The sequence below is a fragment of the Geotrypetes seraphini genome, chromosome 10, assembly GCF_902459505.1.
Source record: "Geotrypetes seraphini chromosome 10, aGeoSer1.1, whole genome shotgun sequence".
In the NCBI taxonomy this organism is placed as follows: domain Eukaryota; kingdom Metazoa; phylum Chordata; class Amphibia; order Gymnophiona; family Dermophiidae; genus Geotrypetes; species Geotrypetes seraphini.
In genome coordinates, this window is record NC_047093.1 from 74,189,720 (window position 1) to 74,261,808 (window position 72,089).

Genomic DNA, 72,089 nt, shown 5'->3' on the forward strand with positions numbered 1-72,089 from the left:
TATTTCAGTCAAACAGTGACCCTCTGGAACTGTACCTTTAACGAGCAGGAAGAAGGGAACGCTTGTCTGGCTGGAGGTCTTGTTTATAATCTCCCTGAAGTCTCCTACAATTTCAGAAGGAACTGAATCCCAAAAACACCGAGCTCAAATATCAGCTGTACAACACAGCTGCCTCCTGCCAACCCCACATACACACACACTCAGTCATTTGCCTATACATAGTACGCTGAATCCCTAGAGGACTTGTACACTCTCCTCCTTTGCTCCTCAGGATTTTTTTAAGATGTAATTCCTGCCCTTGGATGAGGGTACACCAAGGTATTTCGATTTACACGCGGGCTATGGAATGCTTCCTGGTATCTTGAATATTTCCCCGTGGGCTTTGAGCCCCAATGGGGTGGTCATTTCCGGGTTCCTCTCCCATCCCAAGAAAATGATCATGAACTGCTTTTTGCGCCTCACCTCGGGAGAGGTCCGTGGTGGCCGCAGTTCACAGACACCATGCTTTCCGGATACGTTGGAGTTACTTGCTCCAATGTCACGGCATTCAGATGGGTCTTCGGGTTCTCTCCGGGACCGAGAAGGCTGCCAGGATTTCTGCGTGTGTCAGAAGAGCGTAGAAGAGCTTGGGCTCGGGCTCCCAAAAGCCCTATCTAGAGTGTCCAAGGTTAGTAAAGAAAGCAGCCATCAATTAAGCATAAGCCAAATGCGAACTTCCACATTCAGAGGGGCTCAGCCAAAGAAAACAGAGTCAAATCCAGCCTCCTCCCCAGTGTCTGCAAGAAAGCTTGGCCGGCTGTCAAATCTTTGCAAACCACTGCTGGGATCATTACCGCCATTCCTCACACGGATACACATTATCCAATAATTGTATATTTTTCTATTCCTCAAACTATGAGCGGGTGAATGGACGCTCAAAATCCCTGACGAAGCATTATAGCGAAACAGGGAGCCCTGTTGGATGATTATGGAAGTGTTGCACTGGAGATATTTTAATTAGCCTTCAGCTGACTTCCCACGGAGCATTTTTTGTTCCTGCTTTCTAACCCCACGACTACGTCTAAACATCTATCGATTCAGATAAGTGATTTTTATGACACTATTTATACAATATTTTTGAAAAATTGAAACAGAATTTATTAAATGAAATGTGTGACTCTGAATATTAATTGAGTCTAAAGGAGTTTTTTTGACCAAGGATGTGTCTGCCAGTTTCAAATTCTGTCTGAGACTGGTTTGTCTATTTGGGAAGCTCTTTTATGGCCCCTGTTAGACACTGAGGTCTTTTTCTCCTTTTGCTATACAATCTGAGACGTAGCCCTGGTTGTTGAGGGGTGTTTTTGTGAAATTGTAATTTATTGGACATCCCTTCTTGTGGATTTTGTATTTTGTAATCACACATAGGTGCCATTGACAGAATTGTGGCTGCCAAAACAACTTATGCGCCAGTAATTTAGGCCAGGGTTTAAAAGGCCTACATTATCGGTGCCTAAGCTTGATGGAGAATAGCAGTGCCAAAGGTCATCTCCACCCCCTAACCATGCCTACTTTGATCTTAGGCGCCATTAGGTGCAATGCTTAGATGCGATTCTGGTGCCTACCTTTTTTAAAATGACTTTTTAATTGTTTTTTAATGGCACGGTCAATTACTGTGCCAATTAAAACCAATTAAAGCAATTAAGTCAGGTGTTATTAGAGTGCGAACTGCCACCTAACTTTGGCGCCGTTTATAGACTCCGGACCAACGTGACTTTTGCATGTTTTTCTTGCTAAAAAGTCCAACTCTACTAAAAATGATGGGCCCCACCTACATCTCAGTGGCTTGTTTGTGCACGTTTTTCTTTTTGGTCTTTTTTTATGGGGGGGGAGGAATGGTCCTTAAAGATAGATGCACTAAGCTCAAAATTATGTAGAAGAAAAGCCATTTTTGAAACAAAGTTGGATATTTTTCTGGTTTGAAAATGGTCATTTTCTCTACTGGATTTTTGGACATTTTTCCTAAAGCACCCAAAGCTGGATTTAGATTTCATATTGAATATGCCCCTCTACAAATATACTTCATACATCCTATGAACTTCAGAAGATAGACTTGTTTAGTACAATGCAAGATTTACAGCAAATATTAGCAGTACATTTGAGAGACTAAGGGCTTCTTTTACTAAGCCGCGTTAGGGCTTTAACGCGCGGAATAGCCCGCGCTAGACCTTAACGCCAGCATTGAGCTGGTGTTAGTTCTAACCGCGTAGCGCGAGTTTAGCACGTGCTAAAATGCTGCATGTGCTAAAAACGCTAATGCAGCTTAGTAAAAGGAGCCCAAAGATCATACAAAAGAGAGGCTCATTACTACTATCACAGCATGTCTCAAACTATCCCATTTGCGGATAGAGTCCTTGAGGAAAGAATACAGGAAAGAATAAAAGAACAATATAATAAACTGCATCTGGGTCCCAGACAGAGAGACAAAAGTCTCATGGATAATGGCTCCAACATGTCTTCAGATTCTCATATGTGGGTGTCATTGTATGGTGAATCTTGGCTCTAGAATGGAAGACATCAATGAGACTCGACAGGCTTGTGCTGTTTTATAATTTATGCAACAGTTGTAGCATGAAGGCAAGCTGTCTGTATTATTTTCTTCTCTGTGAAGTATTAGAGAGGGCTTTTGTGGCCCTGTGGTAAATTATAATGGTAGCTTGAGTCCCTCTAAAAAAAGACCTGGCCTGTGAAGATTAAACAGCAAGGTATTTTCTTAAAGATAACCTTGTTCACTCTTTTGGCACTTGCAGAATAATTTTCAATAGAAGGACATCTGCAAAAATTTTAAATGATATCTTATCTATTTAACTTACCCACTTCCTCTCTAATTCACAACAAAAAAAAGCAATACCACCAAATGTTTAGGTGGCAAAATAAATGGCTGCAGATTTATTGACAACATTCTTATTATCATATCACAGCTCTAAAACCCAATACACAGCCAGATCCCTTTTAGGCCTTTACTATATTCCCAAAACAGTCCCTCCCCAATCAGTGCCAAATCCTATTCATAAATTGGCTGTTGTTGTACATACTCACTCAGCTAGTCAGTATCGACCTAGCCGAATACAGCTCTACCAAATTCTGAAGTTCCTCTGAGGCCCACGGTGCCACCAGGCTCCTTTTATTCATGCAAGATGGTGACTTCCATAGAATTTCCCATGACAACCATTTCACACACCCATAAGGGCCCTCAGGGGATCAATAATCCATATCTTCCCCCATGCTAAGCTTTGAACACCGTGATGCCATATTGCTGAGCTTTCAAAATACTACTGAAGAATGCTGTGAGTTTGGATATAAGTATGGAGCTGTTTTTGGATGTTGCAATAACTGTTGAAAAAGTGACCTTTTGTTATTAGTGAATTCTATTGAATAATGAAGATAATTTTGTATAACTGATTTTTGATAATTGTCCTCTTTTTTAAAAAATCATGCCCTGACACAATATTTTGAGAAACATGCATGTCAGCTACGGAATATTGTTCAGTAATAAACGACAATGGCTAATATTAATAGAATTGGACCTTTTTCATACTCTATATGCCTTTGTGAAATCTGCGGCCTGGCAGGAGACCCAATTTAAAATCTTACATAGGGCTTACATCACTAAAGATCGGGGAGCCTGTATGGGCTTATGGGAGGAGTCTTTGTGCAGCAGATATAGGGGGGCCCCTGGGACTATACTGCATTCCTTTTTAGAATGTCCTGAATTGTCTATCTGGAACTCCTCTTTTGCACAGCTTCAACTGGTCTTGCAACGTGATATTGAATGGGACTACAGAACATTGGTCCTTGGGGATCAGATCCTGTTGGAGGACCAGGGCTTCATGATACCTCAGCGGCGCTTCATATACCTGACTCTACTGGCGGTTCGGAGAACTATTCTGCACTACTGGACTCAGGAGGTCTTTCTATTCCTTTGACTTACTGGATCAACCAGATGATCGAATTGGCTGAGGACCAGTCGCTTATTTAAAAACCCCTGCTCTCTGCCCCAACTCCGTGGTTTCAAGCTCTATGTTTGAGGTGAGCATGCGCAGACCATCTACAGGCAAAGGAGATAGTCTGTGCATGCATCAGGATCGCTGGAAAGCGATCCGTGTGGTCAGTGGGGGGTGTGCCTACCATTGCCCCTATTTGCATGAGGACGCATTGAGAATTCGTTGGCCTACCACAGATTGGACACGGATGGGACACAATCAGGAAGGTAAGTGAATCTAGCCCTTAAGCCCAAATTCTATAAGCAGCGGCTAAAGTTAGGTGCCGACTTTGGAGGCGCCTACCTAGACAGGCGCCTATCTAAATTGAATAACAAGCTCAATTAAGCTTTTTAATCAGCATTGATTGAAACATAGGCGCCTATCCTCTTCTTCCTTCCCTCCTTATGTACTTCCCTTATATGTACTTTTTCTTTAAAATTGTATTTCCTCCCTTCTTTCCTACTGTTTCCTGTGGTTTTAAAAGCAAATACCCAAGTACGTCTGGTAACGAATTATGTATATGTGATTTTTTTAAAATCATATTTTTACCTTTTGTACAACGCTTTGTATTTTGGTAAAGCGTTCAATCAAATAATATGAATAAACTTGATAAAGTGTAATTCTGTAACAAAGCGCCTATAAAAATGTAGGCGCCCTTCAAAAATAGGCGCTATGCATGTTAGGAGTGTGTGGCGCAGTGGTTGGATCTACAGCTTCAGCACCCTGGGGTTGTGGGTTCAAACCCCGCGCTGCTCCTTGTGACCCTGGGCAAGTCACTTAATCCTCCATAGCCCCAGGTACGTTAGATAGATTGTGAGCCCACCGGGACAGAGAGGGAAAATGCTTGAGTACCTGATTGTAAAAAAAACCGCTTAGATAACCTTGATAGGCGGTATATAAAATCCTAATAAACTTGAAACTTGAAACTTGAAACTTTAAGCGTGCTTAAGCGCTCAGCTAGGCGCCTAAACTTTTAAGTGTGCCTAGATCTGGCCTATTTACTGGGCACCTCTAAAACAGGTGCTGCTCAGCGTGATTCACTAAACAGCACCCAATTGTGCTTGAATTGCGCTGAACGGCGCCTAACTGTTAGGCACCTAACTTTTGGCTTTAATCCCTATTGCCCCAGGTACATTAGAAAGAGCAGGAGCCCGCTGGGACAGTCAGGGAAAAATGCTTGAATAGCTGAATAATTTGTAATCCACATAAAATTGTAGGATATGCAGAATATAAATTATTAAACAAAAACTTTCAATTAAATTGAATTAAAGCCAATTATGAGGTGTTAAGTGCCAATATTTGCACCTATTAAGTCTATTGCTCAATTAAGTTAGGTACTTAACTTTAGGTAGACTTTATAAGAATCAGGGCTAATGTGCATTGTGCAACAAAGTGCAGCCTAGAAACTTTAGGCTCCTTATACGAAGCCGCATCAGCGGTTTAATGTGCGCTATTTCGCCGGCTGCGCTAGGCGCTTCCACCTCCTCTTGAGCAGGCGGTAGTTTTTCGGCTAGCGCAGGGGTTAGTGCGCGCTAAAAAGGTGCGTGCGATAAAGCCGCTAACGAGGCTTTGGAAAAGGAGCCCTTTAGACTTGCTCTTAGTATAATTTTCCTCCAAAGTTTTTATTTATTGCCTTGTGGGATTTTTATCCAGAAACAATAAGATAAAATTATCTCTATAATTGTTTACTGACAACCATGAACTAGTTTGGTTAAGACATATGGATGTCTTATGGATGTCAATTCATGTGGTTTTGTGTTTGATTTGCAAGTCATAATTCCACAACAGCTTTGAATTTGATCTGTACTATGCAATGTACTGTATAGGGATTTCATTCTAGAGAGAAAAGTTAGGCCCCTTAATGTGCTGTTGGTTTTCACGGGACACAAGAGGAAAAAAAAATGAAAGGTGCAGATGTAAGCAATCATGGAATGGTTTTGTTTATGCCAATACTTGATATTTTTCTTTGAGTACTAAGCATGGGAGCCGGATGGGGGTTGCATCCTTCATGCTGCCTGTGGAAAAACAAAAACAAGCTGTCATATGATACATATTTTGTGGGAATTTTGGTCTGAAAAGTTGTTTTCTATTTACAACAGATAGATTCCCACCTCCAGTAAAATTTTGTTGCCCAGTTTTAAATGTTGGTGATGTCCAAAGTATAATTTGCATATCCCAAAAAGGATCAATTTTACGCATATTGTATTGAGGATGATGTATTATTATATAAGGCGGGAGGCGGTCTATAAGCTCAAATATAAGGGACAAATTTAGTTTTCCCGTTATCCAGGACTTCTCAGCTACATATTTTGATATGGGATATTATTATGTTCATTTGATATACTCATTAGTTATTTTTTCTTTTTCTTTTTTTAAATTCTTTATTCATTTTTAAACGTACAATAAGTGCATCAATATAATATAACAAATAGATCATAAATATATCACTTAATAGTCATCAAGAGTACACATAAAATGCTTTTAACCCCCAACCTCCCCAACCCTTCCTATTATATAATCAAATACAATGTACAATATACAATAATAAAATAATCCCCCCTCCCCCCTCGTAACTGACTAGTCTTTCAAGTCTTTCACACAAGGTTACTGAGGAGGCGTCAAGCAGGCAGAGAAAGTAAGAGAGGACACCAGAAGCAAGCAGAGAGAGCGAGAGAAGACACAAACAGCAGGCTGATAGAGAGAGACAGAGGACACCAGCAGAAGGCAGAGAGAGCAAAGAAAAGACACCTGCAGCAAGCAGAGAGTGAGAGAGGACACCAATGGAAGCAGAGGGGAACCAGAAGATGAGCTTTCCAGTATTCTGCACGGACTGTCATATGTATGACTACCTCCCCTCGGGGAGACAGTCATATGTATGCAGCCGGTGTCAGGAGCTGGAAAGCTTGAAGACTGAAGTCAAGCGACTAGAGGACAAGATACAGGAACTAGAAGGACTTTACACCATGGAGGACCCAATCAAGGCAGCTGAAGTCTTCACGAGAGAGAGACACATTGAGAAGGAAGTCAGGGAACTTGAGAAATTCATTGAGGAAGCATACAGGATGAAGGTGGAAGAGAACGAACTTCGTATGAAAGAAGAAGTTACCCCGACACCAACATGGAAGGGAGAACAAGAAACAGATGACCTCGAAGAAGACATACACAGAGGGATACTGCAGGAAGAGGAGAATTTGGCTAGTCGAGGCCCAGAAGAAGAAAGAGCGAAGCACACCAAGGACATTGACCTGAGACCGGAGCGAAAATGGAAGAAGGGAAAATCGGCGATCCTAGTGGGAGACTCGATCCTGAGGCATGTGGACAGCCACATAGCAGGAGGGAGAGAGGATCGATTGGTTACCTGCCTCCCAGGAGCAAGAACCAAGGACATCGTGGACAACATTGGAAAGATCTTAGACAGTGCGGAGACAGAAGAGACCGCAGTAATGATCCACATCGGGACAAACGATGTCAGCAGGAGAGACTATAGAAGAAGCAAGCTGATAGAACAGTTCAAGATTCTGGGAAGGAAGCTGAAGATGAGGACCCAGAAGATAGCATTTTCAGAGATCCTACCAGTACCTAGGGCAGATGTGAAAAGGCAGGAAGAACTACAATCAATAAATGCGTGGATGAGGAAATGGTGTGAGGAAGAGGGATTCCACTTCGTGAGGAACTGGACAAAGTTCTGGGGCAAGAGCAAGCTTTACAGGAAAGATGGACTACACCTGAGCACGGCAGGAACTAGACTTCTAGCAAACAACGTCAGGAGAGGAATAGAACAGGCTTTAAACTAACAAGAAGGGGAAAGCTGACAGTCGACCAAGCGTCGACGATTCGGAAGAAGGTATCCTGTGAAGATACTGAGGGGAAAAAAGGCCGGGAAGAAGCAAGGGACAAATTGCAAGAGTCGACTAACCCAGAAGAGGAGGTTAAAAAGATTGTAGCAAAAGAGAAGAAAATAAGGACTGAAGCGCAGGGAATGGAAATGAAGACAACAAAACACCAGGATCTAAATTGCATATATACCAATGCAAGGAGCCTGAGAAACAAAATGGGGGAACTAGAAGCCATGGCCAATGCAGAAGACATAGACATCATTGGAGTTTCTGAAACATGGTGGAATGAGGAAAACAAATGGGATACAGCACTGTCGGGGTACAAACTCTATCGCCAGGACAGATCAGGACAGAAAGGAGGTGGAGTAGCCCTATACATAAAAGAAAGCATACGATCGACAAAAATGGACACAGCAGAGACGGCCAACAAGCTAGAATCGCTATGGGTTAAAATACCAGGAAAGAAAGGGCCTGAAATAAAGATAGGCCTATACTATCGTCCACCTGGACAAACCGGAGATATCGATGAAGAAATGGAAGCCGAGATGAAGCGAGAAAGCAAAAGCGGGAACACAGTTATTATGGGAGACTTCAACTACCCTGGGATAGACTGGAGTCTTGGAAGCTCAAAATGCGCTAGAGAGACAGAATTCCTGGAAGCTACACAGGATTGCTTCATGGAGCAGCTTGTTAGAGAACCAACGAGAGGAAATGCCACTCTGGATCTAATCCTAAATGGGTTAAGGGGACCTGCAAAGGAAGTAGAAATAGTGGGACCGTTGGGAAGCAGTGATCATAATATGATCAAGTTCAAGGTTGAAGTAGGAATACCGAAAGGGAAGAGAACCATAGCGACAACTTTAAACTTCAGGAAAGGAAACTACGAGGCAATGAGGGAAATGGTAAGAAAGAAACTTAGGAACACGTCCAAAAAATGGCAAACGGTACAACATGCCTGGTCTTTTTTCAAGGGCATGGTGAGCGAGGCGCAAAATACATATATCCCCAGGTTCAGAAAGGGGTGCACAAAGAGTCGAACAAAAGACCCGGCATGGATAACCAAAATAGTGAAGGAAGCAATAGGCAATAAGAAAAATTCATTCAGGAAGTGGAAAAAGGACAAAACTGAGGAGAATTGGAAAGAGCACAGGAAAAATAAAAAAGAATGTCACCGTGTGGTTCGAAAAGCCAAAAGAGAGTACGAAGAGAGGCTAGCTAAGGAAGCACGAAACTTCAAACCATTCTTTAAATATGTTAAAGGGAAGGAGCCGGCTAGGGAGGAGGTAGGACCGCTGGATGACGAAGACAGGAAGGGAGCTGTGAAAGAGGAGAAAGAAGTGGCAGAAAGGCTAAACATGTTTTTTTCATCTGTATTTACAAATGAGGACACTTCAAACATACCGGAACCTGAACAATTCTTTCATGGAAGTCAAACAGAAAAATTAACATCCATAGAAGTGAGCCTTGAAGACGTACGCAGGCAGATAGGAAAACTAAAACCTGACAAATCCCCGGGTCCGGACGGAATACATCCAAGGGTTCTGAAAGAATTAAAGGAGGAGATAGCGGAACTACTACAGCAAATTTGCAACCTGTCCCTAAAAACAGGCGTGATCCCGGAGGATTGGAAGATAGCCAATGTTACGCCCATCTTTAAAAAGGGATCAAGAGGAGACCCTGGAAATTACAGACCAGTGAGTCTGACCTCGGTTCCGGGAAAAATGGCAGAAGCTCTGATAAAAGAAAACATCGATGAACATTTCGAAAGGAACGAACTACTGATAACCAGTCAACATGGTTTCTGCAAGGGTAGATCGTGCCTAACGAACTTACTGCACTTCTTCGAGGGAGTTAACAAACAAATGGACAGAGGAGACCCCATAGACATCATATATCTAGATTTCCAAAAAGCCTTTGACAAGGTGCCCCATGAACGTCTACTCCAGAAGCTGAAGAACCATGGGGTGGAAGGAGATGTACATAGATGGATCAGAAACTGGTTGGAAGGTAGAAAGCAAAGGGTAGGAGTGAAAGGCCACTACTCTGACTGGAGGAGGGTCACGAGTGGTGTACCGCAGGGCTCGGTGCTCGGGCCACTGCTATTTAATATATTCATAAATGATCTAGAAACAGGGACAAAGTGTGAGATAATAAAATTTGCAGACGACACCAAACTTTTTAGTGGTGCTCGGACTATAGAAGACTGCGAAGAATTGCAAAGGGACTTGAACAAGCTAGGGGAATGGGCGACGAGGTGGCAGATGAAGTTCAACGTTGAGAAATGTAAAGTATTACATATGGGAAGCAGAAACTTGAGGTACAACTATACGATGGGAGGGATATTATTGAAGGAGAGTATACAGGAAAGGGACTTGGGGGTAATGGTGGACACAACAATGAAGCCGATGGCACAGTGTGCAGCGGCCGCTAAGAAAGCGAATAGAATGCTTGGTATAATCAAGAAGGGTATTGCGACCAGAACGAAAGAAGTTATTCTGCCGTTGTATCGGGCGATGGTGCGCCCGCATCTGGAGTACTGCGTCCAATTTTGGTCACCATACCTTAAGAAGGATATGGCGTTACTCGAGAGGGTCCAGAGGAGAGCGACACGTCTGATAAAAGGTATGGAAAACCTTTCATACGCTGAGAGATTGGAGAAATTGGGTCTCTTTTCTCTGGAGAAGAGGAGACTTAGAGGGGATTTGATAGAAACTTACAAGATCATAAAGGGCATAGAGAAAGTAGAGAGAGACAGATTCTTCAAACTTTCAAAAAATAAAAGAACAAGAGGGCACTCGGAAAAGATAGAAGGGGACAGATTCAAAACGAATGCTAGGAAGTTCTTCTTTACCCAACGTGTGGTGGACACCTGGAATGCGCTTCCAGAGGACGTGATAGGGCAGAGTACAGTAATGGGGTTTAAGAAAGGATTAGACAATTACCTAATGGAAAAGGGGATAGAGGGGTATAGATAGAGGATTACTGCACAGGTACTGGACCTGTTGGGCCGCCGCGAGAGCGGACTGCTGGGCACGATGGACCTCTGGTCTGACCCAGCAGAGGCACTGCTTATGTTCTTATGTTCTTTATGTTCTTAAGGGAAAAGAATCATTTAATCATTGCAATATTTTGTTAATGGCTCCCACACATCAGTTATTTTTTCTGACCTGGGTGTCACTAAGCCTGTTGTTAACCCCTCGTTCTGAATGTGTTGGATGTTGTAGAGAAGTCTGTGCCCTGGAATCAAAATGAGACCATAACCCATATTTTCAAAGCTCTATTTGTATTTTGGACATCTGAATGCTAGTATTTAGACATTCATATTGCATGGACGTCCAAATTCCAATTTTGTAAAGCTGGGATACAAGCGTCTAAAAGAGGTGTGATCTGGGCATGTTTTGGGTGGGATTAGGGAGGTTCCAAAATATTGAAGTCCAACTTTGATTTCAGAAGGGGAGGTGATGTCTATGTTCAAAAAGATGGCCATTTGTTATTGAGACCTGGTACCCAGCATGTTAGAACCCAACCGAAACCAAATCTGCAACCATAATTGGCCACTTATTTTTGGCTGCAATTGAAGATGAAAACAAAACTTGCCCCAGCTGCCACCTGACCAAAAAGTGCTCCTTCCAAACCCACACCTTGGCTGCAGCCCCCCTCATGATACCCCAAAAGTGGTAGCCCATTTCTTGGCCTACTGTATCATTGCTGGTTACTGAATGCAGAAATGATCCACACTCACTCCTGTGTATGATCAGCTTCTCCTTCAAAATGGCATCCATGACTTCTAGAGGAAGTGTAATGTGACTGCTGTGGAAGGTGCCAGCAGCCATATTTAGACTGGAACTATCTGTTCCTGTTAATGCCAATCCCAATCTTAATATGACTGTTGGGACCTCCCATGGCAGTCTTGGAAGCTATTTTGAGGAGGAATGACACTAAGCAGGAACAAATGGGCTTTGTTCCTGCCCCTGAAGAGGCAAGTTGACAACCAGGGTTTCTTAAGGAGGGCCTATGTTTGGTCAGGCTGCCCGGAAAAAGGAGGGGGGGAGAGTAGAGAGTGATCATGGAGAAAGGGGGTAAGGGGGAGATTACCTGGATTTCAGGCCGGTTGTGAAGCTAAAATTTGGTTGGCATCTATGACAGAAAGGTGTCCTAATTGAACAGCTCTACAGTGGAGTTTTTAAGGTAAGTTACATCCTTAATCCCCTAGTGGCTGCTGTTCCCCCTTTCCTTGAATGTGAAATTAGGAAGAGATACTAAGTTTTGTGACAGCTTCAGGAACTATGGCCTTTCATGGTATTAAAAATTTGTTTCAATTAATTTCTTACATACTACCTTAAACCTGAAGGCTATTGAAGTGGTGCACATTCAGATACAGTAGGTATTTTTCTGTCCCTGGAGGTCTCATGTTAAAAAAAAGTCACAGAGTTGCAGTGGGTTTCAAACTGGAGTCTCTCGCTTTTTAGCCCACTGCTCTAACCTACTTGGTCTGACAACCTTTCTGATCCTAGGGCAGTTAATACTTTTACCAGGTTTAGAGCATTTTGCTGGCAGTTTCTTTAGGTTCAAGAACTTGGATTCACATGGCTTTCCTCAGGTTGCACTTCCTGAAAGTTTTCTCCCTTACCTAATGGATCTCTCAAATGTTGTACTATATTTATTGTTTATTGAAAGCTTCATTGTTTATTTTATTTAACATATTTATTAAAAACACTATCTATGAATTTTAGGTGGTGTACAAAGCCAACATGCATAAACTGCAAAAAAACACATTAAAACATAAACAAAACAAATTCAATATACATAAAACAATAGAGAGGGTTATCAACCTGTCTCTATCAATTAAGTCTATTCCCTTCATTATCTTGAATGTTTTGATCATGTCCCCTCTCAATCTCCGCTTTTCAAGGGAGAAGAGGCCCAGTTTCTCTAATCTCTCACTGTACGGCAGCTACTCTAGCCCTTTAACCATTTTAGTCGCTCTTCTCTGGACCCTTTCGAGTAGTACAGTGTTCTTCTTCATGTATGGCGACCAGTGCTGGACGCAGTATTCCAGGTGGTGGCGTACCATGGCCCAGTACAGCAGCATGATAACCTTCTCCGATCTGCTCGTGATCTCCTTCTTTTTTTTAAAAAAAATATGTTTATTAGCGATTGCAACACAGAGTGCCCAGGCATCCAACAGTACAAGGACGCAAGACGCACAAGAAGTACAAACTGTATGAGAAACTCAAACAGGCAGTATACAGGAAAAATGATTGTGATATCTTTATACATTCCAGTCGCAATCTGCAATTTTTTATTTTTGGTACCATAGAATTCCCCTCCCCCCATTCGCAATTCACGTTCTCGAACCACAAGCACACCAACCAAATCTCAGCATGTGCACCACATACTCACCACTACACACACTCAGGCACTCACCACCTCCCTAGGGAGCCTCCCAATAGGCAAGAAAGAAAGAAAGAAAGAAAAGAAAGAAAGAAAGAGGTAGTGGTTGACCAGCTGTTCCAACTGAACACTGGGACACAAGAACAAGGCAGCTTTCCAAAGCTCCACATAGCAACCATCCTGGGAGTTTGTTTTATTTCATAGCGGGCCACCTGGGTAACCCTTTGGAGCCAATGAGTAAAGGAGGCTGCCTGATTGGACACCAAATGGTGCAATAGGAGATTTTTCACTACTAGGACTGCTAGGTATAGGAATTTCCACTGAGGGAATGAGAAGCCCTCCTCCTCCAATCCCCTCTGATCTCCCAATAAGAACATACCATAATCCTAGGGAATAGTGCGATGCACAATCTTCTCCAGGAATGGAAGAACATGCAACCATAACTCCGTGGTTGGGCATTCCAGGAAGTGATGAACCAAAGTCCCAGAGGAGTGGTGATACTTAGTGCAAATATCCCCCTCCCATAGTCCCATATGAGCCCCTTGTTTCCTAGAGATATATGCCCTGTGTAGTATCTTGAACTGCATCTCCTGCAGATCCGAGGAGTCACCCAAGGTTATAATATGACCAAACAAATCAAGGGACTCTTTTTGCTCCCCCAGAATATCCAATTCCCCCCACCACACAGAGGCCACTCTGTCAATAGGACCCAGAGACAAAGTCGCCCATAGCACATGACACCAAGAGAGTTTATTCATGGCAGGAAGGATCAGAAAAAATTGTACATCCAGGGGACCACAGAGCCAAGCATCCCCCCCATCGCTGTTGTAGCAAGGTATAGTAGTGACGAACTTGGAGATATGCCAAAAAATGTTTCGACGGCATATCCCACCGCTGCTGAAACTGGGCATAGGTGGGGAATACTCCCTCTCCGCCCCCATCCCACACATCTCACAAGGTTTTACACCCCCTCTGCTCCAATTCCCGAAACCGGGAAGGACCCATCCCTGGGATGAAGGCAAGATTACCACATAATGGTAGCAGCACCGATGCAACAGGTGTTTTCTGTTGGTTTCTCCTCCACTGCTTCAACGCTAACCGAAGTAATTGGAGAAGGCGCATTTTTGGGGATCCTCCCGGGACCGCCAATGGTTGCATATGTAATAAAGCCAAAAAAAGAATGCAATGCACACCAGGAAGTGAACCACCCCCTGGGGAGTACTTGAAATGTCCTGTCCACTCCTCATGGATAAACCGAAACAAAGCCGCTACAATGTAAAGTCTGAGATCTGGAAGATTCAACCCGCCCCATGATCTATCCAACATCAGCTTATTATAACTAATGCGAGCTCTTTTGTGGCACCATATAAACTTAGATATAATGGAGCGAAATACCTTCTCATCCCCAGCAGAGATCCAAACAGGGAGAGTCTGCATTGGGTACATGAGCTTCGTCAAGAGGACCATTTTGGTTAGGGCCACTCTGCCCCACAAGCCCAGCGGCAGCTCCCGCCATCTGTCACAGAGATCCTTGATCTGCTCAAGAGGACAACGGACATTATATTGATACATGAGGGATAAGTTAGGACTCAAATACGCCCCGAGATACTTCAATGGCCCACTGTCAGGGGGTATAGAGAGAGCCGAATGCCAGGCCTCCCTGCTAGTGGTATCCAAGGGCAAAAGCTCTGACTTTGTACAATTGACTCGCAGACCACAGATGTTGCCAAAGGAGCAGACCACCTCAAGTGCCCTGTCCAGGTCCACTTGAGGTCTATCTAGATAGAGCAGGATGTCATCAGCAAAAAGATTTATACGGCTTTCCCTATCCCCTATCCTAATTCCCTGGATGTGAGGAACGTTTCTAAGCTTTACCGCCAAGGGTTCAAGGGCTATCACAAAGAGAAGAGGTAAGAGGGGACATCCCTGCCTGTTCCCCTTCCCAACGGAAAAGGATTTGTAAGTCTCCCGTTCACCAACAAGCATGCCTGTGGACTAAGATATAAAGTGTGAATCCATTCATGAATCGTGATCCCATTCTTAATCATTCTTAACATTCTGTTCGCCCTTTTTGCCGCCGCCGTGCATTGCTCTGACAACTTCATCGACTTGTCGACAAGTACTCCCAGGTCTCTCCGAGTACCGCACCAGCCATCCTGTATTCGTGAATAAGATTTTTGTTACCGACATGCATCACCTTACACTTATCTACGTGAAACCTCATTTGCCATGTGGCGGCCCATTTCTTGAGCATGTTTATGTCACGTTGTAGGTCTTTGCAATCCTTTTGCGTCTTCACCACTCTGAATAACTTCGTATCGTCCGCAAATTTAATCACTTTGCTCGTCTTAAAAGTTTCCAGGTCATTTATAAATAGATTGAAGAGCACAGGCCCAAACACCAAACCCTGCGGCACTCCTCTTGTAACGCTTTTCCAGTCCGAATATTGTCCATTTACCCCCCACTCTCTGTTTCCTATCCGCCAACCAGTTTTTAATCCACAAGAGGATTTCATCCTCGATTCCGTGGCTCGCAATTTTTCAAAGTAGTTGTTCATGCAGGACCTTGTCAAACACCTTCTGAAAATCCAGATATACAATGTCGACCTGCTCGCCCTTGTCGATCTGCCTGTTTACTCCCTCACAGAAGAGCAGCAAGTTCGTCAAGCAAGATCTTCCCTTGCTGAAGCCGTGTTGGCTGATCCTCATCAGCTCATGTCCATCAAGGTGATCAATGATGCGGTCCTTTATCAGTGTCTCTACCATCTTTCCTGGTACCGAGGTCAGACTCACTGGTCTGTAGTTTCCCGGATCTCCCCTCGAACCTTTCTTGAAGATCGGCGTGACATTCGCTACTTTCCAGTCTTCCAGAATCCTTCCTGATTTGATCGACAGATTGGCTATTAGTTGAAGCAGTTCAGCTATAGCCCCTTTCAGTTCCTTGATCACCCTCGGATGGATTTATTGTTTTTAAGCCTATCAATCTGCCTGCATATCTCTTCTAGACTGTCAGTTTCTCATCCTCGTTTCCTGTGTATAGCCTGTCGGCTTCCAGTATGTTGCGTATATCCTCTTTGGTAAAGACAGATGCAAAAAAATGTGTTCAGTTTGTCGGCGATGGCTTTGTCCTCCTTTAGAACTCCCTTTATTCCATGGTCATCCAACGCTTCTTTAGCCGGTCGTTTCCCCTTAACATATCAAAAGAACGGCTTGAAGTTTTTTGTCTCCTTGGTTATTTTTTCCTCATAGTCTTTTTTGGCCCTTCTTACTGCCTTTTGGAACCTGCTTTGATGTTGTTTGTGCTTTTTCCAGTTTTCATCTGTTTTTGACCTTTTCCATTCCTTAAACGAGGTCTTCTTGTCTCTGATCGCTTCCTTCACTGCTACAGGGAGCCACGCCTGTTCCATGCTCTTTTTCCTCTTGGATCCCTTGGTGATACACGGTATATATAGATTTTGCGCCTCAGTGACCATGTCCTTAAAAAGGACAGTGCTTATCCTCTTCTTCCCCACCATGAGTCTCATCCCTTCGTAATTTCCTTTTTGGAAGTTTAGTGCCATGGCCGATGTTCTGGTCCGATGTTTTTCCCCCCTTAAGCTTCTTTATGAACTGTAGGACTGAGCTTATACTTCTGATCTCCTAGGGAAGAGTATTACAAAGTCAGGCCCCTTAAATCTGAACTATTATAGAGCAATTTGTGTCCAGTCTAACATATCAAAAGCTGAAGATGTCCAATAGCAATTTGTCAGCAGACCTCAGTCTGTGGCTTGGTAGTCGCTATTCTCAGTGCAGTTGCTAACATCAAAGGTGCTTCATTATTCAGCGCTTTATGAATTAAAAGTAAGACTTTGAATTATATACAAGAACATACTGGGAGCCAATGAAGTTTCTTCAATACCGAATATGACATGATCAAGGAAGACCAGTGGGTAATCTGGCTGCTGCATTCTGGACAATTTGTAAGGCCTGCAATAAGGGGCATATTCTATAAAAACAGCCTAAGTTAGATGGCGGTAGGCACACTACTGGTGCTTAACTTAATTGGCAAAGCTGTTAAAAAATAATTAAAAATTCATTTTAAAAATGTTGTTGTTAGGTGTCATCGACTCCTACTCAAGTCCTTGTGATTTGATGAATTGCAGATCTAAAAAGAAATCAGTTTTGTGCTAGTCCGGAAAGGTCCTCCAGTGTCATCCCCATGGTTGTTTTCAATGTGTCTGGCCAAAAACGGTGCCTTCATTGCATCTATGGACGCACCTTAGAATGCTTAAGGTCAATGTAGGTGTGGTTAATGCTGGCAAAAACCTTAGTCATTCTTAGTTGCCTCTGTAGATGTGATTCACGTGAAACATAGGTATCAGACATGTAGGCCTTCAAACCCTGGCCTACATTTCTGGCGCCTATTTTTGAGCTAGCCACGATTCTACAAACAAACAGAGCCTTTGCATGATTGGCATGCAATTGGTGGGTGTTTTTTTAGGTGGTCCATCAATATCAGCACCATTTGTAGAATCTGGCCCTAAATATTTAGGCAGGCCTAACAGCTCAGAACTGCAGTAATCAAGGACAGGGCAGACTAAGACCTGTAACACAGTACAAAAGTTATCAGCTGACAAAAAATATTTCAGTCTGTGGATCTATTTTAATCTAAAGAAAGTCTTTTGAACAACACTGCTCACTTGAAATTTAAGAGACAGAGAGGAATCGAAATATCAAAGAAGAGATAAGTTAATTTAATTGTATTTTTAATGGGTATAACTAATGGGCAGACTGGATGGACCATTCAGGTCTTTTTCTGCCGTCATTTACTATGTTACTATGTAACACTAACTCCCAAATAATGAGACTGCATATAATTGTGACAGCGATATCATCCGTCTTAACCTCAGAGGTAACAGTGGGAAGGTTCAACATTATTTTTTAAAAAATTATTTATTTTTTTTTACATTAAACAAATCAAGAATAATCAACATACTTGAGTACAGAAGAGGGCAAGGTAGAGAAAAACTAAAAAGGGAATCAAAATAAATATTATCTAATGGGGACAGAACAAGAGCAAAAACCAGCAGCCAGTTTGCATTACTCTATTGGAGGGCAATAGAGCCAATTATGACCCCATCACCTTCCTTAGCCACAATAAATTCCAACAATTGTTTGGGTTAAAAAAAAGAAAAGAAAATTTTTACCACCATAAGCAATATAACATTTTGCCAGAAATTTCAAAATAAATTTGGCATCTAGAGAGTCAGGACTCTAGGCCTATAAGCCGAAAAGTCCCTTCTCCTTTGTGACACTTATGAGATATCAGGAAAAATACGTATTGTTGAACTCAAAAATTGAGCATTTATACGTCTGAAATAGGTTCTAAGAATTAAGGCTCAAATTCTGTAACCAGCGCCTAAAGTTAGGCACCTATTTTGGAGGCGCCCATCTAGATAGACACCTATCTAAATTGAATAACAAGCCCAATTAAGCTTTTAAATCAGCACTGATTGAAACATAGGCGCCTATCAAGAAAAAGGCGATTCTATAACATGGCGCCTCTAAAAATTTAGGCGGCCTTCAAAAAAATAGGCACTATGCATGTTAGGCGTAGGCGTGGCTATGTGTTAGGTGCCTTCTTACAGAATCACTGCTCTTAAGCACTCAGCTAGGCGCCTAACTTAAGTGTTCCTAGAGCTGGCCTATTTAATGGGCGCTTCCAAAATAGGTGCCCAAATAGGTGCTGCTCAGCGTGATTCACTAAACAACACCCAATTTTATTTGAATCACACTGAACAGTACCTATATAGGCACCTAACTTTTGGGCGCTTCTTATAGAATTTGCCCTTAAATCTCTGTCAAATTTTAGAGCAAAAATCACCACAAGTGTTGTCCTTTCAACAATCACTTCCAGAGAGTTTCCCCATAAATTGATCAAGTCTATTTCACCTCCAGTACTCTCAGTTTTACCAGTTGGTGTAGAACTGGTTGGTTTAAATTTAATGGTCAGATATTGTGCTCTTAATATTGGTGGCAGATTTTCAGTAGAAATCAATAAAACTTCACGCAAATATATACGAGCCATCTCAACAGCTGAGATTACTGGAGACCTAGGAAAATTTTCCATATACTCCACCTTTTTTTGAATAACAGATCTTTCCTTAATAATATCTAATTGCAAATCCTTAACTTGATTAATCTGTTGCTCATGTTTTTGAATACTCTCACCATATTCTTTCAGGATTTCACCTTGGAGATTCATCTTAGAGTTTAATATTACCACAATCATTCCTGAGCACAGCCACAACTTTTCTGTTTGTAGTCCATGGGTTCTATTGACTTCCAAATAGCTCCCATATTAATGATGGCAGGTTTCACTAATTCTCCATATTGTAAGGTCTTCTCTCCGAATTCTCTTCTTTCTTCAGTCTTCAAGCTGGAAATTGTTGTTAGATCTCTGTCTGGGTTTTCTACCAAACGGGGTCCCCCAGACGCTCCTTCAAGGCTTAGTATTTCCGTTTCCTCTCTGAGAGACCTGAGAATCTCCTGCAGCATGGGACTGACTAATCCTTGGTGGAGGAGCCTATCGTTGGTCAGGAATTAACTCCTTGGAGAGTTGTCTGAACAAGCCGCCGAGGAGTTGCGGCTGCTGGAAGAACCACCCGCGATGATCCTTTTGCAGGGAACAGGTCAGGTAAGTGGCAGGACGTTGTGATTTAGACCATTTAAAACATGGTCTAAGTCACAAAAACCCACCTAAAGTCACCAGATAAGCACAGCAAACACATAATACTGACCCCCACACACTACCCCAGTGATCACCGACCCCCCCTCCAACCCCATAAAAATTGTAATCAGACCTTTAAAATTCAGCCTTCAGACCATCACCACCTGGCAGCCCGGCATAGGAAAGCCTAGTCGACCTGCACAGAGGCATCTTAAACCATCTTGGGGGGACCCATGGAGAGGAGGCCCCATGCCCATAAACCCCTGTAATCACTGCATTGATACTAAAACATGTGCACTCCCCTATACACCCCCAAAACCCTTTTGTACTGGCATATAAGTGCAGCCATAAGGGCTATTGGGGTGGTAGATAAGTGGGTCTAGGGGATTCTAGAGGGGGTTTGGGGGGCTTATTATGACCTATAAGGGAGTGTAGTGAGATGATGACATGGCACCCTTTTTGAGAAGTTCACAGCAGTGCCCTGTAAGGTACCCCACTATTTAGGTGCCATGTCTGGGTGTTCAGTCCATCACTTTGCAGACCCCTCCCACATCCAACAGGGCTTGTTCTAGGCGTTTTTGAGTTGGACGAAAATGTGGTATAAAGATGGACGATTTAGAGGCTTGGATGATCAGATCAGCAGGATGTATAGTTAGATGATTTTCGACATGAAAAAAAATTTGGACGTATTTTTCAAAATGTGTCCTAAGCTATTTTTTACTTTGGACGACTTGCGACTTGGACAAAAACGGACTTAGATGTTCCTTTTGATTATGCCCCTCACATCGTTTAAATAGTAGATTTCTATGCCTTCTTTCTATTCTGTTTACAAATGGGGTTTCCCTCCCTTCATGTTCTTACCTTTATTGTTCTTCTGTCCTATAATTGATGTAGTTCCTCCCTTTTTCTCTTTTTATTCTTCAAGTATGTCTGTTTGATTCATTTTAGGTTTTTTTGTATGTCTATTTGTTTTATTTTATGTAATACCTTAATTTTAAAACTCTGTATTGTGCTTAGAATTTCTGATAAGCGGATTAACAAATTTTAAATAAACTTGGAAAACTTGGAAATGTTGAACAAACAGCAGGCGATGCTGAGCCTTGAAGAACTCCAGCATGAAAAAAAAACCCAATCTGAGAAATGATCCCCAGAACTTTTCCACGTTAAATTTCATCTGCCATTTGGATGCCCAGTCTCTCAATCTCACAAGGTGTTCTTAAAATTTGTCAAATTGTCTTCTCGTTTAAAGAATGGACTACAAATACTGATAGGAAATTAAATTAAACTTTGAATAATTTTGTGCTTTCCAAATCTGATCACCTCAGTTACTGCTTCAATTTCCAGGTCATGTATAAATATATCAAAAAGTAGTGGTCCCTGTGGTACTCCACTCATATTTACCTTTCTCCATTAATAAAATTGACCATTTAGCCTTGCTTTCTGTTTTCTATTTTTTAATACAATCCACAATAGGACATTGCCTCCTATCTTGTGATTTTAAATTTTCTCAGGAGTCTCCTCCATGAGATTTAGTCACATGATTTCTGAAAATCCAGATACACCATATTCATGCCTTCAAAAAGAATAGCAAATTGGTGAGGCAAGACTTCCCTTAACTAAATCCACTTTGACTCTATCCCATTAACATTTCCACTGTTTTTCCCAGCACTGAGGTCAGGTTCACTGGTCTGTAGTTTCCTGGATCAAATCTTGGAAGGAGAGCCTCTAGATCAAAAAGGGTTTAAATTCCAAGGATCACAGACATATCTCAAATTTCTTTTTTAATGAAATTGGCTCTAACTGAGATCAAACCACCTGCTGCATTTCTGTTTATTCTCAGTAAAGTTATACTGGACCACCAGTTCTGCTTGCTGTAGTTTTATTTATACAACTTTCAGCCAGATTCATACACTCTAGTGCCTGGTTCCTGAAGTGAATCTTCCCCTTGGTAGAGAATTAATGGCAGGGAATGAGATAGCAGCGAAAGATAGGGAGGAGTCAACTCCCACTTGATTCTGACTACGAAAGGGGTGCTGTAGAGTTCTCAGTCCAACCAAGAAGGGAATGATGTGGAGCCATGAAACTTACAAGTTAGTCCACATATTCACCCACATAGTCAGTCCACATAGTTCAACACACTTGGCACACCGTGACTTAAGTTTCTGTAACCCTTCCAAAAATACTCTGATGTCTGGTCATTGAAATACTGCTCTGCTGCTGCAATCACCTCTGAGTCAGTTGAAACTGTTTGCACAAGCCCGTGACTAACAACTTCAGCAAAATGTAGGAATAGGTCTCACAACCTGTAAAAGTCTCCCATGGGCTCCTGTCATCTATCTCAAAACAGAAAATAGTCAGATGAAGCAAGATCTGATGAGTAGGGTGGATGGTCTATGTACTGAAACTCTAACTGCTTCAAAACATCCATTGCTCTGCCAACCTTGGGAGCAGGTACATTATCTTGCAAAAAAATAATTCCTTTCCACAGCTTCCCTCTCCTTTTTTCTTTCAACGCCTCATTTAAATTGGTACAGCAAGTTATAGTAGTATTCTGTATTAACTGTTTGGCCCCTTGGAAGAAAGTCAATCATTACAACATCTTCCTGATCCCAAAACACTGGCTATTACCTTTTCTGTTGATGTTTGGGTCTTGAATTCCTTTGGCCTTGAAGAATCTAAGTGCCACCATTGCATGATTTGTCTCAGGATCATAATGGTGTAACCATGTTTCATCAACAGTAACTAGTTACTCCAAAAGGTTGGAACCAGCTCGGTGAAAATGCTACAAAATCAACTTGGAGGTGTCCACTCATTTCTAGTCAGCATTCAAACATTTGGGCACCCACTTGGTTGACAGCTTCTGCATACTCAGCTGCTCGTAGATTATACACCCAACATGTCCTTTTATGGATTGAGAACTAGTTGAAAGACAGAAAACAGAGAGCGGGTTTAAATGATCAATATTCTCAATGGAGAAGGATAAATAGTGGGGTTCCTCAGGGGTCTTTGCTGGGACTGCTGCTTTCTAACATGTTTATCAGTGATCTACGTGACTTCCTTCTTTTGAAGCCGGGGGTCATCTCATTGGGGGCTACATTTTATTTGAGACATTGTCCGTTATCACTCAACTAAATATGTATTCTTTGAGCCCCAACATTTGACTAATTTTCTGGCGATGTCCCGTCTGGACAAGGAGAAAACTCAAGTTTGAGCTCTAAAAGAGAATAGTAACTTCCTTACCGATCTATAGGATCAGCATTACTTTTTTTGATTGTTTCTTTATGTTCTCACAATTAATTCTTGGATCTAATGACGACTTGAGCTAATTTTACCATAATGGTTTTTCTTGTATTGCTTAATATTGTTAAGTATGGATTTATATGAATGTAATATGCTTTGGTTAAATTTGCTTTCTGTACAAGTTTTCTTGATATAATATTGAAATCATTAAAAATACTTAAATATCAGTGATCTAGAGAGGGGAATTACTAGTGAGATAATTAAATTTGCTGATGACACAAAGTTGTTCAAAGTTGTTAAATTGCAAGAGGATAACGCTTAATGTGAGCAATTGCAAAGTGATGCTTGTGGGAAAGAGGAACCTGAACTATAGCTATGTGGTGCTGGGTTCTGTTTTAGGAGTCACTGTCCAGGAAAAGGATAAAGGTGTCATTGTTGAGGATACGTTAAAACCCTCAGCTCAATGTGTGGCAGTTGCTAAGAAAGCAAATAGAATGTTAGGAATTATCAGGAAAGGAATAGAAAACAAAGATGAAAATGTTATAATGCTCTTGTATTGCTCTATGGTATGATCGCACCTTGAATACTGTGTGCAGTTCTGGTCACCATATCTCAAAAAAGATATAGTGGAATTAGAAAAGGTACAGAGAAGGGCAACAAAAATTATAAAATGAATGGGACGACTTCCCTATGAGGAAAGGCTAAAGCGGCTAGGGCTTTTCAGCTTGGAAAAGAGATGGCTCAGGGGTGACATGATAGACGTCTATAAAATAATGAGTGGCGTGGAAAGGGTAGACGTGAATTACTTGTTCACTCTTTCCAAAAATACTAGGACTAGGGGACATGTGATGAAGCTACTAAGTAGTAGATTTAAAACAAAACAGCAAAAATATTTCTTCACACAATGTGTAATTAAACTCTGGAATTTGTTGCCAGAGAATGTGATGAAATCAGTTAGCTTAGTGGTGTTTAAAAAAAGGCTTGGACAATTTCCTAAAAGAGAAGTCCATAAGCCATTATTGAGATGGCTTGGGGAAATCCACCACTTATTCCTAGGATAAGCAGCATAAAATCTGTTTTACTACTTGGGATCTACCTAGGTACTTGGGACCTGGGTTGGCCACTGTTGCAAACAGGATACTGGGCTTGATGGGCCTTCGGTCTGTCCCAGTATGGCAAGTCTTATGTAGTGTCTCAGCAATTGTTTTAGCCGATATTTGCTGATCTGCCAAAATCAAGTCATGGACAAGGTCAACAATTTCAGGAGTTGACACCATTTGAGCCCTCCCAGACCTTGCTTCACCTTCAGTTTTGAAATCTCCATGCTCACAGTGTACACACCACTTCTTCATGGTGGAGTATGATGGGCATTTGTCACTCAATGTTTTGCACCATACATTCATGGATTTCCTTTGGAGTTTTCTTCTGCAGGAATAGGAACTTCATGACGGCTTGGAGTTCCACACTTGAAAATTCCACCCTTTTCATTGACATGGTTCAATTAATTATTTGAAACAATGTCAAAGAAGCATTACGATTCTGCAAGTTGGCACTTATGCAAAATAAAATAACACTCAGAATTTAGGAAGTTGGTTGGGCCGAGAACTTTTCAGCACCCCTTCATATTCCCATGAAGAGGTTAAACACATTCGATATATTTTATACTGTTTTAAAGAATGAGAGACCAGTGTGGCTACACATCCTTTGTTACCAGAAGAAAAAAAAAAGTTTATTTAGTGATTCTTCTACAACCATCTCCATCTGACACCCTAATAAATCAAAGAATAACAAACCAGATCTTAGCAACTGACCTAGGTTATGTTGCTTTAAAAGACAAATGCTCCAAAGTAAATGGGATAATCCTTTTATAATTCTAATAACCCCACGAGCCAAGAAAGCTCAGTGAAAGACCAAATTTCACCATATCATTCATTCATTGGTAACTTGTCCAAAGAGGAATTGGCATTTTTCTTCTTTTGTGCAAGAAGGACCTCCATCACTACCAATCTGGAGGCTTGAACCAGATGGTTAGAGAAACAATTTTTGCTTGAATTTAATTGCTATAGTAGCAGTCAAAGAAACTATGAGCAAATAATGGAATGAAACAAAGTCAAGCCTGTTCATTTATCAACCGTCCAAATGGTCTCGGGCATAAGGTTTGAGTAATAGCTGACAGGAACCAATCTTTTAGACATAAAACCCTGACTCAGTGGCTCATATAAAGTCACTATTAATGATCACAGTGGCTTATAAATGCAAATGTTTCTCAGAATTGTACACGAAAACCTAGTGAAGCAGGCTCAGCCAAGTTACTGAGCAGTCTGGAATAATTGTCCTAAAATGCCGGAGAAAACATACCATCTTTTATTGAGGTTCTTGTAAAATGACTTATAATGGCAGCCTCAGTTTCTGGCTCTGAGACTTTTGAACTGAAACAGTTTGAGAAGTAGGCTGAACTGACATCCTCTTCATATAATCCAGACCATAACTAGATTAATGGATACATTCTGAAGTGTTTCTCTGTCTAACACTGTATTAATCCACCCTCAGAATATTTGTGTAGATGATTTCTAATCTAACCCTTTGGTCTTGACTGCTAGTCCTTGAGGGCTGCCAACTGGTCAAGGATCTAGGACAAGGGTCAGCAACCTTTTTAAAGCAAAGAGTCATTTTAAACTAAGGGGTCCTTTTACTAAGGCACGTTAGCCGATTTAGCACGCGTGCTAAATGCTAACGTGTCCATAGAATATAATGGACGCGTTAGCGTTTGGTGCGTGCTAAATCAGCTAGAGCGCCTTAGTAAAAGCATCCCTAAACGTTTGACCCAAAGATTTACAAAGAGCCGCAATGAGTAGAGAAGGGGGTTTCAGGTACAATTTTTAATGCGATATGCATTTAACAAAAAAAAAAACACAAAACTTCAAGTACTTACTGAAAATAAAGAAAACCAATTTAATGAGACTTTTGACATTGTATTTCCGCACAGAGTTGTTTCATGTCCATTTTATCCCTCTCTCCCTATGCACCATCTCTCCCTCCCCTCCATCCTTATATCCATATCTTCCTCTCTCCCCATGCACCATCTCTCCTTCCCCTCCACCCTTAAGTCCATTTCTCCCTCTCTCATCACTCTCATCCCTCCTGCAACATATTTCCTCCCCTCTAACCCCAACCCCAACCCCACTCACAAATATTATGCTCTTTCTTGCTTCAACAAGTTAGCAGCGATTCCTACAGCTGCCTGCCACTAACCCAGAAGCCTCTCCTCTGTTGCGTCTGAACTGGGCAAAAACGTGAAGTTCTGACAGAGGGCGGGATGCAGCAGAGGCTTCCGGGTTAGAGGCAGGCAGCTGTAGGAATCACTGCCGCTAACCTGTTGAAGCAAGAGAAGAGCTGCAGCCACATGGTGAAAGAGCCGCATGTGGCTCTCGTGAGCCACAGGTTGCCAATCCCTGATCCAGGATATCCTTTATGAACGAAATGTGCATGCCAGTTATCTCTACTGTGTGCAAATCATGCAAATTCATTAAAGATATTCAGACAACTTGATCAATTGCAGCTGTCAAGGACTGAAAGTAAAAACAAAGGGTTTACCCTTTCTAGTTCCAGAACATACATGAAAGTCTACATAAAACAAATAGCCCACAATCCCTAAGGGGCCAGATTTACATTGCATGTGTCCATAAGCTCACAGTCTTCAATGTCTTCCCCTCAACCCCAACAGCCTGCCTTTGTGATTTTTATTTTTATTTTTAAATGAAACCATCCAGGAGTTGGAGAAGGGAGCTGCCTCCTACAACACAGGGGGTTGGGGAGTTTCCTCCAAACATGTAGTAAAGGCTGGAAAAGTACTAGACAGCAGTCAATTGTTCCTGGGTGGCAGGAGAGAGCAAAAGCCTTTGGAAGGGTGGGCAAGACAGACCGATTAATTTCTGAGTCTAATCTCTACAGTACTGAGACAGTTTCTCCAAAATGATTCAATGTGAAAGAAGTCCTCCAAGAACACACATGCTAAATGCTCCGATGCTCATAGAAAAAGGGGGAGGGGGGTGTAAAAAAAAAAAAAAAAATGCAGATGATTACTCGAAATTGGAAAAATTTTGATCGCCTCAATTTTCCTTTTTGGTGGGTGAATTTATGCTCTAGTTATAGATATGAGAAAATGAATGCTGATATGTTGGGGCATAGCAATATATTTAAATTGGTTTCAGGCCCGTTGATATATTTTATTACCTCATTATAATTGCTTCTAGGTCTTAACTTTTTGTTTTTTTTCCACACGCACATCCAGGGAAGGGGGAGGGAGTGGGGGGAATATTTCTATCTATCTTAGTTCTACACATTTGAATATATACATTTAGGGTGGGTGGGATTGCATTATTATTTTATATAAGGGAAGGTTATTGAATGAATATATGTTTTTGTACTGTTATTGATTAGTCAATGGGTGGGTTGAAACGATTGACCAGATATGTCTGTATGATGAATGTGCTTTTATTGTTTTATTATATGTTTATTGCACTGTCAATATTTGGAAAATCAATAAAGTTAAAAAAAATGCTTTGGGTCTCAAATTAAAATTAATGCTTGCACAAGATTCTCTTGACAGTTTCTCTTCCAGATGTTTCAGCAAGACAGAAAAAGCACGCTGCTGGCCTTATCTACATTTTCATCTCTCACCGTATTACTTATAAAATCATTTTACTTTCCTTCAAAATAAAACTCTCTCACCAGCCTGCTTTCCTTGATAAACTTCTCATACCCCAATGCTCCCCACGCACCCTAAGATCAACTGATCAAAACCTTCTTTTTATTCCCTCCATAAAAGATTTTTATTATACACGAAAAGTAAATTTTGCAGAAACAGCTCCAACCTTATGGAACCTCCTACCACAACAACTTCGTGATGAACAACGTTTAGATAAATTTAAGACAGGCCTAAAAACCTTCTTATTCCGTGACGCATTTCCTAGTGCTTAGATTCATCATCTTTCCTTCTCATTCCAGCAACCAACCGCTTTAATAAAGCGACCCCACCCTGTATGTTTTATCCCAACCCCACTATCTCCTTTTTCTTCTTAAATATGTAACTTTTCCCCTCCTCTCCCATCTACCCTCACTCTCAAGTTTGTCTTGTTAATAATATTTATGTTCACACTATATATTTAATACACCGATTTACTTTATCTTTAATTTTTTAGTCTTCCTATATTTTAAATTTTACTGTTAACCGGCCAGATATTTGTTTGATGGTCGGTATATTAAAACTAATAAACTTGAAACTTGAACATTGAAAACTAAGTTTTGATGTATATCTGCCTCTAGTATTTGTTAAGATGTCAAAGGATGTTTTATTTGGACTGTAAGCTATATATGCTGACCTATGAGGTCATGCCTGATTGTAGCCTCCTACTGATAGACTTGACTGTGAGGTGCTTCAGCAAAACAGAGCAGTTCAATACCTGCTGACTTGGATATATGGTTAGTAACGCATCCTGTTTGTTTTTGACTGTCTGAATTCTGTTCTCATTTTCTCTCTCTCTTCCCAAGATTTTTCTGTTATTATCTGAAAACATAAAATAAACACCCAGACTGTGCTTTCTTTCATATCTATGGCCTGGTTCCTGAGTTCTCCCTCACCCTCCTCAAAAAACAAAATTCCGTAGTATAGAGAAAAAGCTGTAAGTAATTCAGGCCCTTAAAGTCAGAATATAAATTCTATACTTCTGAGTCTTTGTCCCAAAAATATCAAAAGAAAAAAGACAATTTAATCATGAATTTATAATGCGTGTGATTAATGAGCAGACTGGATGGACCATAGGCGTTGGAACGGGGGAGGCCACAAGGGCCATGGCCTCCCCTAAAATTGGCAGTCGTCGGTTGGTGCCCGGACACCCACCCGTTTCCTGATGTTGTACTTTAAATCTTTGGGGCAGCCGCCACACAGCATCAATGAGCAGGCCTGCCCTGGAACCCTTCATTCTACTTCTGGGGGCACGCCATCTCATTGACACTGTGTGGTGACTGCACCAAAGATTTAAAGTACAACGCCAGAAGGAGGTAGAGTGTGGAGTTGGGAGCTGGTGGTGGGCTGTGCCGCAGGATTCTGTTGGGGCTAGGGTGGAACTCCTGGATCCCTCTAAATCAAACAGCTTTCTGCTGCCTAAGGGATGGACCGTTCAAATCTTTATCTGTTGTCATTTACTATGCTACTAAGTTACTATGGGGCTCATTTTCAACAAACATACAAAAGATGTCAATAAGAGGCACTTGGACATTTGAATCGCCAAAACATCCAAATTGTCATTTTTTTTAAAAGTTCACATATTTTGTTGAAATTTTGAAAATTTACAATGAGCATCAGTAAAAAGGATACATGTCATTGATACAAGATAAATAAAGTCAAAATCGAGTAAGTCGAGCTCTCTAGTAATATTCACGTTTGGGGCTAGACCTGTTTTAAAAATGAATAAGTGCCAAAAAGGTGCCCAAATGGACCAAATGACCACTGGAGACATGAAGGCATGGTGCCTCCACATTCCCCCAGTGGTCGCTGACCCCTCCCAAAGATGTGAAAGATACCTCTTTCTAAGACATCTACAGATATTATGGCCAGTCCTAAAGAGCAGCAAGCAGCTGTCTGCAGTAGCTTGGTAGTCAGTGCAGTGGACCCCAGAGACGGGGATCTAGGACTAGGCCCATATCCTACCCTAACTAGTATACTTGTGGTGGAAAGTGTGTGCTCACTAAAACCCTTACTGATATATACTTTACTGTAGAGTAGGTCAGTGTTTTTCAACCGCTGTTCCGCGGCACACTAGTGTGCCGCGAGATGTTGCCTGGTGTGCCGCAGGGCCGCCGGGCCCGGAGCTTACAGGGGGCCCGAGGCAGGGGCGCCAGTAGCTCGCCAAGGCAAAGTGAGTCGATCACCCAGGACTCACTTTGTCTTGGCGATCTAATCCACAGTTCTTCAACCGCCGGTCCGCGGACCGGTACCGGTCCGCAGGAAATTTTTGCCGGTCCGCGCAGGACCGGCAAGATTGACTCATTTGAACTTCCTGCTGGTCCGCGCAGGACCGGCAAGATCAGCATCGGAAGCGTGCGCTGGGCCGGAGAGATCTTGGGGAGCCTCCGACAGTGGCTTTCTCCCCTCTCTGCAGCTCTCCTTTACTTCCCAGCGCAGCGATTCACGAAGGCAGCCTCGGGGCTTTTGCTGAGTCGCGGCTGCCTCTGATGATGCAACTTCCTCTTTCCTCAGAGGCGGCGCGACACAACAAAGGACCCGAGGCTGCCTTTGTGAATCGCTGCGCTGGGAAGTAAGAAGAGCTGCTGGGAGGGGAGAAAACCACTATCAGTCTGGGAAGCTGCTGGGCAGGGGAAAAAAGGGACAGCTGCTACTGGAAAGGGAGAAGGAGAGATGCTTCTGGGAGGGGAGGAGGGAAAGGAATCTGGGAAGCTGCTGGGCCAGGAAAAAAAAGGGACAGCTGCTACTGGAGAAGGAGAAGGAGAAGGAGAGATGCATCTGGGAGGGGAGGAGGGAAAGGAATCTGGGAAGCTGCTGGGCCAGGAAAAAAAAGGACAGCTGCTACTGGAGAGGGAGAAGAAGGAGAGATGCTTCTGGGAGGGGAGGAGGGAAAGGAATCTGGGAAGCTGCTGGGCAAGGAAAAAAAGGGACAGCTGCTACTGGATAAGGAGAAGAAGGAGAGATGCTTCTGGGAGGGGAGGAGGGAAAGGAATCTGGGAAGCTGCTGGGCTAGGAAAAAAAGGGACAGCTGCTACTGGAGAGGGAGAAGGAGACGGAGAGATGCTTCTGGGAGGGGAGGAGGGAAAGGAATCTGGGAAGCTGCTGGGCAAGATAAAAAAAAGGGACAGCTGCTACTGGAGAGGGAGAAGAAGGAGAGATGCTTCTGGGAGGGGAGGAGGGAAAGGAATCTGGGAAGCTGCTGGGCAAGGAAAAAAAAGGGACAGCTGCTACTGGAGAGGGAGACGGAGAGATGCTGCTGGAAGGGGAGGAAGGGAAGAGAGTTACTGCTGGACAGGAGGAGGAGGGAAGGGAGAATGAAAAAAGGAAGGAAACAGCTGGCAGAGAGATTAGAGGAAGGGAAGGGGAGACACAGGCATGAGAAAGTAGAGAGATTGATGATAGGAAGGGGTCAGCAGAAAAATAAGCAGAGGGACAACGATGATAGATCTGGTGTAGGAGAGATAAAAATGAAGAGAGCAGTGAAGCTGGAATGAATCATGTAAATAGGAGAGAGGGGCACAAGCTGGATGGAAAGGGGAGAGGGACCTAGAAAGAAGGCAGATACCATATGGAAGGGGGAGAGGACAGATAGTGGATGGAAGGGGCAGATGCTGGATTGAAGAGACAGAGAGGGCATACGCTGGAAGGAAGAGAGTAAAAAAAAGATTGAAAGCAGAAACCAGAGACGACAAAAGGTAGAAAAAAATAATTTTATTTCTGTTTTGTGATTAGAATATATCAGATTTGAAATATATATCCTGCTAGAGCTGGTGTTAGACATAACTGGGGACTGCAAAACCCAGGCAGTGCTTCTTTAGCTTTCAGCTGGCTTAGGGCGCTCTCTGACCAGGGGGCAGTTGCCCTAGTTGCACTCCCCTAAAACTATTCCTGTCATGTGTTACTTCAGTATTCTGTTAGCATGATATTTCTGTGTAGCATTCTGTAATAATTTGGCTTGTTCAGTTTTCTTGATAGTAGAGGGGATATATGTGAAGGGGAGGGGAGACAGGGGTTTTGTTGATCCTTGCTCTGAATTATTTGTATTTATAAAATGACAATTCTACAGAATATTGTTTCTTTTTATACTTTAATAAAATACATTCAATATAAAATCATAACTGAGGCTTGTGTGGATGGGATCAGATGATTTGTGGGGACCGAGCTCGCGGAGATGGGGCGGAAACGGTATTTTTAAATTTTAGTCCTAGTAGTTTGCCGGTCCACAAAATAATTATTTTTTTTCTGCCGGTCCACGGGTGTAAAAAGGTTGAAGAACACTGATCTAATCTATCGAGACGATAAGTCTTCTTCTCCCCGACGTCAATTCTGCAGTCGGAGAGGAAGTTCCGGCCAGCCAATCGCTGCCTGGCTGGGCGGAACTTCCTCTCCGATTGCAGAATTGACGTCAGGGACGCATGCGTCGGCGTCGGCTTTGGGGCCTGTTATCCATTGGTGGGTCCTGTTCCCCGATGGCAGCGGCAGTGGCAGTGGCTTGGGGAACGGCAGGGAGAAAGAAAGAAAGAAAGGGGGCAGGCAGGGAAACAGAAGGAAAGAAGAGAAACAGAAAAAAAGAAAGAAAGGTCAGGGAGAGAGGAAGAAAAAGTTGGGGGAGGGAATGAGGTGTGGAGGAGAGAAAGCATACAGGTTGATAGAAGGGAAGAAAGATTGGATGCACAGTCAGAAGAAGAAAGTGCAACCAGAAATCACCAGACAAGGTAGGAAAAATGATTTTATTTTAAATTTAGCAAAGTGGAGGCAGTATTACCACAGTTTTCAAAGGAATTTGCCCAAATAACTTAATAGTTAACTGGGTAAATTCCCAGAGATGAAAACTTCCCTTCACTTACTATGCACAGTTCTGAATTTATATCTGCTGTCTATATTTTACAATATGGTCACCTTTTACTAAACCGCAATAGTGGTTTTTAGCGCAGGGAGCCTATGAGCGTCAAGAGCAGCGCTGGACATTCAGCGCAGCTCCCTGCGCTAAAAACTGCTATTGTGGTTTAATAAAAAGGATGGAGGGTATATTTGTCTATTTTTGTATGCTATAAAAACCAAATACAGAGAGAGACTGAGAGCTGTTGACGAAGAGCTACGTGTGTGTCTTTCTTCCATTCCAGCCAGAATATCAGCTTTGTGTTCAGCCAAACAGGCCCAGGTTTCGCACTGAATAAAGTATTTTATAATTTTTATAATTTTTATTTCATAATAAAGTAATTATAAAATACTTTCTTTGTGTTTATTTGATTCCTATTCAAGAGAATTACTTTATATATAGTCAATATAGGCAGAGAGTTAAATTTTTTAACATTTTCTAATGGTGGTGTGCCTCGTGATTTTTTTCATGAAACAAGTGTGCCTTTGCCCAAAAAAGGTTGAAAAACACTGGAGTAGGTGACACTTGCAGATATAAGGGCTATTGGAGTGGTAGACAGGTGGATCTAGTAGGTTTTGAAGGGATCCCCAAAAAAATATAAGGGGGTTATAGTGAGATATGTGGCTAGGACATTTTATGTGAAGTTCACTGCAGTGCCCCATAGGATTTCCTACTGCTCTGTTGACATGTCGGTGTGGCCAGTGTATTAAAAATGCTAGCCCTTCCTACGTCTCAATGATTTGTTTTATGCATTTTGCCTCTGAATATTTTGTTTTACAAAAATGGTCAAAAAAGATAGATGCACTAAGGGCAAACACATCTAGAAATGGCCATTTTTTTGAAAAAAAAACCAAGATAGACATTTTATGGTTTTGAAAATGGCTATTTTCTCTACCCAATTTTTGGATGCACTTCTGAAAACATCCAAACTCAAACTGAGGGCAATATTTCCTTTCTCTGGGGCTCAATCTTTCTCACTAATGAAATGAAATCCAATATGCATTACATTCACAACCTTTACCGAGTTCTGAAACGAGAAAAGTCAGAATCCATCATTTCAGAGGTAGGCAAGCTGCATAGCATATCTATTTGTCAAACGAGTGATGTTGCGTAGATGCATAAGGGTCTCTGTGCAAAACTGACGACAGGAATTTGACTCTAAATTTATGATTCTTCTTTTCATGTCCATTCAGCAAAGTCCCATTTCTTTGCACTGTAGAGCAGTGTTTCTCAAGTCAGTCCTGGAATACCCCCTTGCCACTTAGGTTTTCAGGATATCCACAATGAATATGCATGGAAAAGATTTGCATACAATAGAGGCAATGTATGCAAACGAATCTCATGCCTATTCATTGTTGATATCCTGAAAACCTGACTAGCAAGGAGGTACTCCAGGACTGACTTGAGAAACAGTGCTATAGAGCACATTTCAATGCTTGTGAGTTGGCATCAGCAAAATTCTTAATCTCCACTGAGCCGTGTGGATCTTCCTCAAGCAAATGACAGACCTAAAGGTGTTGCATGGTCTGTCTAGTGCCAGTTGAGTTTATGTAATCCAGTCTAGAAATGCACATAGGATGCATCCAACTAGTACTGTGCATTTTTTAAATGTATGAGTTGAATTCATGCCTTGCCTATTAAATTTCTTCTAGGAGGATAGTTCTAATTTCTTTCAATGTTTACCATTCCCTCCGAGTCTTCCTTCAAGCAAGCACAAATACAGCTGAAAATGCCTCACTGTAATCAATAAAACAGATCACAGTAAATCAGATATATTGCTTACATTCCTGTGCTTGAGGCATTTATAATGGAACCTGGTAAGCACAGGCTTCCTTATGCAAACAGGGGAAGAAGATTTGGAGTTTTCTTTTATTTCCTAGACTGGAATGTTTATCTTCTCATAAAATACTCCTGACAGGTTGATATAGATTAGTCAAAACCTGATTAAACTGTTTGAAATATATCATGAAAAATCTACCCTGAGTTTACAATATTTAACTTATAAGCCAAAAATATGAATATAGGCACCTGAACCTTTAGACTAACTAAATTTGAGTGGGGGAAAGAAAATAATCTGTTGTTAAATTGTTAAGGTTAAAAATGCGTGGAGGGGCATAATAAAAAAAAAAAATGTCTAAGTCTCCTTTTGGCCTAGGCCCTAAGTGCTGAAAGTAGAAGTAGGGAAAATGTCCATTCTCAAAAAAAAGTACAAAAGGAGTTTTTAAAAAAAACTAGCTGATGCCCCGGCGTTGCACGGGTATTTAATTAAAGCAATAACACTGTAAATGGATTCAAATAAAGATACTTTATAGTGGTGAATGAAATTATTTTTTTACAGCTTAATAAAAAGTAAAATATTCAAATTATAATGTGAAATATTTGACAAAATGAATACAATACAACTAACGCAAAACGTGATTATAAACAACATTTTTAGTTTCACCTCCTGGAGCAAGAACATATAAATTCTTGGGTGAACCCAGCCTTGAGCAAGCAACATAGAGTTGTGGGCCGCGAGACCCCCAGAACATATCACCCCAGGTAGTGAGGGATCTGCATACTAAGTTTCATTCAAATCGGTCAAGCCATTTTTGAATTACTGTGAGAATGGCAGCTTTTTACATTTTTTCCATTGACATGAATGGGTGAAATCTCATTTTATGTTTGTAGCTCCGCCCATGTGTGCAGGTGGGCCGCGAGACCCCCAGAACATATCACCCCAGGTAGTGAGGGATCTGCATACCAAGTTTCGTTCAAATCGGTCAAGCCGTTTTTGAATTACAGTGAGAATGGCAGCTTTTTACATTTTTTCCATTGACATGAATGGGTGAAATCTCATTTTATGTTTGTAGCTCCGCCCACGTGTGCAGGTGGGCCGCGAGACCCCCAGAACATATCATCCCAGGTAGTGAGGGATCTGCATACCAAGTTTCGTTCAAATCGGTCAAGCTGTTTTTGCGTGATCGCGGCACATACACACACACATACATACACACATACATACCTCCGATTTTATATATATAGATTATGGCCTGCCTCTACGTTCAGCTGTTTAAACGCCCAGACCACCACTACGTCTAAACTTACAACATATAATAAACCCAAAAAATCCTAAGTCTGAAACACCCAAGGCCAGGCCTTCGCCTAAAAGCTGGATTCTGTAACCGGTGTGTGTCAAAAACAACCGGAGAGATGGCTCATCTCTCCTGCCGCGATAGCGATACCACGAAGTGCCACCAAACATGGCACTTGGGATCGCTATCACGGCAGGAGAGATAGCCAATCTCTCCTGCCGCGATCCACTCCCCCTCAACAAGATTGGGCAGGAGGGAGCTCAACCCCTCCTGCCCTGACGCAGTCCCGCGATCGGTTGGGGCAGGAGGGAGCCCAACCCCTCCTGCCCTGTGACCCCCCGACTCGACATGGGCAGGAGGGAGTACAACCGTCCGCCCTAGCAACCTCCTACCCCCCACCCCCACTAAGATATTGGCAGGAGGAATCCTAGGCCCTCCTGCCCGGTGCAGCCCCCCCACCACCCCCCAAACCCCTGATCGGCCCCCTGAGCACCCCCCTCCATCTGACAACACACGAGACCCCCCAGCAACCCTGCAACACCCCACCCCCACCCGTGATACCCCCTTCCCCTTAAAAAAGTTGGCTGGACGGATGGGTCTGAGCCCGTCCGTCCGTCTGGCCCGCCATTTGCAGAATGGCGGGCCTTAGGGCCTGATTGGCCCAGGCGCCTCAAACCACGCCCACAGGAGGGGCCTTAGGTGCCTGGGCCAACCGGAATTTGCCCAGTTGCCTTAGGCCCCTCCTGTGCTAAGAAATAAATATAGCATGCTTTACCACCAGACTTTCCCATGTGCTAAACCCATTTCTAGTATACTGAAAGACCTGTAAAAATATTATTGCAGAACACTTACCTTTTGGATAATGCTTACCTTTTGGATAATGCTTCCATGCCCATTCCCCACCCAAGATACACCCCTTCCAAAATTATATCTATCTATCTATCTATATTTATCTATCAATAACTGTATATATATATACACTGTATATACATATATCATGTATGTGTGTGTGTGTATATACGGCATATACATATATGTATATATCACATGCTTAACACATGCTGACAGGCAAATTACTGCAAAACTTTAATATATTTTATGGTTCCTCTTTTGTTCTGCATTAAGGGGTCCTTTTTACTAAAGTGTGCTAACTAATTTAGGAATACAGTGGTACCTCGATTTGCGAGTAACCCGGTTTGCGAGTGTTTTGCAAGTCGAGCAAAACACTCAGCAAACTTTTGACTCGCAAACCGAGCACTGCCCCGATCAACGAGCACTTACAGGGGATTCCTCTTCCGTCTTCCGGCCAGCCTTCTACATCGGGTGCCTTCCGCAGGTTGGAGGACCTCTGTCTGGGCCTGCGCGGCCGGGTGCTGTCCCTCCTATGCGTTGCGTGTGACGCACACAGCATCAATCATCGGCATTGTGCATGTCGTGCGCGGCGTGCGGGTGGGGTGGTGCTCGGCTGCGTGGGCTCAGGTGGGGGCTCTCCAGCATGCGAGGGGCATCCGACGTGGAGGGCTGGCCGGCAGATGGAGGAGGCATCCCTCTGAAGGCACTGCGAGGTTCTCCGGTGACTGGCATCCCCCCGAAGCGGCACTGTGGGGTTCTCCGGTGGCTGGCATCCCCCCCGAAGCGGCACTGTCGGGTTCTTCTTCTGATGACAGACAGAGGAGGCAGATGGAGGAGATGGCGCTGCAGCACCTGGCCCCGACAGGTACAGACCCCTGGGTTCTGGAACCAATCTTTGCTGTTGCCACTATTAAGAACATAAGAACATAAGAAGTTGCCTCCGCTGAGGCAGACCAGAGGTCCATCTCGCCCAGCGGTCCGCTCCCGCGGCGGCCCATCAGGCCCATTGCCTGAGCAATGGTCCCAGACTATCCCTATAACCTACCGCTACTCTTATCTGTACCCTTCAATTCCTTTATCCTCTAGGAACCTATCCAAACCTTCTTTGAAGCCTTGTAACGTGCTCCGGCCTATCACAGCCTCCGGAAGCGCGTTCCATGTGTCCACCACCCTCTGGGTGAAAAAGAACTTTCTGGCATTTGTTTTAAACCTGTCTCCTTTTAATTTTTCCGAGTGCCCCCTTGTACTTGTGGTTCCCCGTAATCTGAAAAATCTGTCCCTGTCTACTTTTTCTATACCCTTCAGGATCTTGAAGGTTTCTATCATGTCTCCTCTAAGTCTCCGCTTTTCCAGGGAGAACAGCCCCAGCTTTTTCAGTCTGTCAGTATATGAGAGGTTTTCCATACCTCTTATCAGTTTAGTTGCTCTTCTCTGGACTCCCTCAAGTACCGCCATGTCCTTTTTGAGGTACGGCGACCAATATTGGACACAGTACTCCAGATGCGGTCGCACCATTGCACGATACAGCGGCAGGATGACCTCCTTTGTCCTGGTCGTGATACCCTTCTTAATGATACCCAACATTTTGTTTGCTTTTCTTGAGGCTGTGGCGCACTGTGCCGACGCCTTTAAAGACGTGTCCACCATCACTCCCAGGTCTCTTTCAAGGTTACTTACCCCTAGCAGTGATCCTCCCATTTTGTAGCTGAACATCGGGTTCTTTTTCCCTACATGCATGACCTTGCATTTCCCTACATTAAAGTTCATTTGCCATTTTTTGGCCCATTCTTCTAGCGTCGTTAGGTCCCTTTGCAGATCTTCGCAGTCTTCCATGGTTTCAACCCTGCGGTAGAGTTTGGTGTCATCCGCAAATTTAATAACTTCGCAATTTGTTCCCGCCTCCAGGTCATTTATAAATATATTGAACAGGAGCGGTCCCAGCACCGACCCCTGCGGAACTCCGCTCGTGACCCCATGCCAGTCTGAGTAATGGCCCTTCACTCCAACCCTCTGTTTCCTGTCTGCCAGCCAGTTTTTGATCCATCGGTGAACCTCCCCTTGCACCCCGTGTCTCCACAGCTTTTTAAGCAGTCTTTCGTGCGGTACCTTGTCAAAGGCTTTTTGAAAGTCAAGGTAAATGATGTCAATGGATTCCCCTTTATCCACCTGTCTGTTTACCCCCTCAAAGAAGTACAATAAGTTTGTGAGGCATGACCTACCCTTGCAGAAGCCGTGCTGGCTCGACTTTAGCTGTCCATTGTTTTCTATGTGTTCACAGACACTGTCCTTAATCAGCGCTTCCATCATTTTTCCCGGGACCGAGGTCAAGCTCACCGGTCTGTAGTTCCCCGGGTCCCCCCTTGAACCCTTCTTGAAGATGGGTGTGACATTTGCAATTTTCCAATCCTCCGGGATCTCTCCGGTTTTTAAGGATAGGTTACATATTTGGCGAAGTGGCTCTGCTATTACGTTCCTTAGTTCCTTGAGTACCCTTGGGTGAATGCCGTCCGGACCTGGCGATTTGTCGCTCTTTAGTCTGTCTATCTGCTTGAGGACATCCTCTTGGCTTACCTCTAGTTGGACCAGCTTTTCATCCCGATCCCCATTCACGATGTCCTCCGGTTCCGGAATATTGGATGTATCCTCCCTCGTGAAGACTGACGTGAAGAACTTATTTAACCTGTCTGCTATCTCTTTGTCCTCTTTTACCACTCCTTTTTTGTCTCCATCATCCAGTGGCCCCACTTCTTCCCTTGCCGGTTGCTTCCCCTTCACATATCTGAAGAACGATTTGAAGTTTGTTGCTTCCCCCGCCAGTCTCTCCTCATATTCCCTTTTAGCTTTTTTAACCACACGGTGACACTTCCTTTGGTGTTCTTTGTGTTCCTTTTGGTTGTCCTTTGTTTGGTCCTTTTTCCATTTTTTGAACGATGCTTTCTTGTCACTTATCGCCTTATTGTCTATGGGGAACTTTGTTTTCATAAACAAGCATTTTGGATTACGAGCATGCTCCTGGAACGGATTATGCTCGTAATCCAAGGTACCACTATATTACCTGGAAGACTGAGCTTCGCTCAGGAAAGTGGGCTGTGTGATTATGATGAGGTTGTTGTTTGGGTTATGAGACATCAAATGCCAGTCCTAGTTTTTCCTACAGCCTATTGGCTGGCTAAGCTTCCTTAGGAATGTCTGATCAATGTGCTGCTGTTATCTTTGTATCAGTTTTCTTGCCTCCCCCAGCTTGCATTAATTTCAGCTTTGTTCTCCCTTTTTACATTCCATAAGCCTCTCTTTTTCTCACAACCACTTATCTACGCTGCAGGTTTTTCTTCTTTAGCCAGCCAATTAGCTGCAGAGGATACAGGATCAATCAACCTTCAGTCCTGGTTTTCTCTGTAGCTTATTGGCTGACTAAGCTTCCTTATGAATGTCTGTCCAATGGGCTACAGGGGAGGAGGAGGCGGGAACAGTAGCTACAGAGACAGTGCCTTATGAATCCTGTTGTTTTCCTGCTGCCTATCAGCTGGCTAAGCTTCCTTATGAATGTGGGGCCAATGTGCTACAATTATCTTTGTTTCACTTTCTATGCCTCCCCCAGCTTGCATTAACTACAGCTGTGTTCTCTCTTTTACATTCCATATCTCTTCCCTCAGGCTCTCTTTTACTCAGAACCCCTTAAGTTCACTGCCAGATTTTTCCTTAGCCAGCCAATAAACTGCTGTGTCCATCTTAAATGCATCATATTTAGCCTAAATACAGCTTCATCATGATACACTAATCTGAACAGGGTCATTATTATTATGTTGAAAAATGTATCAAAAGAGTACACAACTCCTTTTAAAATTATACTCTTGTTTCATAAAATCAAAACACAATGACAGAATTCCTTGGTAATAGCTAGACAGGGAAAGTTTTTCTATGAAAGCGTACTGAAGAATAGTGAACATGTGAAGAAAGGGCTGAGAGAAAGTATGACAGCGCATAGTATCATGATGGCAAAATACTTTTATATTCTGACACATGATTTCATGTTTCTAGGATGCAACATATAAAAACAACAACCCCTTATAAGGACATTATACAAGTTTTGTGATTTCATAGAAGTCCTCAGGAACCAATATGGAAAGCTGTGCAGGTGAACTGTACGCTGATGGCTCAGCATGTGACTTCTACCATAAAATTATCAAAAAAATATAACAGGATCAACAAACATGCAAATTACTGCTGCATTAAAAGCACATCATTAATCAGCGGCTCATTGCATAATACTCCCCTCCTCTTAGCTTTCTCTGTTGGTCTCTTAAAATCCTTGGCATCTAATATTATCCCTTCCTCCACTAGGCCCAACAATTGGTTAGAAGATCTCTCAATGTCTACCCCAGAGCTATGACTCAACATGGGGTTGTATTCCAGCACTTAGAAGCTTGCATCAGGAGTTGTAATCTATATATACTAAACAGGATAGAAATAACATTAACATATAAGCAATACGGCGCTCAGCACTATTCTATACAGAGCACTCCAGGATGAGTGTTCTTATAAGAACATAAGAGTTACCATACTGGGACAGACCGAAGGTCCATTAAGCCCAGGATCCTGTTTCCAACAGTAGCCAACCCAGGTTACAAGTACCAAGGAGTAAAACAGATTTTATGCTGTTTATCCTAGGAATGAGTGGATTTTCCCCAATTCCATCTTAATAATGGTTTATGGACTTTTGTTTTAGGAAATTATCCAAGCCTTTTTAAAACCCTGCTAAGCTAACTGATTTCACCACATTCTCTAGCAATTAATTCCAGAGTTTAATTACATATTGAGTGAAGAAATATTTTCTCCAGTTTGTTTTAAACCTACTACTTAGAAAGCATGTCCCTAATCCTAGTATTTTTGGAAAGAGTAAACAAGCGATTCACAGCTACCCATTCCACTCAACTCAGTATTTTATAGACTTCTATCATGTCTCCCCTGAACCATCTCTTCTCCAAGTTGAAAAGCCCTGGTCGCTTAAGTCTTTCCTCATAGGAAAGTCATTCCATCCCTTTTATCTCTTTTGCTGCCCTTCTCTGTATCTTTTCTAATTCCATTATATCTTTTTTGAAATACGGAGACCAGAGTTGCACACAGTATTTGAGGTGCAGCTGTACCATAGAGCAATACATAGGCATTATAACATTTTCATCTTTGTTTTCTGTTCCTTTCCTGATAATTTCTATCATTCTGTTTGCTTTCTTAGCCACTGCTGCACACTAAGCAGAATGTTTCAACTTATCCTCAAAGATGACACTTACATGGGTGGTGACTCGCAACGTGAAACCTTGCACCATGTATCTATGGTGACGGGATAATCGCGCTCCAGACGTCAGTGCGCCGACAATTCAGCGCAAGACAGAAGCGCGCAGGGGAAAAATTTTTTTTAAAGAGCTCCGACTGGGGGTTTGGGGTGGCAACCCCACCACTTTATTGGTTAGTGCTCGTGCTGCCGTTGCGGGGGGGGGGGAGGGGTGAAACCTCCCACATTATAGAGAAAACGGAACTTTTCAAAAAAAAAAAATCAGAAAAAGTTCCGTTTTCACTATAATGGAGGTTTCCAACCCCACGAACCCCCCTCCAACAGCAGCGCAAACAATAACCAATATAGTGGGGGGGGTTGCCATCCCAAACCCCCCGTCGGAGCTCTTTATAAATTACTTTTTCCCCCGCACGCTTCTGTCTTGCGCCGAATTGTCGTCGCTGGATTGTCACCATGCTGGCGCCTTGCGGCCACTGACTATGAACCTGTATTTATAGTTCAGGTTCCTCTTTACTCACATTAAATGCCAGGTTCCTCTTTGCTCACATTAAATGCCATCTGCCATTTTGATGCCCAGTCTTTCAGTCTCACCAGGTCCTCTTGCAATTTTTCACAATCCTCTTGCGATTTAAAAAATTTGTGTCATCAGCAAATTTCATCTCACTAGTTATTCCCATCTCTAGATCATTGATAAATATGTTAAAAAGCAGTGGTTTCAGCACAGATCCCTGGAGAACCCCACTATTTAACATAACATAACATAACATAATACTTCTTAACCGCGTAACCATGAGTTCTACGCGGTTTACAAAAGATTATAAACTAAAAACAATTTAATGATGACAAAAAAAAATAAATTATTTGGTCAAGTATTTTGAAAAGAGATAAGTTTTCAGTTGAGTTCTGAAATATTTATAAGCTCCAAGCAATAACAATCGAAATTCTCTGTCATGTAAAGCTGCTTGGAATGCTAAAGTATGGTCCAGAAATTTCTTACTTTTATAGCCCTGTACTGACGGAAAGGTGAATAGGGTACGAGACATTCTACTCTTTTTATATGATGCTAGAGAGAATCTATTAAACATATAAAACGGAGCAGTACCATACATAACCTTATAGCAAAAGCAACCCAACTTAAACAAAACATGAGCCTCCATTGGCAGCCAATGCAATTCACAATAAAATGGAGTCACATGATCATATATTTTAAGACTGTAGATCAGTGGTTCCCAACCCTGTCCTGGTGGACCACCAGGCCAGTCGGGTTTTCAGGCTAGTCCTAATGAATATGCATGGAGCAGATTTGCATGCCTATCACTTCCATTATATGCAAATCTCTCTCATACATATTTATTAGGGATAGCTTGAAAACCCAATTGGCCTGGTGGTCCTCCAGGACAGGGTTGGGAACCACTGCTGTAGATCATTCTAACCGCTGTATTCTGAATCAGTATGAGTCGAACAATGACTTTCTTGGGAATTGTTAAATACACAATATTATAATATTACAATAATCCAAAACTCAATAATAAAGATTGTACCAGAAGTTTAAAAACAGAAAACTCAAAAAAGGTTTAATGGTACGCAGTTTCCATAGCGTGTAATAACCCTCACGTGTAATGACCATTTAACCATACTCTTTCAACCAGTTCTTAATCCATAATAGGAATTTACCTCCTATCCCATGACTTTCCAAATTTCTCAGAAGTCTTTCATGAAGTGCTTTGTCAAATGCCTTTTGAAAATCCAAATACACAATATTGACTGGCTCACTTTTATACACATGTTGATTCACCATTTCAAAGAAATGTATAGATTGGTGAGGCAAGATTTCCCTTGACTACCGTAAATCCATGTTGGATTTGTCTCATTACTCCATGCTCATGTATTTGTTCTGCCATTTTGCCTGGAACTGATTTCAGACTCAGCGGTTTATAATTTCCTGGATTAGCTCTGGAACCCTTTTAAAAAAATCAGCATTACATTGGTCACCCTCTAATCTTTTGGTACTATGCTGGATTTTAAAGATAATTTACAAATCACTAACAAGAGCTCTACAAGTTCATTTTTCAATTCTATGGGCACTTTGTAGAGCTTACAATCTAAATCAGTGGTTCCCAACCCTGTCCTGGAGGACCGCCAGGCCAATCAGGTTTTCAGGCTAGCCCTAATGAATATGCATGGAACAGATTTGCATGCCTGTCACTTCCATTATATGAAAATCTCTCTCATGCATATTCATTAGGGCTAGCCTGAAAACCCGATTGGCTTGGTGGTCCTCCTGGACAGGGTTGGGAACCACTGATCTAAATTAACAAACAGGACAAGTAGGGGCTTAGGGAGTTTCTCAAGGTGCTTAGGATGAGGAGGCTATATGTTAATTGCATTCTTAAGGAGATTAACTTTTACTCTGGATTTGAATAGTTCCTGGGATGGAACTTGACGCACTGACTCAGGCAGTTTGTTTCAGGTGTAAGGTACAGCAAGAGAGAAAGGGTGCAGCCTGGAGTTGGCAATAGAAGAGAAGGGTACAGATAAGAGAGATTTGCCTGATGAATGGAATTCCCAGGGAGGAGTGTAGGGAGGGACAAGAAAGGAGACATATTGAGGGGCTAAAGAGTGAATATACTTGTAGGTCAATAAGAGGAGTTTGAGCTGTATGCGGAAGTAGATGGGGAGCCACCGAGCCAGTGAAGTGACTTGAGGAGAGACATGATGTGAGCATAGTGATGCTGGTGGAATATAAGTCATGTAGCACATTCTGAACGTATTGAAGAGGAGAGAGATAGTTACGTGGGAGGCCAGTGAGAAGCAGGTTGCAATAGTCTGGGCGAGAGGTGATGAAGGAGTAGATAAGGATTTTGGTAGTGTGCTCGGAGAGGAAAGGTCAGATTTTGGTGATGTAATAGAGAAAGAAGCAACAGGTTTTGGCGGTCTGTTGGATTTGCACAGAGAAGGAGAAAGAAGAGTCAAAGATGACACCAAGGTAAAGCCAATGAAGACCACTGACCATTTTAGTAGCCTTCTTCTGGACCGACTCCATCCTGGTTATATCTTTTTGAAGGTGCAGTCTCCAGAATTATACACAATATTCTAAATGAGGTCTTACCAGAGTCTTATACAAGGGGATCAATACTACCTTTTTTCTACTGGCCATACCTTTCCCTGCATCCTAGCATCCTTCTAGCTTTTGCTGCCACCTTTTCGACCTGTTTGGCCACCTTAACATAATCAAAAGCTGTATTCCTTGAATACAGAATATAATTACATTTGGTCACTGAGAAGGAAGGGTTTCAACAGGAGGCTAAAAAATCCATGGTTTGTAGCAGTGTATTGCAAACTGTGTGCCTCCTGAGATTTCAGGTGTGCCGAGGCACACTGGGGAGGAGGAGAGGTGCTGGCGCCGGCTGACTGCCGACAGGATGTGCCTCTCGCAGCGAGCGGCACATCCCGATGTCGTCACGGCGATGTCTGCGCACTTCCGGATGCCTCAAGCCGCGGCCACTACGTTTAGTGTGCCGCAATTTGAGAAAGTTTGCGGGACACTGGTTTGTGGTATAAGAGCGTGGGAGGAATTAGTTGTGATGGAGGCTTCCTTTCCCACTGCGGAGAGCAAGAGGAGTTAGAGCTATAGTGCTGGAGAAGGTTAAAAAAATATAAATAATACTCAATGGATTTCCGCACAACCTTTTTGATTTGGAAAGACCAAGTATTGAGCTGAATATTAAGAATGCATATCCTTTCACACTCAAAACAGTGTTCAAAAATGGTAATTATTATTATTATTTTTTTAGCATGAACAGAGAATTTCCTTTTGTGATTGAAAAGAGAATGTTATCAAATTACCTTGTAAGTTTCTTCCTTACTGGTTCCATTGCTTACACATCAAATTAGGCTGTGCTGACTATGATGGCACATGTGAGGACTTGTAGTTAATCCTACATTTGTTTTCACTAAACTTCTTAGAAGAGAGAAAAAGCCCAACTGTTCCTACCGCTGACTACAAACAGTTGTTTGGAGCATGCGAGAACAAAAGGTGGTGGCTCCACTTCTACTAAATCAGTAGGCCAGAAGTAGTTTTCTAAACACTTGTTCCTCCTGTTCTAATCCATTTGTGGGTTATATATTTTGATATATATTTGCTCCGACTCTAAAATTATATAGTTTGCAGAACGCCAGTAACCTCACTGCAGACCTTTGATGTTCTACAATCGTATTCCCTTGATTGTACCTTGGCTAATTATGGATTACCAATAATTGCATCCGTGGCATTCCAGCAGGTGAATGAAGCATTCTGGGTGAGGCAGATGATACTCATCTAGTCTAGAAAAGAAGTGGAGTTGAAACTTTCTCATTTTTTTTTTTTTTTTACTTGGTTGATTCATCCTGCTTTTTAAGATTTCAGCTCAGTTGAAAGCAGGATTAGGATATGGCCCCCATAACCCTTCATTTTTCAACTACTAGGGCATTTTAATCCCATTTTATATTCTGGTACTCAGTAGTACTATATCCTCTATCAACATACAGTATATACTCAAATATAAGTCGATCCGAATATAAGTCAAGGCCCCCATTTTCCCCCTAAAAAGGAGGAAAAATAGTTGACTCGAATATGTCGGGTGGCTTAATATTCAAGTGCCCTGCCCTGTCAGGCTCTGCACCCAGCCCCATCCCTGTCAGGTACTGCACCCAGCCCCCTTCCTGCCAGGCATTGCATCTAGCCCCCTTCCCTCCCAACTCCTGTCAGGCTCTGCACCCAGCTCCCTTCCTTCCCTCCCTCCCCTGTCAGGCTCTGCACCCAGCCCCCTTCCCTCCCTCCCAGGCTATGCACCCTGTGCCCCCCTCCATGCCGTGTCCTCGTACCTCCTCTGCCGATCCCTAGTGGTCCAGAGGTGCAGCGAGCAGGAGCGAGCTTTCCATGCTCCTGCCCTGCTGCTAACCTGTTCGATGGTGGTTGCCGCAAAATTGGGTTTCTTCAGCTGCTGAGTGGCACTGAGCAGGAGCGCACTTTGATGCTCCTGCTCGGTGCTGCACAGCGGCTGAAGAAACCCGATCTCATGGCAGCCACCACCTACCGATTTAGCAGCAGGGCAGGAGTGTGGAAAGTTCACTCCTGCCTGCTGCATCTCTGGACCACCTGGGATTGGCAGAGGAGGTATGAGGACAGGGTAGGGAGGGGGACAGGGTGCAGAGCCTGGTGGCAGCCTGCAATAATTCTGGAGGGGGCGCTGGCCCAAATATAATCTGGGATCCCCATTTTTGGGCCAATGTTTTGGCCCAAAAATCTGGTTTATATTTGAGTATATACGGTACTCTAATCCAGCAGTCAGCGCAGTGACAGTTCTCTGGAGATAGGAGGCATGCAACAAGGTTCTTTCATGAATCACTGCCCAGGAAAAGAATCTAGGTGTCATTGTTTACAGATGATATTTAATGTGAGCAAGTGCAAAGCGATGCCTGTGGGAAAGAGGAACCCAAACTAAAACTACATAATTCAAGATTCTGTGTTAGGAGTTACTGCCCAGGAAAAGGATCTAGGTGTCACTGTTGAGGATACATTAAAACCCTCAGCTCAATGTGCGGCGGCAGCTAAGAAAGCAAATAGAATGTTAGGAATTATCAGGAAAGGCCTGGAAAGCAAAGAATAAAATGGTATAATGCCCTCGTATCATTCTATGGTATGGTCGCACCTCGAACAGTGTGTGCAATTCTGGTCACCATATGTCAAAAATGATATAGCAGAATTAGAAAAGGGCAATGAAAATGATAAAAGGGATGGAATGACTTCCCTTTGAGGAAAGGCTAAAGTGGCTAGGGCTCTTCAGAAGAGATGGCTGAGGGGTGATATGATAGAGGTCTATACAGTGGCGTTGCGAGGGTGTAAGGCACTCAGGGAGGTGACACCCCTCCCCGCCTTCTTCGCCCCACCCCCATTCGCTCCTTCCATGTCCCCTTTTGCCGCATGCGCATGCCCCTTCCTTTCCCCCATACCTCTTAATGTTCCCTGTGTGAACAGAAACCCCAAACTGTTGCTCATGTCAGCGTTGGCTTTTCCTCTGATGTCACTTCCTAGGTTCAGGTCCAGGAAGTGACATCAGAGAAAGTGCCAATGCTGGCAAGAGCAGCAGGTTGGGGTTGCTGCTCGTGTCAGGAACATTAATGTGGTATGGGAGGAAGGGAAGGGGCATGACTGCATGGTAGTGGGGAGGCAGAGAGGAGGATGGGTGTTGGCGCCCCATCATGATGGTGCCCGGGACGTACTGGCCCCCCTTACTAAACTACTGGGTCTATAAAATACTGAGTGGAGTGGAAAGGGTAGATGTGAATTGCTTGTTTACTCTTTCCACAAATACTAGGACTAGGGGGCATGCGATTAAGCTACAAAGTAGTAGATTTAAAACAAACCAGAGAAAATATTTCTTCATACAACATGGAACATGGAATTAAACTCTTGAGTTTAATAAAAGTTTGGATTCATTTCTAAAAGGGAAGTCCATAGGCCATTATTGAGATGGTATTGAGAAATCCATTGCTTATTCTTAGGATAAGCAGCATAAAATCTGTTTTATTCCTTGGGATCTAGCTAGGTACTTGGGACCTGGGTTGGCCACTTTTGGAAACAGGATACTGGGCTTGATGGACCTTCTTATGTTCTATGATCATTGATACTAAATCTGGCCGCTAGGTGTCACTGTGGCAGAATGACTTCTCCTGCTTGTATCGTCATCCATGGAGAAAAGGAGTCAATCCAAAGGAGGCAAGATACAGACAATGATTTAATTTCAAAATCACCAAGTGTACTTTGTACCTGCTGGAGAGCTCAGTTCTACTTTTCTACTCAAGGCATGTGTGCCAGCAGATTTTCAAAAGGAAACCAGATGAAATTTTCCAATAAACTTGCAGATCCTGCTAGCTACACGTAAGGTTGAAAATTGTCCCAGCTATAATATATTGTATACTTAAATATTCCTTACTGGATTCTCATCACCGAGAAGAGAAATATAAAATCTGATAACCTCGTCAGATAGCATTCAATTTGTACTTGAAGGTTGCCAAGGAACAATTGATTTCATCATGGCATAGTTGGAGGGGGAACAATTTAAACAGAAGAACTTGAGCTTAGGAAAACTCCTTTATTTTCTGTAAATAAGAGTTGTTGAGACATTAGAACAGTTAAGCTCCTTTTCATAAAATTTCTCAATTTTTGCCAATGTAAAGAGGTTTCCAATAACTCTCCACCTTTACCAGTTCCAATCACTCTTTCTCTGTGACATTTTACCTTTCATGTCTCGAGGAAATAAAAGAATTATGATTAGAAGTTCTTTCCTTTGTCTCTGACTGTAGTAGGATTTTGAGATAATTAATGCTGAAGCCAGAACAGGTTCAATCCAAGCAGAAGGTCACTTTCCAAAATGACAATTGCTCTGAAACTAACTTCAACTTTGGCTTTTTGATTCCCTAAGAACAACAAAATTACTGCAGCCAGGGATCTATCTGCGACACATAGGGCCTGTTTTACAAAGCCGCGCTAGCGGCTGCAGCGCGGTAACGGCCCCGAAGCCCATAGAGATTTAAAGGGCTTCGAGGATGTTGCCGCACGGCAGCCGCAAGCACGACTTTGTAAAACAGGCCCATAGACATTGAACTTTGTGATTGGCTTTAATAATAATAATTTTATTCTTATTTGCCGCCAAAGCCATGGAAGTTCGAGGCGGTTATTTCGGGAAGGTGAACATGTTAATTCCCATTCTGCTCCATCAATTATATATTCTCTAACAATACCTAACTACTAGGTGTCATTGAACATAATTGTCAATCATCCGCTAGGCAACGTTTATAGAATCATGCCTTGCAGCGCTTAATCAGTCTTAGGCATCAGTAGTCGTTGAAACCTAAGGCACACTCCTACTTAGGCCAGGGTTTTCTTGGCCTAAATGAGTGTGCCTAAGTAAAATCATACCCAATATTTGTCTAGAATCTGACCCAATCATGCCTACTTGCTGGTTGGCACCTTGGAGTAGACACCTACCTCGAACTGGTAGACGCTTACTAAGTTAAGTGCCTACCGGCTAATTAATTTTTGATGCTTTTTTAAAAATTGTTTTAAAATGGTGCCAACTGAGCCAATTAAGAAAATTAAGCTAGGCACATAGATCGGCTAAGCGCATTGTTCTAGGTGCCTAATTTCAGGCACTGTTTATAGAATCTGGGCCACACTGCTTATATTGTAAAAAATATTAACAATGATACAGTCTAGGTTATGGATAATGTGAGTTATTTATATCCTCTAATACATAGGCATCTGAAAAAACACACTTGAGTTTTTTTTGTTAGGGGAATATGAAGAATAGACTGCTTGCATCCCTCCCTTTTGAGGTTCTCTAATTATAATTGTGTAATATGGTCCTGTGGCCAATAGAGTGACAGATGTCCATGAGAAATAAGAATGGAATCTGGCAGCAAGAAAGGAAATCAGTTTGAAGGCTCAGAGATATCAATGGTGAACTATTCCAATGAGTGAGAAGAGTGAGATTTTTCAAATGCATCTATGGTATAAAGCAAGAAATATGGAAGTGCAGTATTGCTTTGCAAATGAAAAAAACCAACAACAACAAACCAGCATAAAATAGTTTTCCCTGGCGCCTCTGAAAGGAAACAATCTTGAGGTCAATCCTTTTTTATTGAGTTTCTTTCAACAATAAAATAAGAACTGCAAGAATTATGAGAACAATAGAAGGAACCTAAGGCCCCATAAAACAGGAAAAGTTATAACAAAACAGTTATGATTTATACATTAGATTATTGACAATTGTATAGTATAGGCACTAATCAAGAAAGTATGCATATCAGACCCACTAATTTAGATATATAATTAAAATTAAAGAGGAAGTATTAAATCCAAAATTATTTCTTCATGGAAGGCAATATTGACATTAGAAGTTAAGGTATTGATGAGTAAGGAAACAGTCTTAGTAGAGTTAATATCAGCAAACTCTCAAGGCATGTGTTCCTGTGAAGCAGCTTGAAGGTGAGCAGAAGGCTTCCACTGATGTTCCTGCTGTCGAGGGGTGATGTGTCCCTCTAATTAAAAACATGATATTATTGCTCCAGCCAACACTTGCAGGAATGGTTATGTTTATGTTTAATTAGCATTTGTTATACTGCATCAGCATATTACAGACCTAACCGGTTTATATTATCCTATATAATAAAAGGCTAACTCGTGCATGCACACTCCTATTTGCGTGCTTCCATGATCTGTAGTTCCGTGGCCGCATGAGTGCGCATGCGTGAGTCCCCAGCCTTCTTCCCAGCCTACCTTGGCCGTCAGCAGCGGTGGCTCATCTCCTGTGGGGACCTGATGTGTGCTGTGTCTGTCTGTGGCCGCGGCTTGAGGCGTATGCGCCAGTTAGGCGCATCGGGCGACAGGAGGACCAGAGAGAGACAAAAAGAAAGACAGATAGACAAAGGGTGCCAGGGAGAGAGAGAAAAAAAAATTGCAGGAGGGAGAGAGACAGAAAGAAAGGAAGAAAGAAACAGGAGCAGGAGCAGGGAGAGAGACATAAATAAAGAAAGACAGCCAGCCATATATTCTAGCACCCGTTAATGTAACGGGCTTAAACACTAGTAATATAAATAATATATGAAAGGATCTCCATTAGAGATAGAAAAGCACTAGATAGAAAGCGGAGGTCTCCTATGCAGTTCAAGGGTGCTTCCTGCAAATGTTGGTGGCAGGAGGAGAGAGGTGTGCTTAGATTTCTTCCTACGGGTTGGGTTACTTGGCTTTTATTATTTATTTAATTGATTAGTTTTCTAGCCCATTGTCTCCAAAGAGCTCAAAACGGGTTATAGGTTTAACACACATACCATATTTTTCACTCCATAAGATGCACCTGACCATAAGATGCAGATTTAGAGAAGGAAAACAAGAAAAAAAAACCATTCTGAACCAAATTCTCCCAGCCAGGCTCTGCATTCTGTCCCCCCTCCCTGCCAGGCTCTGTACCCTGCACCCCCCCTCTGGTGGTCTAGTGGTAGGCCGGGGCAGGGCACAGAGCAGGCAGGCCTAGTAGCCTAGTGACAGGCAGGCAGGCCTAGTGGCCTAGTGACAGGTAGGCAGGCCTAATGGCAGGCAGGCAGGCCCCAAACACCCCCAGTACCTTAAATCATTCCCCCATCCCCCCAGTACCATAAATCATCCCCCCATACCCCTCATGTACCTTAAATCATCCTTCATACCCCCACATGCCCCAGTACCTTAAATTATCCCCCATATACCTTAAATCATCCCCCACATGCTCCAGTACCTTAAATCATCTCCCATACCCCCACGTGCCCCCAGTACCTTAAATCATCCCCATACCCCCACGTGCCCCCAGTACCTTAAATCATCCCCCACGTACCCCCCTGTACCTTTTTTAATCATCCCCCCTCGGTACCTTTTTAATTCCTCCCATCTTTCCCAGCCAATGGCGCATAGGCCAGAAGTGCAGAGATCAGGAGCAAGTCCTCCGCACTCCTGCCTGGGCCTGGGCTGATCTCCGAATGGCTACAGTCAGTTCTCGCGAGTCTCACGAGAGCTGACTGCAGCCATTTGGGGATCTGTGTGGGCTCAAGCAGGAGCGTGGAGGGCTTGCTCTTGATCTCTGACCTTCTGGCCAGAAATTTCGCTAGACTACCAGGTACAAAGGCAGCGGGCAGGTGGGATTAAAGTTGCATCAGTGGTGGGTTTAAAAAAAAAAAAAAAAATGCAGCGGCGGGGTTTACAAATATGTGGCAGTAGGGGTGGTGGTTTTAAAATATGCGGCGACAGCGGCAGGGGGGTTAAAATATGCAGTGGCGATGGAGGGGGGGGGGTTAAAATATGCAGCGGCGGCAGCAGCGGGCTTAAATTTGTATCTTCGCTTCATAAGACACACTTACATTTCCACCCCCTTTTTGGGGGTGGAAAAAGTGTGTCTTATGGAGTGAAAAATACGGTAATTTCTGTACAAGTTTACGATACAAGTTTTTATCCTAACTTGATACATGCTAGGGGCTAATGATTGGGATCACCAGATTTTCTGTTTGGAAAATCTGGACCCCCCTAAACCCACCACCAGGCCCACCCAGTTCCACCCATCCCTGCCCCTTCATGCCCCAGTCCCACCCCCAATTCTGCCCCCAGCCTCGCCCCCCCTGCTGCCTTCTCTCATCAGACAGGAGGGCATCCGCGCCTCTGCGATGACATCACTTGCGGATGCCCTCCTGCTCCACAACAATTTGATAGAAACTTTTCAAAACACGGACAAAGTGCCAGGTTTTGAAAAGCCATCCAGATTCCCGGACATGTCCTCAAAAGAAGGACATGTCTGGGGAAATCCAGACATCTGGTAACCCTACTAATGATAATATACAATTTATTGGTTACAATGTACTATGGTTGTCCTTACGATGCAAGGTTTCCAGTACCAGTTATACCTAATTTGACACACAAAATTACAGTGTATGATACAAGTTATAGCTAATTTGACACACAAAGTTACAGTGTGTGATACAAGTTATATCTAGGCTTAGGCTTGCCTCTCATGAAAGTAGTGTTCAGGATCAGTGCACTAGCACTGGAGCAAGCACTAATGAATGACAGAAGGAGCTCAAAGAGTGTGAAAGTGAGAAAGCCTTAAAATGAGCATGATACACTCCTGATGAGTGAGTTTTGGCCGCTCTGAGGCTGACTTGGTTTTAATTATCTGGACATCTGTTATTGATATATGTTGAGAAAAGAAGAGGACTTCTTTATTATATAATCATCCTACCAAAACCAAGATATAGAAAACCTTAAAGAGTTATAAAGTGCCTATCATACGCATTGATATATAATAAAATAATAATTTTATTTTTATATACCGCCAAAGCCATGAAAGTTCGAGGCGGTTTACAACAAGAGGCGCTGGACAATCAGCAAAGTAGTTACAATACAAAGTCGAAGAAATTACAATTCAAAGTCATCGAAAATAAGGTACAAGTTGGGAGGCGTGATACACTAGATTCATAGGTTACAATCGGTTAAACAAATTTGTTTTTATTGATTTTCTAAAATTGAGGTAAGATGAGGAATTTTGATGATGTTAGCCAGCCAGTCGTTTCATTTACCTGCCTGGGAGGCAAGAGTTCTGTCCAGGAACCTTTTCTAGCGGCTGTTGGCACAGACATTTTCTCACCAGTAAATGAAGGCCATGATCTGAGGTGCATAGCTTTAATCCATGAGGTCCACATACAGGCCTGGTTTTCAAGAAATCTACTATGAATATTTGTCAAGAATATACGCATGTTCAATCTGAGAATCAAGTTAACTTGCATAGCTTGGTTCATAGTCAATGGAAAGTGGTAAGCCACATGGGTAATGGACCCACTAATATTAGGAAAAATAATCCAAATCATGGTTACTTAATGCTAGAGTCCGTCTTAATTATTTATTTTAAGTTATTTATATAACGCCTATCAATGGAGGTTGTCTAAGCGGTTTACATTCAGACGCATTCAGAATGAAACAGAGAAGGTAGATACAAGAAAAAGGCCTAGGTATCTTCTGTCCAAGGTGTGGCAGCAAATAGAATGCTAGAAATTATTAGGAAAGGGCAGTGACAGGGACAGATTTTTTCCCCGTGTCATAATCAAGAACCCAAATTCCTTAAAATCTGAGCCCTATATTGTTCAAGGTTACTCAATGTGTGGTGAACAAGACTTTTCATCCTAGAGCTTCCAGGTTTACAGGACTGTTGCAGTAGCACCTGTGCTTCAAAGTGAATTCATGGCAACATTTTTTCAGTTCCATGTTGCTGGATTTGCATGGCAGAGAGGAATTTCTCTGCCAGATATAGAATTCCATGAATTCTGAGGGTGCTATACGGCTGATCCCTTTTGCATGGTGATAATTGCATGGATTGAATTCTATGACATACTAAGGTCAGTTTCCTTAGGCATTTCCTTTTAGATGTGCCGGAGTCTGCTGCTTTCTTTCCTACAGTTTGAAGTGATGCTGAGGGATTGATACTGCTTGACTCCTGACGGTAAGAACATAAGCAGTAAAATGTGGTGCGTATAGAGGGAATATTGGTTTTCATTGGGTTTTCTATTGGCCAAAATAATTTTACCTGGGTTACTTGAATGTCAAAACTTTGTCCTTCCTCAAAGCGGAGAAAGGTTTGCCTGTCATTCCACTACACGTGTACTTTCAGCCTCACTGAGGTGGTGTTCCTGGAGCCAGGAAAGAGGACACATAAATGTTGTAACCGGGTCTGGGGCCTGAGTAAGACTCCACAGCACATACAGTGATTACACAACAATGACACCTGCGTGTGACCCAGACTGGAGTCACCCTGCAGTCAAGAAATGACACCAAGAACCAAAAGCATAAACCACAATTCCTCAGAATGAGAAGTAAAAAAAAATATTCAGGATTTATTATCTTCAAAGTAATAAGGGCAGGCTTATTAGAAGTCCTACTCAAAACAGGTAAGTGAAATATCTTCAGTCCAAGTTCATCAAGCAGAGTAATGAACAGTCCAAACATAAATCAAAACAAAAAGAATACTTTCTTTTTTTCTTCACCCCACTGGGTTTTATGTTTTCCTTAGCTCTCAATTAACCATGCTCCTAAACAGGGCATTTTAGTTCTTTCCAAACACTGAATAACACAATAGGGTTTAAGGCACTGGCTGCCCTATTGCTAGTGTTTCAAAAGAAGCCTCTGACAGCCAAGCCTTGCACTGTCAGGATAAGGAGAGTGCCTCAGGTTTGCTTTACTTTTTAGCTTATAATAGCTTCAAATTTTCCCTCCCAGATTATAGCAAACCTCTCCCTCAATTCAGGCACCACCAGCTTCTTAACAAAAAGAAAAAAAACAGAGCAGAAAAGAAACCACAAAGTCCTTCAAGGTTCAGCTTCATTCAAGACAGTCTTTTACACACAGCAAGCTGAACAAACATGAAGAAAAAAAATTGCACTCACTGATTCTTCACTGTTAGCTTCCTTTAGCAGGTACAGCTGGTAGACAAACCAACTTCCATGGCTTCCTCAGCCAAGCTCATTTCCTCTGGCACGAGTTCAGTTTCCATTGGGAGTTCCAGCTCAGGCACAGTTTCTTCCAAAATATCTCCAGCTTCTTGTACCTCCATGGGTGAGACGGGTTCGCCTCTGCCTGGCCCAAGGAGACTCGCAGGGAGCAAAGGTCCCAACGTTCTCCCTAACCTGCTTCCTCCCTTGAACTGAGCTGCTGGTTTTATACTGATTGGGCCACACCCTAACCTGGCTGATTCAGCAGTCCTCAAAGCAGCTCTAGAGCTCCTCCTTTGGTGACCTGAATATTGCTGGTCTAGGGGACTTTCAGGATATTCCAACTCCCTCTGGAGGTCAGGGTGAGAATCAGCCCGATTCTTCCAAGGACAACCTTTGGGCACTCCTTTCCGGGTTTTACTGGGAGTCTCAATAGGAACCCTATCCGGAACCAGGGCAGGCACGAAGTCTGTCTGGTTACAATGTATAGAATGCATTTTTCAAATCTGTACATGTACCCACTGAAAAAGCGGGAGCAATGATAGGCAGCACTTTGTATCTATGGCACACATGTAAAAATTACATGTGGTCGTTGGTCCCATGTGGATAGTTTGAAAGTTGCTCTCATGCAGAATGGGGTGCCCATTGGATCTATGACCAAGCCAATATTTTTTCCAACCCAGTAACTAAAGAATCTGGGGATGATGCTGGAGATAGGTTTCTTTGGTTCCTCCAACCTAAAAGGTATTCTGCTGCTCCTATTATCCAGATAAATTGCTATTTACTCAAAGCAAGGTCTTGTGTGTGTAACTGCAGTGGCAAAATAAGGGGGTCAGAGAGTAGGAAGGGTAGGGAGCCCTGGGTGCCGATTTGGTAAGGGTACGAGCAGCTCTCCTCCCCCCAAGCACAAGGGGGTCTCTTAAAATGCATGTTTCCTCTGTATCTCTTCTAGCTGTCATGGGCAGCAAACACGGTCTCCCCGCACTGCTCGTGCTGATCTCTGCTCTCCCTCTAACATCATTTCCTGTTCATGGGACCAGGAAGTGACATCAACGGGCAGGCTCATCCAATGTAAGCAGTGGGTATGAGACCCTGCTCACTGCCAGTAACAACTAGAAGAGGTATTAGCAGGGGGGGGGGGGGCTTGAGAATACATTTAAGAGAACCCCCCACCACTGGAAAAAAGATGCTGGACACCTCTATCCCTTGCTATGCCACTTCATAAGTACACAGAAAGGCAATCCTTACTCTTTTCTATATGATAGCACCTAATTGCAAGGGAGGATGTATGTATGCAATATAGGGGAAAGCGTTCCGGTTTTGTCCCCAGTTTACTCTCGCATCATATAGAACTCTGAATTATGTGCGATGCATGGTGGATTAGGAGTGGCCATTTATGCCTGCCAACAACCTGGTGGAAATGGTTGTACTTTAATTTAGGTGTGCCAATGCAGGCTTATGCCACTATTCAATCTTGGTGCCCAGATGGCGTAATAGAATAAGTGATTCTCGTGCTGCATTAGGGTGCCTAAAAGGAGGTGCTCAATTATAAAATTGACCCCAATGTGAGTTTTCAAAACTGCTCTCTAATGGTCAAGAAGTAGGCAAGAGGGCATTTACCAATAGTCAGATTAGACAAGTGCCTATAGGTGGCTGCCCCAGTAGGCAGAACTAAGCTCCTGTGTCTACATCATTACAAGGAATACTGTCCAGCACATGCATCATTGGAGTAGGACACAAGAGGAGGGGAAGCTGTTTGTTCGCATGTCTAAGGCAACTAGTCAGGATTATAAATCTGACACTCAGGGTAGGCAATGATGTGTTGAAGTTAGGAGGAGTCTGTAAAGTCCCTGCATTCTTTCATACTAACACAGCACTCAAACAACAGTGTCTTTGTTTTAACTCACTAGGGTGGTTTGTTAGATGTAATGAAGGAGATGGGAGTCGAAATAGCTGATCCTTTGCACTTGGATGAGGTTTCCAAAGAACAGCATTAATTCTGTCATGTACCACCATATTGTAGTACAGGCACCATCTACGCAAGGTTGACTTGTAAAATGGTGTCCAGCAAAATGATTTCCCAGAGTGGTAGAAAGAACCAGCAGTGCAATGATATTAATGGACACACCGGATTAGATTTAAAGACCGAGTTAAATGGTGTGGTGGCCATGTTAGTCCACTCTTTCTGAGTAAAAAAAAAAAAAAAAATGCATAAAAGGGCCGTTATTCTTACTGCAGAAGGCAGCCCGACTACCTCCTGTGGTTGATGGCAAACCTGGAAATTCAATGCTGTGGCTGTATCTGGCAACTGGTATTGAATTTCTGGTTTAAGTGGCTGGCTAAATCACAGTTGCCAAAAATAGACCTGCTATTTAGGCGGGTCTATCTTAGTTGATCAGCTAGTAAATATTGGCATTAAGAACATAAGAATAGCCTTAATGGGTCAGATCAATGGTCCACAAAGCCCAGTAGCCCATTATCACGGTGGCCAATCCAGGTCACTAGTACCTGGCCAAAACCCAAGGAGCAGCAAAATTACATGCTACCAATCCAGGGCAAGCAGTGGTTTCCCCCATGTCTTTCTCAATAACAGACTATGGACTTTTCCTCCAGGAAACTGTCCAAACCTTTCTTAAAACCAGCTACACTATCCGCTCTTACCAGAACATCTAGCAATGCGTTACAGAGCTTAAATATTCTCTGAGTGAATTTTTTTTTCCTCTTATTGGTTTTAAAAGTATTTCCCTGTAACTTCATTGAGTGTCCCCCTAGTCTATGTAATTTTTGATGGAGTGAAAAATTGATCCACTTTTACCTATTCTATTCCACTCAGGATTTTGTAGACTTCAGTCATATCTCCCCCCATCTGTCTCTTTTCCAAGCTGAAGAGCTACAACTATTTTAGTCTTCCCTTATACAAGAGGAATTCCATCCCCTTTATCATCTTGGTCACTCTTCTTTGAACCTTTTCTAGGGCCACTATATCCTTCTTGAGATAAGGAGACCAGAATTGAATGCAATACTCCAGATGAGGAAGAAGAACAAGGAACTGGCATAGCTCACTGTAGCAGTGAAGAAAGTGATCAGAGACAAGAAGACTTTGTTTAAGGAATGGAAATGGACAAAAAATGGAAGAAAACTGGAAAAAGCACAAAACATCATCAAAGCAAGTGCCATAAGGCGGTAAGAGGGGCTAAAAGAGACTATGAAGAAAAAATAGACAAGGAGGCCAAAAACTTTAAACTGTTCTTTCAATACATTAAGGGGAAACAACCCGTGAAGGAAGCGGTGGGGCCGTTAGATGACCAGGGAATAAAGGGAGTACTAAAGGAAGACAAAGCCATCGCTAACAAACTGAACGCGTTTTTGCATCTGTATTTACCGAAGAGGATATATCCAATATACCAAAAGCCGACAGGCTATACACAGGAAATGAAGACAGGAAACTGACAGGGATGACAGTCAGTCTAGAGGAGGTATGCAGACAGATTGATAAGCTTAAAAATGATAAATCACCGGGACCGGATGGCATCCACCTGAGGCAAGGAACTGAAAGGGGTTATAGCTGAACTGCTCCAACTAATAGCAAATCTGTTGATCAAATCAGGAAAGATTCCAGAAGACTGGAAAGTGGTGAATGTTACCCCGATCTTCAAGAAAGGTTTGAAGGGAGATCCGGGAAACTACAGACTGGTGAGTCTGACTTCAGTACCAGGAAAGATGGTAGAGGCGCTGATAAAGGACTGCATCATTAAGCACCTTGACAGATACAAACTGATGAGGACCAGCCAGCACGGCTTCAGCAAAGGAAGATCTTGCTTGACAAACTTACTGCACTTCTTTGAAGGAGTAAATGGGCAGATAGATAAGGGTGACCCGGTTGACATCATCTATCTAGATTTTCAGAAGGTGTTCGACAAGGTTCCGCATGAACGACTACTTCAAAAAATTGCGAGCCATGGAATCGAGGGTGATATACTCACGTGGATTAAAAATTGGTTGGCGGATAGGAAACAGAGAGTGGGGGGTGAATGGACAATACTCGGACTGGAAAAGTGTCATGAGTTGAGTGCCACAGGGTTTGGTGCTCGGGCATGTGCTCTTCAACATATTTAGAAATTGCCACAACGAGTGAGGTGATTAAATTTGCGGATGATACAAAGTTATTCAGAGTAGTGAGGACACAGAAGGATTGTGAAGCCCTACATAAATACATTCGAGGAATGGGCCGTGAAATGGCAAATGAAGTTCAATGTGGATAAGTGCAAGGTGATGCATGTCGGTAACAAAAATCATATGCACGAATACAGGATGTCTGGTGCTATATTCGGAGAGAGCCCCCAGGTAAGAGACTTTGGAGTGCTTGTAGACAAGTCACTGAAACTGTCCACGCAATGTGCGGCGGTGGCGAAAAGGGCAAACAGAATGCTAGGAATGATTAAGAAGGAGATCACAAACAGATCTGAAAAGGTTATCATACCGTTATACTGGGTCATGGTATGCCCCCACCTGAAATGCTACATCTAACACTGGTCGCCTTACAAGAAAAAGGACATAGTACTACTCAAAAGGGTCCAGAGAAGAGTGACGAAAATGGTTAAGGGACTGGGGGAGTTGCCATACAACGAGAGGCTAGAGAAACTGGGCCTCATGAACGTCTACTCCGGAAACTGAAGAACCATGGGGTGGACGGAGGTGTACATAGATGGATCAGAAACTGGTTGGCGGGTAGGAAACAGAGGGTAGGGGTGAAGGGCCACTACTCGGACTGGAGGAGGGTCACGAGTGGTGTTCCGCAGGGCTCGGTGCTCGGGCTGCTGCTATTTAATATATTCATAAATGATCTAGAAACAGGGATGAAGTGTGAGATAATAAAATTTGCGGACGACACCAAACTATTTAGTGGAGCTCGGACTAAAGAGGACTGTGAAGAATTGCAAAGGGACTTGAACAAACTAGGAAAATGAGCGACGAGATGGCAGATGAAGTTCAACATTGAGAAATGTAAAGTATTGCATGAGGGAAGCAGAAACCAGAGGTACAACTATACGATGGGAGGGATGTTATTGAATGAGAGTACCCAAGAAAGGGACTTGGAGGTAATGGTGGACATGACAATGAAGCCAACGGCATAGTGCGCAGTGGCCGCTAAGAGAGCGAATAGAATGCTAAGTATAATCAAGAAGGGTATTACAACCAGAACGAGAGAAGTTATCCTGCCGTTGTATCGGGTGATGGTACGTCCACATCTGGAGTACTGCATCCAATATTGGTCGCCTTACCTTAAGAAAGATATGACGTTACTCAAAAGGGTTCAGAGGAGAGCGACACGTCTGATAAAAGGAATGGAAAACCTTTCATACGCAGAGAGATTGGAGAAACTGGGTCTATTTTCCCTGGAGAAGAGGAGACTTAGAGGGGATATGATAGAGACTTACAAGATCATGAAGGGCATAGAGAGAGTAGAGAGGTACAGATTCTTCAAACTTTCAAAAAGTAAAAGAACAAGAGGGCATTCGGAAAAGTTGAAAGGGGACAGATTCAAAACAAATGCTAGGAAGTTCTTCTTTACCCAACATGTGGTGGACATCTGGAATGCGCTTCCAGAGGACGTAATAGGGTAGAGTATGGTACTGGGGTTTAAGAAAGGATTGGACAATTTCCTGCTGGAAAAGGGGATAGAAGGGTATAGATAGAGGATTACTGCACAGGTCCTGGCCTGTTGGGCCACCGCGTGAGCGGACTGCTGGGCACGATGGACCTCAGGTCTGACCCAGCGGAGGCATTGCTTATGTTCTTATGAAAAGAGAAGACTGAGCGGAAACATGATCAAAATATTCAAGATATTGAAGGGAATTGACTTAGTAGTGAAAGAGAGATTGTTCACTCTCCCAAGGTGAAGAGAACGAGAGGGCACTCGCTAAAGTTATAAGGAAAAAGATTCCGTACAAATGTAAGGAAGTTCTTCTTCACTCAGAGAGTGATAGAAACCTGGAACGCTCTTCCAGAGGCTATTATAGGAGATTCAAGACAAGGTTAGATAAATTCCTATTGAAACAGAATATACGCAAGTAAGGCTAGACTCAAGTAGGGTACTGGTCTTTGACCTAAGGGCCGCCGTGTGATTGGACTGCTGGGCATGATGGACCACTGGTCTGATCCAGCAGCGGCAAATCTTATGTTCTTATGAGGTTGCACCATGAAGCAATACAGGGGCATTATAATATTCTTATTCTTGTTAACCATCCCTTTTTTAATAATTTCTAGCATCCCGTTTGCTTTTTTGGCCACTACCACACATTGGGCAGAAGGTTTCATCATATCGTCTACGATGACACCCAGATCCTTTTCTTGGGTGCCAATCCCCAAGGTAGACCCTAACATCCAGTAACTGTGATTCAGGTTATTCTTCCCAATGTGCATGCATCACTTTGCATGTGTCCACATTAAATTTCATCTGCCACTTGGATGCCCAGTCTTCCAATTTCCTAAGGTCTGCCTGCAATTTTTCACAATCCACTAGCCAATGACCTGGATATTCAACGAGTCTTCTGGCTTTGTGAGAGTTTTGTTCCCTATGCAATTTCTTTGATATTTCTACTCTATATGTGCTCCTAATTGCCTGTCTTGGCAAATGTAATGATACTTTGCTGATCTTTCTCAATACCTTTTAAGTACTTCTGTAACACTGCAACACATCTTCAGTGTGGTGCTCATAGAGATAATTATGTTACTTCATTATTTATAAAGCTCCATTGGCCAAAAGTACAGTTTTGGATCCGGTCTAAAATCTTGTGTTTAGAACATAAGCTTGTTGTACAGATAACGTAGAAAAATAGAACATGACAACACATAAAGATCGTAAGGCCTATCTAATCTGCCCATTCAGACCATCTCTATCCTTCCTTTTATTTATAGATCCTATGGGCTTGTCCCATGCTTTCTTGAATTGCAAAAACAGTCAGCATTGACTGTTTCTCATGTTTCTAACAATGGCCTAAACTTCCGAAGAGGAAATTACGAAGGGATGAGACGCTTGGTGGGGAAGAAAATTAAGAAGAGGATAAACACTATAAAGACGCTGGAGCAAGATTGGTCTCTTTTTAAGGTCACCAAAGCGCAAAATCTATATATACCATGTATCAACAAGGGATCAAAGAGGAAAAAGAATAAAGAACCAGCGTGGCTCACTGTAAAGGTTAAGGAAGCGAGCAAAGACAAAAAATCTTCGTTTAAGCAAAAACAGATGAAAACTGGAATAAGCACAAACAACATCAATGTAGGTGCCATAAGGTGGTAAAAGTGGCAAAAAGAGACTATGAGGAAAAAATAGCCAAGGAGGCAAAAAACTTCAAGCCGTTCTTTCGATATATTAAAGGGAAACGACCCGCGAAGGAAGCGGTGGGACCGTTGGATGACCAAGGAATAAAGGGAGTGCTAAAGGAGGACAAAGCAATCACCAACAGACTGAACATGTTTTTTGCATCTGTATTTACCGAAGAGGATATACACAGTATACCGGAATCCATCAGGCTATATACTGGAAGTGAAAATGGGAAACTGACAGACTCTACGGTCAGTCTAGAAGAGATATATAGGCAGATCGATAGGCTTAAGAGTGATAAATCCCCGGGACTAGATGGCATCCACCCAAGGGTCATCAAGGAACTGAAAGGGACCATAGCTGAACTGCTTCAACTAATAGCCAATCTGTCAATCAAAACAGGAAAGATTCCGGAGGACTGGAAGGTGGCGAATGTTACACCGATCTTCAAAAAAGGTTCGAGGGGAGACCCAGGAAACTACAGACTGGTAAGTCTGACCTTGGTACCAGGAAAGATGGTAGAGGCGCTGATAAAGGACCGCATCATTGATCACATCGACGGTCATGGTCTGATGAGGACAAGTCAGCATGGTTTCAGCAAAGGCAGATCTTGTTTGACAAACTTGCTGCATTCTTCGAGAGAGTAAACAAGCAGATAGACAAGGGTGACCTGGTCGACATTGTATATCTAAACTTTCAGAAGGTGTTCCACAAGGTTCCGCATGAACGACTACTTCAGAAAATTGCGAGCCATGGAATCGAGGGAGAAATACTCACGTGGATTAAAAACTAGCTGGAGCATAGGAAACAGAGGGTGGGGGTGAATGGGCAATACTCGGACTGGAAGAACGTCACTAGTATGGTGCCACAGGGCTTGGTGCTTGGACCTGTACTCTTCAACATCTTTATAATGATCTGGACATAGGTACAACAAGTGAGGTGATTAAATTTGTGGACGACACAAAGTTATTCAGAGTAGTGAAGACGTAGGAGGATTGCGAAGATCTACAACGTGACATAATCAGGCTCGAGGAATGGGCATCGACATGGCAGATGAGGTTCAACTTGGATAAGTGTAAAGTGATGCATGTTGGTATCAAAAATCTCAAGCACGAGTACAGGATGTCCGGTGTGGTACTCGGAGAGACCCCCCAGGAAAAAGACTTGGGAGTACTGGTCGACAAGTCGATGAAGCCGTCCGCGCAATGCACGGCAGCGGTGAAAAGGGGAAACAGAATGCTAGGAATGATTAAGAAGGGGATCACGAACAGATTGGGGAAGGTTATCATGCCGCTGTACTGGGCCATGGTACGTCCCACCTGAAATACTGCGTACAGCACTGGTCGCCGTACCTGAAGAAAGACATGGTACTACTTGAGAGGGTCCAGAGAAGAGCGACTAAAATGGTTAAGGGGTTGTAGGAGCTGCCGTACAGCGAAAGATTAGAGAAACTGGGCCTTTTCTCCCTTGAATAGAGGAGATTGAGAGGGGACATGATCGAAACATTCAAGGTACTGAAGGGGGTAGACTTAGTAGATAAGGACAGGTTGTTCACCGTCTCCAAGGCAGAGAGAACGAGAGGGCACTTTCTAAAGTAGAAAGGGGATAGATTCCGTACAAACTGTGGTCACCACTTTAGCCTAACACAGGCAAGGCCAAGATACAGGTGACTACAAACACAGTACTTTTTGCGTGTGACCCGGACCGGAGTCACCCTGCAGGCTGGATTGGAGTTCAAATACAAAACAACAAAAAAAACTTAATCAAATGGTTGAAAATATCTTTCAGCTTTACTCTGGATCGATACACAGGTAAGTCGTTCATCAGCAGTGATATCAATGGCAATGGCCAAACTAACAGTCCCAAAACATGTCCAAAACAAGGAAAAATAAAGTTCAACACAAACTCAGGCTGAAAACTCAGCTTCTCTTTGTCAGTCCAAAACTTTCAAGTCATTTGGGTAGCAGCACCACACACAGTCCAGTGCACTGCTTTGCAAAACAACAGTGCTTCAAACAAAGAAAAAACAAGCCTCTGGCAGGTTTGAGACAAATGCCAGGAAGAAGGAGATAGCGCTAGGTTTGCAATATAAAGCAAAAAAACAGCTTTACAAAATTCCCACCCAGCTGGAAGCAAACCTCTCCCCGCCTCTCCAAGCTTTTCACAGTAATTCTCAACTCGTGTGTTATATGGCAAAAAAACAAAACACTACCCAAACATTTCACTGTAAATTCCACTCACAGTTTGTGGCAACAAGCTAAGTCCACCTGCATTCTTTCAGGGTAATCAACTTCCACAGCAGCACAGGTTTCTTCAAAATCCATAGGCTCTTCCCTGAGCCTGGACAAGTCCTCTGCTGGCTCAACTTCACTCCATTCCATAGGGACAGGACCATTGACCCTGTTTGGCTTGGGAAGCACCCTAGGGAGGCAAGGCACAAACTTCCTCCCTAACCTGTTGCCCTGTTTGAAAGCCACTGTTGGCTTTTCTACTCTTGGGGAGTGTCCTGACCTATCAGTGTCAGCTGACGACCAGGGACCTCTAGAGCTCCCCTGGTGGTGATTCCTATTATCTTCCTCACCTTCATCTTCCCAGATCCTGGACTTTCTCTGCCGGGTTTCTAGTTTAACCCTGGGGTTTTTTATTTCAGCTAAAGCTTGGGTCGGGCTTACATCTGCTTGGTCACATACCCCCACCCTTAAATCCTGCTTATCCCTATAAGCATGGTGATTCCCGGTGTTTTCAGGTATGCGGGAGAGTACATCGACATTGGTGTTTAAACTGCCTGGCCGGTGAACGACAGTGAACCTAAAAGTTTGCAGAGCTAGATACCAGCGTGTGAGCCCTTGTGGCTCTCCTAAGCCTCGGGGATGGCTTCTCCACTACCCCTTCCTGAAAAGGAAATATTTCCCCAAGCTCCTCTTCAATACCTTCCATTGCCTGTTTCTGCGACCGAGTATTGACTAAATTTCATTTAGCTCCTATGATTTCCTTTAATCCCGGCCAGTCCTGACCCAAAATAAGATTATATGGGGCCCCAGGAACTAAGGCAACTGAAATTGGATATACCCTATCCTGATACAATACTGTAGTGGATCTAAGAGAATACGATACCTCATCCCCGTGTATACATTTTATAACTACTCTCCTAGTATGGGAAGCTTCCTTCTCTCCAGGGAACACTTCCCTCCAAAACTGAATAGCCATCATAGATTGATCGGCTCCTGTATCAATCAGTGCTATTGTCTCATGTCCCCCCACGGAGACCCTAACAGTACATCCAGCCAGAAGTTCTTCTCCCCGGGTAACGGACCCAGATGATTCGTATTGTGTCCCTCTATAACTCTGACTAGATAAATTTATCATTTTACAAAACCTCCGGGTATGTTTCTTACCACCTGCTTTGTAACCTTTCTTATCCCTGGCTGAGTGGGGCTTATATATTTGTGTCCGGGTTGGACCCTTATTTTCACTTATGGGAACATGAGTCTCACGGCCAGTTTCTATCTCTTCGTCTTCCGCCAAACAGGGCCACAATCATCCCAACCCTAGACTGAGAAAACCCCCAACAGGTATCGCCCTTTCCTCCTCAGTAGTGTCCTTGGTTACTATTGATCCTAGGGTGTTAGGTAAAAAATCAAATAGTCCTACCGGATCTGTAACCGATACACTTGGAGGTGGCGGTCCTTCTGGGTACATAGCCCTCTGCTCCAGGAAATGCTTAAACAACTCATTCTGTTGTTGTATAGCTTGCATGAGTGCCCCTTGCCGTTGCTTCATGTCATCCTGGTTAGCTTGCCGGCATGCGTCCCGTGCTTCCAGGATAGCCTCCAAGTCCTCCCGCTGCAGCCGATACTCCTCGGACAACTCCGCCAACAGCTGGGCTTGCTCCATAGCAAGACCTGGAAGAAAACAAAAAGAAAAAGGAACTCCAAGTGTGGCCGCTTGGTATACTTGTCCTTCCCTTTTCTCAGACCCCCCCAGCCTAGGTACTCTTACCACTTGCACTGGTGAGTCTACGCCTCGGGTTTTTGGGCCTCCTTGGCCCCCAGTCGCTCACCGCACGGCTTGCCCGTCTGACACTCCGGTCCCCTGGAACCACTCTCCGGAACTCCGACCTTCCGCCGTCGCCCCCAGCCTCGAACTGTCTCCTGGTTACACTCCTCCGCCGGATGTGCTGGAGACCTTGTCTTTATTTCCGCTCGCCGGTCAGGAACTCCTCCTCCGAATAGGAAACCGGAACTTCAGTCAAAGAAGGTGCCCGCTCACACACCCTCAAACACAAAAAAAAATATACTCCTCCACTGGATTAGCAAGATTGTGCAATTCTCCCATTAATCATTCATAGAAGAAACAGATAACAACCATGCTCCTCCCAGCACAAGCCAAAAAAAAAACGTTTTTCTTTTTTTTTTTTTTTCCTTTTCAAAACTCAGTTCCAGAAATGTCCTGCAGGAGGCACACACTATCCCACCACTGCCACCAATTATGTGGTCACCACTTTAGCCTAACACAGGCAAGGCCAAGATACAGGTGACTACAAACACAGTACTTTTTGCGTGTGACCCGGACCGGAGTCACCCTGCAGGCTGGATTGGAGTTCAAATACAAAACAACAAAAAAAACTTAATCAAATGGTTGAAAATATCTTTCAGCTTTACTCTGGATCGATACACAGGTAAGTCGTTCATCAGCAGTGATATCAATGGCAATGGCCAAACTAACAGTCCCAAAACATGTCCAAAACAAGGAAAAATAAAGTTCAACACAAACTCAGGCTGAAAACTCAGCTTCTCTTTGTCAGTCCAAAACTTTCAAGTCATTTGGGTAGCAGCACCACACACAGTCCAGTGCACTGCTTTGCAAAACAACAGTGCTTCAAACAAAGAAAAAACAAGCCTCTGGCAGGTTTGAGACAAATGCCAGGAAGAAGGAGATAGCGCTAGGTTTGCAATATAAAGCAAAAAAACAGCTTTACAAAATTCCCACCCAGCTGGAAGCAAACCTCTCCCCGCCTCTCCAAGCTTTTCACAGTAATTCTCAACTCGTGTGTTATATGGCAAAAAAACAAAACACTACCCAAACATTTCACTGTAAATTCCACTCACAGTTTGTGGCAACAAGCTAAGTCCACCTGCATTCTTTCAGGGTAATCAACTTCCACAGCAGCACAGGTTTCTTCAAAATCCATAGGCTCTTCCCTGAGCCTGGACAAGTCCTCTGCTGGCTCAACTTCACTCCATTCCATAGGGACAGGACCATTGACCCTGTTTGGCTTGGGAAGCACCCTAGGGAGGCAAGGCACAAACTTCCTCCCTAACCTGTTGCCCTGTTTGAAAGCCACTGTTGGCTTTTCTACTCTTGGGGAGTGTCCTGACCTATCAGTGTCAGCTGACGACCAGGGACCTCTAGAGCTCCCCTGGTGGTGATTCCTATTATCTTCCTCACCTTCATCTTCCCAGATCCTGGACTTTCTCTGCCGGGTTTCTAGTTTAACCCTGGGGTTTTTTATTTCAGCTAAAGCTTGGGTCGGGCTTACATCTGCTTGGTCACAAAACGTAAGAAAGTTCTTCTTCACCCAGAGAGTGGTGGAAAACTGGAATGCTCTCCCGGTGGCTGTCATAGGGGAAAACACCCTTCAGGGATTCAAGACAAAGTTAGACAAGTTCCTACTGAACAAGGACGTACGCTGGTAGGGCCAGTCTCAGTTAGGGTGCTGGTCTTTGACCATAAGGGCCGCCGTGTGAGCGGACTGCTGGGCATGATGGACCACTGGTCTGACCCAGCAGCAACATCTCTTATGTTCCCTAATCTTTTAATGATCATCAACTTGTTCTGCAAGCCCCCTGCTTATGTATGGCTCGAAACCACCAGACATTCTGATTTCTTCTTTTTAGCACTGAGACCCAGCTAAGTAGATTTTTGGGTTTTGGGGTTTTTTTTAAATTCAAATATGCTGTCAAAGCTTACTTTACTGTAACAGTTGCTAGTTCTGGTTCCTCAGTATAGAAGTGAGATGGCCTGCACATGGTGAATTCTCTTCTTCTCTCTGTTCCTCTTAAATGTTTTTTATTGTCCTATATCATCGTATGGTATTCCTTTCTAATTTGTCATAGTCAGCCTACAAAATCTCTTTGATTTGTGCACCCAAAAAGGTGGTTTAGTAAATCCCAACAGCAAACACTCAGGGCTCCTTTTATTAAGCTGTGCTAACGTTTTTAGTGCGCGCTGAAGATTAACACGCACTAACCCCTGCACTACATGGAAAATACTAACGCCAGCTCTATGGAGGCATTAGCATGTAGCACGGGTGGCAATGTAGCGCTACATTGCTGCTTGCGCTACACGCTAATGCCTCCGTAGAGCTGGCATTAGTATTTTCCGTGTAGCGCCGGGGTTAGCGTGCGCTAATCTTCAGCATGGGCTAAAAACGCTAGCGCAGCTTAGTAAAAGGAGCCCTCGGTTTTTCTTTCCTATGTACTACTATTACTAATTATTTCTATAGCTCTACCAGACGTATGCAGCACTGTACAGAGTCACAAAGAAGACAGTCCCTGTTCTAAAGAGCTTACAATCTAAACAGACAAGACAGATAAACCGGATGTCATGGATACAGTTAAGGAGAATAGTTATGTCTACCACAAAGCTTTGTAAGAGAAGAAGACATCTAGCATTCCTGACAAAAGGTGACTATTAAACAAGTAGGAGAAGTGTACCGTACACTTGCGAAGAAATTCAATACAGAGTGCAGAAGGTTAGGTGCTATTTCCATGCTGAATTTTCAGCATGCAAAGCATTCTAATGGATGAAAAACACCATAATGGCAGATCCATGTGCAAACACACTTAGGTGCCCATATGTAGAATAACGATGAAGCGTTTCAATGTGGATCTTGTGAGACCAAAAAAATAAAAAAAGGATGGAACAATAGTTTCTGGATGGCACAGGAAAAGTTTATTAAAAATAATATGAATATAAAAAATATTAAAAAATTAAAAACAATACACTACAATTTATGAGAACAACTCATTTGCTCAGCAATATAATGAATCATATGGTTAAAAAACCCCAGTCTGCTCACAGTGAAGGCGACTTGTCTGTTCTATAATGTGGATCTGCAAAGGAGGCATGACCATGGGTGGGTCAGGGGTGTTTCCTTAAAATACATGCAGTGTTATAGATTAGTGCCAAAGGGAATAGACTTAGTAGATAAAGACAGAGAAGAGCGACTAAAATGGTTAAGAGGCTAGAGGAGTTGCCATACAGTGAGAGATTAGAGAAACTGGGCCTCTTCTCCCTTGAAAAGAGGAGACTGAGAGGGGACATGATCAAAACATTCAAAATACTGAAGGGAATAGACTTAGTAGATAAAGACAGGTTGTTCACCCTATCCAAGGTAGGGAGAACGAGAGGGTACTCTCTAAAGTTAAAAGGTGATAGATTCCGTACAAACATAAGGAAGTTCTTCTTCACCCAGAGGGTGGTGGAGAACTGGAACGCACTTCTGGAGGCTTTTATAGGGGAAAACACACTCTAGGAATTCAATACAAAGTTAGACAAGTTCCTGCTGAACCGGAACTTATGCAGGTAGGGCTGTGGTAGGACACTGTTCTTTGACCTGGGGGCTACCGCGGGAGTGGACTTCTGGGCACGATGGACCACTGGTCTGACCCAGCAGCAGCAATTCTTATGTTCTTATGCAAATTCATGTCCAACTTGCATGCTGGGATTTAGACTTGGTTTCAGTTGGTGCAACTGCTCGTACCCAAGTTGAGCGAGGATCCTGGTGCTATGCATTATTCTATAGAGAGTGTCAATCCTAGAATACCATTCAGCACTGATTTTTTTTAGCACTGAAGTTTAAGCACCATTTACTAAACCCAGCCCTTGAAGTGTAAATGTATGCACAGACAGATGGATAGCGAGGCGAAACTAGCAGGCAGCATTGCTGAAAGATATCTAAAATGCAAAGCATAGCAGCTGTCAATCAAACATGACAGCACAGAATACAACTCTTATGACTAAACGCAGGTTGAATCACCAACATAAGACAAAAAAACTTCATTAACAGAAAAAAAATTTAGGCTGCTGATGCTAAGGAAGCAGGCGAGGAGACCCACGATCAGCTTTTCACCACTGTTGACTTGTCCTGAGCACTTTTACTGCAATTCAGTCAGGATCATTTAAGGCTTATGGTTACTGCTCAAAATATTGCTCAAATGTGCTTTTCTAGTCCTGAGTTTCCTGCAAGGTTTCAACTTGTGACTCAGGGAAAGGATTAGCATTCTAGCTGTAATAAAAGGCATTCCTGTTTTCTGATCTCCCTAAGAAGGATGCCCTAAATACAGACTGACTGAAGTTCAAAGTTCAAAAAAATTTAGACTTTATTGTGCCAATAAAAGTTGAATCTGAGAAGTTTAAAGAGTATTTAGTGTGAAAGTACAATCCTTTAATGGGAAGAAAACCAGACTCATTATGATTTGTTTGAAAGGCAACAAAACACAGCATTCAAGGTATTCAAGTATGTGTAAGTATGGTTAGTGTTGCTTTTCAAGGTCATGCAATAATCCCCGAAGGTGGGGGTGAATATCTAGGTCACAGCTCTGTGCTCTAAGGTCTAAGGAGGTTTGTGTGATTGCCACAATATCCAGTCATAAAATAATGAAACATTTCTGGATTTATGGAATACCTC